General features: G+C 41.6%; 4 protein-coding genes across 4 annotated transcripts; 1 reads left to right on the forward strand and 3 right to left on the reverse strand.

Annotated features, from left to right (window-relative positions):
• Positions 1-18,898: 18,898 nt before the first annotated feature.
• LOC127329229 (uncharacterized) lies at positions 18,899-23,579 on the reverse strand. Its single transcript, XM_051355764.1, has 8 exons — positions 23,280-23,579; positions 22,161-22,293; positions 21,905-21,980; positions 20,908-21,034; positions 20,245-20,425; positions 19,614-20,071; positions 19,102-19,254; positions 18,899-19,018 (listed from the first exon to the last, which is right to left on the reverse strand). Exons 1-8 carry the CDS (start codon positions 23,577-23,579, stop codon positions 18,899-18,901), a joined length of 1,548 nt encoding a protein of 515 aa, XP_051211724.1.
• Positions 23,580-38,180: 14,601 nt separating this feature from the next.
• On the forward strand, positions 38,181-42,301 carry LOC127335259 (uncharacterized). The gene is made up of 6 exons (XM_051361875.2): positions 38,181-38,313; positions 38,580-40,135; positions 40,222-40,523; positions 40,641-41,361; positions 41,438-41,524; positions 41,598-42,301. The coding sequence occupies exons 1-6, from the start codon at positions 38,268-38,270 to the stop codon at positions 42,084-42,086; spliced, it is 3,201 nt and encodes a 1,066-aa protein (XP_051217835.1). The 5' UTR covers positions 38,181-38,267; the 3' UTR covers positions 42,087-42,301.
• A 9,011-nt stretch (positions 42,302-51,312) lies between these two features.
• LOC127335260 (uncharacterized) lies at positions 51,313-53,498 on the reverse strand. The gene has a single exon (XM_051361876.1). The coding sequence runs from the start codon at positions 53,446-53,448 to the stop codon at positions 51,871-51,873; it is 1,578 nt and encodes a 525-aa protein (XP_051217836.1). The 5' UTR covers positions 53,449-53,498; the 3' UTR covers positions 51,313-51,870.
• Positions 53,499-54,133: 635 nt separating this feature from the next.
• On the reverse strand, positions 54,134-58,090 carry LOC127335262 (SUPPRESSOR OF GAMMA RESPONSE 1). Its single transcript, XM_051361879.2, has 6 exons — positions 57,980-58,090; positions 56,153-56,279; positions 55,454-55,634; positions 54,800-55,266; positions 54,553-54,705; positions 54,134-54,470 (listed from the first exon to the last, which is right to left on the reverse strand). The coding sequence occupies exons 1-6, from the start codon at positions 57,985-57,987 to the stop codon at positions 54,459-54,461; spliced, it is 948 nt and encodes a 315-aa protein (XP_051217839.1). The 5' UTR covers positions 57,988-58,090; the 3' UTR covers positions 54,134-54,458.
• Between the last annotated feature and the right edge of the window lie 13,999 nt (positions 58,091-72,089).

Raw genomic sequence — 72,089 nt, forward strand, 5'->3', positions numbered from 1 at the left:
CCATTCCTGTTTCTTAGCTCTCATCACTTGTGCTTGTGTTCTCTGCAGATTTTTGAGCATAAAAACTTCGTTCTTCAAGTTCTCCCACTCCTCTTGCGTCTAAACAAACTAGCGCGATTCAGTTTAATCTTTCGCACAATAATCACAACATGCTAAACCCCAACACAAAAAACCTTCCCCTCTCTGCATGCACAATAAAATCTGACAGTTTCACCAATCGACAGTCCGATCTAAGATGGATCTACCACGATTGGAGATTAGAGTAACAGATCTAAGCAAATCGAGACCGTGAACACCAAGAACTGGACAAGAACAACAAACAATGGCGAGGAACACCTTGCAAACATCAATCCGAACCCTATCCTAATGGAAACCCTAGCAGATCTAATGTGCATGTCGTCGCAAATGCCCGAGCATGGCCTGTTCTGGCACAACGAGTAAGAGGGTGAGAAGCAGAGGTCGTTACCGCCATTGTTCCGGCCGAGGAGGAGGTCGAGTTTGCGGCCAAACTCGAGATGCCGATGAAGACCGCCGAGCAGGTTGAGGACAATGTCGCGGTCCTGCACGCCGACGTCTCCTCCACCGGTACCGGTGCTCCTCCTTGCGGCGGTGCGGCGGATTGGTCAGCGAGAGGGGAACCACCTGGTGATGTGACAGTTTGGGGGTGGTGAGAGTGAAGTCGCGAGTGAGAGGAAGGAATGAGGAGCGGTGATGCTAATTATGGCACGTGTTCCTGAAGGGACACGGCGTTTCCATCTCCCTTCCCCACGCGTGCAGCCTTCTGGCCGCAACAAGCCTGGCTCCAGAGAAACTGTCATTCCGGGCGTTCCTCCAGGACCTGTCCTAGGGATGCTTTGAGACCCGGTTCATGCAACAACGCGGCGGCCTGTAGGCAACCAAATGGACCAAAAATTATTGGGCCGATGCGAGCCAAGATCCATCCAGGCTACCAAACACGCCCTAAGTACAGAGTAGAACCTAAAACCTGGCACTCCTGCGTGAGCAACAACTATCTCGGCATCATTAAGAAGACGGTAAAACCCAGGGAATCCTCTGAGAATGACGAATTACTGCACTAGCATTGTCTTGATAAACAAGTTAACATGCCATTCCCAGGCTTCCAGTTTACATACTAATTAGCAGCCTTCTTACTCGACTAATAGTCTTTGCTCCATGGGATCGATCACTGACACACAGCTAAGTAGCTGACGGCACAATACAGGGGCCACTAACAGAGCCCCGTCATATACAAAATTTGTAGTGCGCCGCTACTCCAAAAAATCCTAACAACTCTTCTCTATGCTGAAACTAATTATATACTCCGTCCCACCAGGCGCCGCCATCGAGGATGTCATTTCTTTCAGAAAGGGGGCATAGGCCCCTGTTCTGTGTATCGAGTGGTCCATGTTGCCACATATCAAAGTTGTCATGAGCGTCCTACAACAACAAAAAATATAGGAAAAACACACGGGCATGCTAATGCATGAGATTTTGACATAACAAATGCATCAGGAGCGAAGAAGATGGACGCTTCATATGATACACTTACGGCCTTATCTTCTGTCATTCCCACCTCCGGGTCTTCAGCTTCAGGCATTAGCTGAACAAGAGATAAGCCGGGATGTTCTTCCTCCTGTAGAAATTTAAGATAGTGAGACTAATGAGTTACCTATGATTGTTTTCAACTCCTTCACATGAGCCCATATCCATGAGGTGGTATGTAGATAACCATATTGTTCTGATCAGGATTGGCTATATATTTCCGAGAAACACAAGATCATGTATGACATTTGTCTTAGCAAATGCAATCGGAAGGAACAAGATAAACGCTGTGTCATAATACTTACAGCTCTGTCCTCGACCGCTTGCGACGTCCCCATGGTGGGGTCTTCAAACTTCAACCCTCATCTGAAGAGCACATAAGCCGGGTGTTCAACATCATTGTCATAATTGTATTACGGAGGTTATTTCAGGTATATAGTTGTTTGTTTTATAGATATATAGGTTAACAGAAAGCTTCACACAGACAGAGATGATGATAGGATGATAATTAATAAGCCACTGATGATTTACCTGATTTGGCTTGGTTTCTACATCATCAACAACACCTTCCTGGGTCTTCCTAGTTTTCTTTGGATGAGACTGTAAAAACACTTCGGAAACAACTATGTCTACATCCTCTGCGTCTTCCTTTGCATCGAGGCTATACTGGTGCTGCGTCCATTTCCCTTTCTTCGTCGTACCACCTCCTTTCTTACGAGCTTCAAGAATAAAGATTCCCTTCCAGCCTTTCGTCGTGGCTCCATCACTGTCTAAGATGCATTTATCATTTCCAGTCTTGCGCCATGTAAACTCATCAGAAACAGTGCCATCACTCTTGCTGATTTTGCGGTGCTTGCGCCGGCCAGCACCACGTGCATTTGATAAACTATGGAAGAAAAAACTGTTCCTCCCATTCGACTTGATACCTACATGGGTGCATGAGATAATTAACCAAGACTTGCGTACTACGCAAAATATGAGCTCGCTAGATAATTTACTGTCGATTAAGTTAACATGTCCAAAATACTACCAGGGAGATTCCTTGGATGGGTCTATGAGATTCCTTCCGCTCCTCTATGGTTGGAATAAATTCATCTATATGTGACGCTGAATTTCCATGGACAATCTTTTCCTCTAAATATCCAAGTAGTTCCAGATCAGTTAGAGCAAACCTAACAGCATCAGGGAATTCAAGCCATTGTGATGAAACCTGCAACAAAAGGCATGAAGTATATCGCCAAAATGTAAATTGTGGAGAAGGTGATGTAAAGTTATCTCGAATCGTGCAATGATGTATATTGAGTATCAAAATTTGGAAGTTAAGATGACATGCATATATTCAGAAAAAAAATGAGTACATGGCTATCCAGATTTACTCGAAAGAAACATGTTGGCATCAAAAAGGTGTCTACACATGTTTGCTAATCAACACGAAGCTACGAAAAAACTAAGCATCTTTGTGTTTTAGAAGACAACAACCAACAAACTAGCATACGAAGTATGCAATGAAATTATTACGTACTGCATGTCATCATCCCAGACTGCATAACTAACCTTTGAGAGGCAACAGTGCTGTTTTATCTTCACAATCCATTGATCAAGTATGGAAAGTTATAAACTATGTGCTTTGGAAAGAATCGTCTTTATGGATTCAGTTAGCCTTTCCAATTCACTGAATAACTATTGTAAACATAAACTGGGGCAAATATTCTCTCCATAGGTTTTTCTTCACTTTCCTTTGTACATTATTTCCAGCAAAGATAGTTAAATCGTATTTATATATGTACACCTAAAATCAAGAACAAATATAGTTTTTCTAATGCAGAAAGGATATGCGAGAAACACAAATTCATAGGTGGACATGCAAAATGCTAACGAAACAAACAATTGCCATGTGGAACAAAAATAAAATTAAATCAAATCATATCTAATATTATTCTTGTCCCTATTATATATAGATAATTCATAGTGGATTTAGTAATATTGTTCTTGTTCCCTGAGGTACACACTGATTCATAAAGCTGACACCCAGTTCACAATATACATTTTTGGAATATTAGAAGCCGCAACTATTATTGGCATGACCGTAGGAGCGTAGGGTGTGTATGTACAGGTGTGGAAACAATATTATTTGTGACACTATAGTTTTCTATTTTACTGTGAAGTGTTATTTAATTCCACATGTAGATGGATAGAAAGTCCATATTATCCATATACAATCATTGGATCATCATACAAAATTAACAGCTGATCACAAATGTACGTAATTAGGGACGTCAACTCAGTCTCCAAGCTGAAACTTCAATCATCAACTTCTATGAGAATATTTTACATTACAAAACTATATTTCATAATGGATCTAGTAATAAATCAATATTGTTAAAATTTCCTATAGTATAAGTTTTCAAGTGTCTTAAAATTTAGACTGGGCCTGACAAGTACTAATCAATCAAAGAACAAATCCTGAATAAATGTATTACTTTTTGCGGCACATGCTTTAATTAGTATGCATTAGTGATGACTCGGTGTTGAATTCTATGCAAGATATTATAGTGGGTGCAAAAACTACCACAGGAAACCGAGAATAATGTACATTGTATATGTTCTAAAAAAATAATGAATGTACATTGTGATTATAAATAGTTAACCAGACTTACATCGCTACTACCAATCCTTAGGAACTCCCTCCTTATTTCTGAAGTCGACATAGTTTCATTTCTTGTTAGCTTGCCAACCATCTTGTAAAGGCCCATTGGGATAATATTACGCCTGCAGCAGAATGATTGAGATTAATCTATCTTGACGATGGCATGCTTCATAGTTCAAAACAAATAGATAGAAAATCCAGTAATGTACGTAACAAAGATGTTATTATCATAATTTTGAGGTTAATCAATAGGGCTTTATTTTATCGACCCGGTGTATTAACTATGCTAAGCTGGAAATACAAGTTTTTAAACCAACTCAGCTCTCTGCCTAAATTTCAAGGTCCAATCCATTTGTAAGAATTAACTTTTATAAAATAAACACATGTAAAAGCAGACACTGATATTATGCGTGCTCCTAAGTATTGGCTTTATGTTACAATTAGAGTTCAGCAAAGAGATGACATATAGGTCTTTTTTGCATCGTTCTTGGATGAAAGGCAATGAAAGCACTCCTCAATTTCAGAGCACGGCATACAGAACAAAACCATATAAAAAACATAAACAAAACCATATATGGCATGTTGCAGATAGAACACATATACATGACTATTAATTCTTTTACAGCTGCAAACATAGATAACAGTAGAGATAGAAGTAAACCCACCCTAGGGTTTTGCTAAGCAGAGTACGTAAGCCTGGGAAGATTTCCGCACGAAACAAACACATACAAATCATTAGATAATAAATGTAAAGAAATGGCCATAGCAGACTTCAGCACAAAGTTTGTTAAACAAAATTCATGTTTTTAAAAACCTGAAACATCACTTCCTCGAGAAAACGAAAATCCCAAAATTGGTTCTCCAAAGGAAAGCAGCCTTCACGAGAAAGTAGCAAGCAAAACAATTGGCATTATTGGTGGATGAAGGTAGCAAATCTTAAGACAAAATAATAAAGACCATACAGTCGCTTCGAGGTTGTTAATCTTAGACTAAAAGAGAGCTCGAGAAAGATAGTGCCAGCCTACTGGCTACCCATGGTCGCCAGACTGTCAGACCCAGTCATCTCAATTTCTACATGAACGACTGAACCTACTGTCAAGACTAACCCTAGATACCAAATTCATCTATACTGTTATTTACTCTGTACTTAAGATCGACCCCCCTGTCTTGGGTCTGAGAAAGAACTCACATTCTGTTGGATCTAGACCTAGATACATTCCCCGGCCGGCTTCGTCGACAACAGAACCTACACGGCTACACCTTAAGCAGAAGTACAGAACTCTGAATAATGATTCCACTAGCAGTTAGGCACGGCACATATATTGAACGCCGCGGCTCCTGCACCATCGCATACTAGTGGCAATCGACGAACCAAAGCGGAAATCTGAAATACCAAGCTCGATTCTTTCCAGAGGAAGATTACTACTCTTCCACCCTAGCAGATCCGAGAACCCTAACCACCAGTCGGCTGCGCTGCGGCGTTACACCCGTCGTCAGACATTCCCACCGTCCAACGTCTTCTCCGCAAGCAATGCTGCCATGATTGAAGCGGTGGGGAGCGATTATAGAGCGAGCATCGGAAGGGGGAAATAATTCTTACTCTGCCATGGCACCGCGCGGACCGGAGCGGTGGGAAGGGAACAACGGGAAGCCGAGTAGGCGAGAGGGAAGAGAGCGAGGGGGAGGAGGTCTGTTACTCTGCCATGGTGGCGCCCTGCGATGGGAAGGATGGTAGGAAGCGAGGAGAGGAGCATACAACGCGGGTGGGGTGGGGGTGGGGGAGAAGAACTACTCTGCCATGGGAGGAAGCGAGTGGCTAATGTCTTCGAGCAGCTTGTAGTAAAATAGGCAGTCGCTCTTTCATCGATCGATTGCAACAGAGCGGAAGCTGTAGTAAAACGCGGCAATGCAAACGTCCTCGTTTAAATAGGCCCCCCTTTGTCTCTATGATTTTGTCCTAGTGGATGTTTTGCCTCTTTACTCTACCAAATTTGCAGCGAGGTTACTTGACCCGTTTTTTTTCCTTCAAAATTTCAGTCAAGTTTGTCAACTGGACGTTGTCTTTGAGGAAAGTTGTACCTAGGTTTCATGGATTAAATGGAACTAGGGGTTGTCACCCCCGATAACTAAAACGTCTCGAGGTCATTGGTAGCAGGAGGAAGGATGTGTTCAAGTATTGGAGTTCATTATGCAATAACCCCTCTCCGCCATTTTTCTCCGATGATATTATTCCATCCCTCTATACCCTTTTAGCCATGGTCTCACGAACCTTTCAAAATTCTTAGTCAGAACAAGGGTTTAGCCTTTGAATTGGAACTACAAGAAAATTTATGCATGGTACACAATGTGTTCCATGTTCAACAACTCTGGAAGTGTTTGAAGACACCAGATGAACCCATCTCACATGAAGAATTGGATCGACAATCTGATTTGACCTATGTCGAGAAACCGTCCAAAAGGCAGAAAATTGGGAAAAACTCCAGAATAGAGCAATTAAGTATTGCAAAGTCCAACAGAAAGACCATCCCGAGAGAGAAGCTTTCTTGGGAAAAGGAAGAGAAACTGAGGAAAGCATATCCAGAGTTGTTCACATACACCACACCACAGCTTCGGGACGAAGTTTTCTTCAAGGAGGGAAGGTTGTAACATCCCACATTTTAGGTCGAACGAGGGGTAGAATTAGAAGGGTTGTGACTCTACATATCAAAACGGGGAAATTTTTCGCACTTGGAAACTAAAACTAAAGGGATCGATGTCTATCTCTCTTTGTGAATTAGGGTTGACATTGCGAGAGTGCGACAGATTTCGACATGAACTCTTTGAAATTAGGGTTTTGAGGGGGAAGAGTTTGAACTGAACTCAAATACAAATAATTAAAATTTGAATTTCAAATAAGAGAATCTTTGAATTTAAAGAAATAATTTGGAAAAAGAATTAAAACAATAATGGAATAAATTACAATATTTCAAAATTAGATAAATTGCATCTTACTAATAAATACACAGAATACATTATATTTAGAATATTCAATTATATTACAACTTTATTATGCATTTTGTTTTAGTCGTGTTGTGGTTGTCGCTCATGTATGTTGGTTTGTGGTGAGATTTCGTCGGCATGGCGGTATGCTTTGGATATGTGGTGGGCATGGTTGTGGCTGTCACCTGGAGCTTACTTTGTGAGTGATCTATGCTACTGTTGTGGAATCAGCGATTTGGGGGTGTTTGGGCTTTTTTTTATTGATTTGTTTGACCTCTAGCTCGTTGTGTGATTTTGGAATGGAAGTGGGGACTTGTTGTTGGTGCTCTGTTGGCTACGCTTCCTTGCGTGTGGGCAGCCGTGTTTCGGTTCCACTGTATCAATTTTAGTTTGTCTATGCTAGCTTCGTTGTGGATCATTTTTGTCCACAGTCTGTTGTAGTTTCGTGTCCTCGTCGTGGAGTTAGTCAATGGTTCATGGCGATTTAGATGCATGATAAGTTTCAATTGCATGTCCTTGCCCACTGTAGAATCAGAACACGAGCATACAGAAGAAAAACAAGATGAAGAGGTTCACACCGACAGTTCTGCAGACGGTGGTTCAGATCTAGATTCTACCTCGCCCCAGCCTAAAAGTAAACCTTTTCCTATCACCAACACCCATTAAACAATTGATTTAGCTCTTGCCCAACTTGTGATTCGTTCCATGTAATACAATTTTGTAGATAATACAGGCTTGGCGCTACCTCCTCTTCGTGACAGACACCACCAAGCGTCACATGAAATGTGCAGCTGTCCGGCAGCTGAGACAGAGGAAGCGACCGGCTTCAACGATGCGCCGTAGTAAGGAGCTTTGAGTCGACCGCCTCATCCATGGGATACCCGCTGAAGAAAAGCTACCTAGCATCGCTGCTATGAACGCCTAGATATTGATGCTGCAAGTCCAGTTTGTAGTAACCTTTTGTACCTGGTGTCTGTATTTTTCTACTATAATTAGAAAATCAAAACCCTCCACCCATGTTTAAGCAACTAATAGCCCTCTAATATATGCATGTATAATGAAATTAATCTCCTAGATGTTTATGCGTTGCTTATTCAAGCTCCCATAGAATAAATTTCATAGTGGGATGCCCTTAAAGAAAAATTTCAATAAGATAACAATGAATATGTCTACGCCCTAAAAAAGAAACGCCCACGCAGCATGCTAATATCGGAGACTGGCGCAGCAGAGCGCGTTGCCCTTAAAGATAAATCTCAATGAGATAACAACAAACATGTCTCCCTGGATTTGATAACACAAACATGTGATTGGAAACGGGGAGCGCGCCCGCTTCTGGAAGGATCGGTGGCTAGGCGCCTAGGCGGGTGATGACCCACAAGTATAGGGGATCGCAACAGTCTTCGAGGGAAGTAAAACCCAATTTATTGATTCGACACAAGGGGAGACAAAGAACACTTGGAAGCCTTAACAACGGAGTTGTCAATTCAGTTGCACCTGGAAACAGACTTGCTCGCAAGAGTTTATCAGTAGTAACAGTTTTATAGCAGTAGCAGTAGTGAAATAACAGCAGCAGAGTAACAAAGACAGCAGTAGTGATTTTAGTAAACAGCAGGATTAAAATACTGTAGGCACGGGGACGGATGACGGGCGTTGCATGGATGAGAGAAACTCATGTAACAATCATAGCAGGGCATTTGCAGATAATAATAAAACGGTGTCCAAGTACAAAGCAATCAATAGGCATGTGTTCCATATATAGTCGTGCGTGCTCGCAATGAGAAACTTGCACAACATCTTTTGTCCTACCAGCCGGTGGCAGCCGGGCCTCAAGGGAAACTACTGGATATTAAGGTACTCCTTTTAATAGAGTACCGGAGCAAAGCATTAACACTCCGTGAACACATGTGATCCTCACATCGCTACCATTCCCTCCGGTTGTCCCGATTTCTGTCACTTCGGGGCCATTGGTTCCGGACAGCGACATGTGTATACAACTTATAGGTAAGACCATAAACAATGATTATCTTGATGAAGCAATAACATGTTCAGATCTGAGATCATGGCACTCGGGCCCTAGTGACAAGCATTAAGCATAACAAGTTGCAACAATATCATCAAAGTACCAATAACGGACACTAGGCACTATGCCCTAACAATCTTATGCTATTACATGACCAATCTCATCCAATCCCTACCATCCCCTTCGGCCTACAGCGGGGGAATTACTCACACATGGATGGGGGAAACATGGCTGGTTGATGTAGAGGCGTTGGCGGTGATGGTGGCGATGATCTCCTCCAATTCCCCGTCCCGGCGGAGTGCCAGAACGGAGACTTCTGGCTCCCGCGACGGAGTTTCGCGATGTGGCGGCGTTCTGGAGGGTTTCTGGCGACTTCGACTTCTCTCTTGGTGTTTTTAGGTCGAGGCGAATAAGTAGTCCGAAGGAGGGCGTCGGAGGCCGGCCGAGGGGGCCACACCACAGGGCCGCGCGGGCCCCCCCTGGGCCGCGCCGCCCTATGGTGTGGGGCCCTCGGGCCTCCACTGCAATGGCCCTTCGGCTCCGTTAGTTTCCTGGGAAAATAGGGCCTTCGCATAAATTCCGAGGTTTTTCCCGAAAGTGGGATGTCTGCACAAAAACGCGACACCAGAGCAGTTCTCTGAAAACAGTGTTAGTCCGTGTTAGTTGCATCCAAAATACACAAATTAGAGGCAAAACAATAGCAAAAGTGTTCGGGAAAGTAGATACGTTTTGGACGTATCAACTCCCCCCAAGCTTAGCTTATTGCTTGTCCTCAAGCAATTCAGTTAACAACTGAGCGATAAAAGAACTTTCACGAACACATTTGCTCATATGATGTATATATTCTCATGCTATGGCTAATACTTAGGCAGTTCATAATGAGATACATGCAAATAAGATCATCTAACAGCTATGTCAATCATGGAGAGGTACCAACAATTAATAATAAGCATCATGAATCATGTATATAAGCAGGATTGCAATGTTCATAAGAGAGTATGATAAAGTGGTATCTCGCTTGCCTATATTTGATTGGCAAAACATAAATGCCCGGGCACCTCTGGAGTTCATAGAAAGACCAGAAGTAGTGATTGTCAAAAGATAAATGCATCAAAGTTATACCACAATCAATCATATTTTGAGACAAGCATATTGTACTAAGAATGACAGTTGTGCTCTCAAGATAGTGCTCAAAGAAATAATGGAGACACAACATAAAAGTAAAAGATTGACCCTTCGCAGAGGGAAGCAGGGATTAACATGCGCTAGAGCTTTTCATTTTTATAAAGACAGGAGTAAAATTATTTTGAGAGGTGTTTGTTGTTGTCAACGAATGGTAATGGGTACACTAACTACCTTGCCAACCGGACTTTCAAGAGCGGCTCCCATGAATTATTGCATATTTATTTGGCACTCCTTCCAACCTTTCTTTCACAAACCATGGCTAACCGAATCCTCGGGTGCCTGCCAACAATCTCATACCATGAAGGAGTGCCTTTTTATTTTGGTTTTATTAAGACGATGACACTCCCCCCAACCTTTGCTTACACAAGCCATGGCTAACCGAATCCTTCGGGTGCCGTCCAACAATCACAAACCATGGAGGAGTGTCTATTTAAGTTAATTAATTTGGGACTGGGAATCCCATTGCCAGCTCTTTTTGCAAAATTATTGGATAAGCGGATGTGCCACTAGTCCATATGAGAGTCCGTCAAAAGTAAATGACAAGGTTGAAAGCTAAACACCACATACTTCCTCATGAGCTATGAAACATAAACACAAATTGAGAAGCATTTTGAAGGTTTTAAAGGTAGCGCATGAGAATTTACTTGGAATGGTTTGAAATGCCATGCATAGGTATTTATGGTGGACATTCTGGAATAACTTGGTTTTCATGTGTTTGGAAGCACGAGCAGCGTTCCCGCTCAGTACAAGTGAAGGCTAGCAAAAGACTAGGGAGCGACAAATCAAGAGAGCAAGAATCGTCATAATCATGCTTGCGGCAAAATAAATTAACGGAGGCATAAAAGTGATACAAGAACTCTGAAGCAATATAAATCATCGAGGCTTAATTGACTTTTTGTTCAGTCATATGCATGCGTGAGCATGTGCCAAGTCGATATAAATGAATTATTCAGAGGAGGATACCACAATGCCATACTTACTTATGAATAAAACAATGCAAACAAACATACATGACATGCTACTCATATTAATAAATTGGAGCTAAACATGAGAGATCATGAACTACTAGACTTTCTCAAATAACATATACCTCACATGAACCAACTAAGCATGCTCACATGGATGAGTATATGTACAAAAATGAAAACAAATAGAGTTCATACCAGCCTCTCACCACAATCAGATTGTCGTAGATCATCATTATTGCCTTTTCACTTGTGTAGCTTGGATAATATGAAATGAAAACCACGCTCCAGCCACCGAAGACCATTGAACTCATAAAGAACTTTACAAAACAGAGAAGAACAGCAAATATTTTTGGTGTTTTCGAATTTAGAAACAAGAACAAAAAGAAACAAACAAACAAAGCAAAATCTTTTTGGGTTTTCTTATAGCAAACTAGCAATAGCAAATAAAGTGAAACAAATGCAAGAAACCAAAGCAAACAAATGGTGAAGAGAAACAACAGAAATATTTTTGGTCTTTTTGTGTTTTGGGAAGGAAACAAAGCAAAACAAGAAATAACAAACTGAAAGAAACACATAAAAGCGAGATAGCAGAAATCTGCCAAAACCTGACAGCAGTACAGAAATCGATTTTTACAAAAATCTTACGTTGCTCAGATAGAAAAGTGTTCAACTAATGAAAGTTAGATAACAACCTGGGGAACCTGCACAAAAATTTGCAGCTCAAAATGACGCTCTGGCTATTTTTGACGATTTTTACAGTAACGTTCCAGAATCTGTTTTCAGGCAGCATTTCCCCAAATATCATCCTCCTCTCATTAGAAAACCACTCAAACGAACAAAACAAGTATGTACAAGTATCCAGCAACCATAATATGCAAAGAATGAGTGATGCTGGTATACCTCCCCCCAAGCTTAGGCTTTTGGCCTAAGTGGAGTTTAACCCCAACGAGGGTCGTTGTTCCTCGCCGGTGGGTAGTCCATGGAGTAGTCATAGTAAAGCTCCTGCGCAGAAGAAAAGCGTGGAGGCTCCGCATATCCACCGTGTTGATGCGAGGAACTTGCTGCATCAGATGATGAGTCGAGGTGCTCCTCGACCTCCGTGTCGTCTCTTGCATGTTGACCTCCTCTCTCTATGTGTGCATCTAGTGCACCCTCTGTGACCGACCAATCTCCCCTGGAATCAAGGTTAGACAAAACAGGCGCAGGCAATCTTACTAGTTTCTCAGTTTTCTTAGTTATTCTCCAAACTTTCTTATAAAATATCATCTTATAATACAGGTTACCCAAGTTGGAGGAATCTGAAACAAATTCATGTTTAATCATAGAGGCTATGTCAAGTTTTTCTATGGGGAACGGAATATCAAAATGATGAGGTTCTACATTATGAAAAGCTAGTAAACGAGAGGCGATGAGACCTCCACAAATTCCACCTTTCTCGCGGTTAGTAGCAAGTCTATAAGCTATTAATGCCCCCAAATTATAAGACCTACTATTTTGCAGTGCTGCAGCTAGAAAAGCCAAATCCGGGATAGAAAGTTTACCACCAATCCTTTTAGCGAGAACGCACTTGGTAATAAAATAGGCAAAGTAGCGGATAGCCGGGAGCTGAATACTAGTGATTTTACCACTTTCACCTGAGAAACTCCTTCCATCGCAAATCATCTTGTAGAGATCCGAGAGTTCTTGCGGCGATCCCTTTATCTTCTCACATGATCCCCATTGCGGTACTCTAATTGCTGCACAAAAAGCACTAAATGGCAAGTTGACAGCTTTATTGTAAATTTTATACTGGACCGTGGGGTTTCGCGACCAATTGAACTTGAAGTCCTGCACAAAAGACATAGTTAATTTCACATATTGTCTTGGCTCTCCTTCAACAAAGTCACTCAGCCCTGCACGAGAAATTAGAGTTTGAACATCTTCAAATATCCCCGCGCTTCTCATGAAATCCGCGCACGGGTAGTAAGAGGGGTATACTCCGTCTTCACGATTGACCATCATAACTTGTTGGACTTCCAATTCTTGCTGGTTCAAGTGATATCTATTCCACTCCATTTTCTGAAATTTCAACAACCAATATAGAAATTTGATTTGGTGACAAATAATTGAGGGAAACTACCATAGGAACTTGTTAGAGTACTAATCATGCATCAAAACTAGTTTCTACCACTTAGAACAAGCATGCAAGCTCACTAAACATGTTACCTACAGCAGCAAAATATTCAAGATATACTCAACCAAACGAAATTCTACTTGGATGGGTGGAGGAGTCACATACCGAAGAGCAAATGTGCCAAATTTCAGATGTAATCTGGGCTGAGCAAAGAGATCGAAAAATCTGGAGCTCTGGAGCAAAAATGCGAGTGAGAGGAACTTGGTGTTGATTTTTTCGGGAGAGAGAAGAGTCTGGGAGGAAGAGATGGCAAAGTGGGGCAGAGGGGGACCCACACCACATGGTGGCGCGGCCACCTCCTTGGCCGCGCCGGCCTGTGGTCCGCGCCCTACGGTGCCCCACAGGTCATCCTCTGGTGCTCCCAGGTGCCTCGTGGAAAAATAGGACCAACGGTATAATTTTTGTGAATTTTTGAAAACTTTGAAAAACGCACATTTCTGGGTATTTAGTTTATTATTACTGGCCAGGAAAATTTTTGAAATCTTCGAATAACTCAAGAACTTTGCAAATTAAAAATGCTACAGCAACTAGAGCAAGTGGAGGAAGAAAGATATGTTGTTTACCTCTCTATGCATATAAAAAGTATCCGTTAACAAGGTTGATCAAGTCTTGTCACCAAATAAATTTTACATAGCATAAGAAGAAATAAACCTCAAATCAATCATGTTACCTTGAATTGTATTGATATGGATCCAATCACGAGAGTTTGATATTCTTCCTTAGGCTCATATATAGGACAATCAATAGTTCCCACTTTGATAGTTCTCACATTAGAAATAGTATTAACTCCACACGCTTTCTCGATCCTCTTGGGAAAATAAACGGTATGCTCCCTATCATCAACATTGAAAGTAACCTTTCCTTTATTGCAATCAATAACAGCCCCTGCGGTGTTAAAAAAAGGTCTCCCAAGAATAATAGACATATTATCATCTTCAGGCATTTCCAACACAACAAAATTAGTTAATATCAAGCAGTTAGTAGTAACTTGAACAGGAACATTCTCACATATACCAACAGGAATAGCAGTAGATTTATCAGCCATTTGCAAAGATATATCAGTAGGTATCAACTTATCTAAGTAAAGTCTCTTATAAAGAGAAAAAAGGCATAACACTAACACCGGCTCCCAAGTCACATAGAGCAGTTTTAACATAATTATTCTTGATAGAACAAGGAATAGTAGGTATACCTGGGTCGCCCAACTTCTTTGGAATTTTGCCATTGAAAGAGTAATTAGCAAGCATAGTGGAAATTTCCTCATTGGGGATTTTCCTTTTGTTAGTAACAATATCTTTCATATACTTTGAATAAGGAGGCAATTTAATCGCATCGATCAAAGGGATTTGCAAGAATAAAGGTTTCATCCAATCGCAAAATTTATTATAGTGTTCTTCTTCCTTTGATTTTAGTTTCTTAGCAGGAAAAGGCATTTGCTTTTGCACCCAAGGTTCTCTTTCATTACCATGTTTCTCAGCAATAAAGTCTTCTTTAGTGTACTTTTTATTTTTAGCATGCTTTTCGTGTTCTTCTTCAACCTCTTCTTTATCAGAGTATCATTCTTAACATTATCATTATCATTATCATGTTCATTACCACTTTCAGTTTCAGCATCAGAAATAGAAATACTATTAGGATCATTAACAGGTTCAGAGGATTCTACAACATTTTTATGTTTCTTCTTCTTTTTCTTCCTAGAATGAGCACTAGGTTCAATGCGTTGAGAATCTTGTTCAATTCTTTTGGGATGCCCTTCAGGATATAGAGGATCCTGGTAGAAACACCACCTCTAGTTGTTACTTCATAAGCATGTTTCTCTTTAGAATTATTCCCTAACAAGTCATTTTGCACTTTAGTGAGTTGATCAATTTGAGTTTGAATCATTTGAAAATGTTTAACAAGCATCTTAACATCATTGGAGGTTCTCTCCACAATATCATGCAATTCACTAATAGCTTGAGAATTTTCCATTAAATGATTCTCTACTCTCATATTAAAATTTTCTTGCTTAACAATATAATTATCAAACTCATCTAAGCATTGTGCAGGAGGCTTTGAATACGGAATATCCTCCCTAGTAAAGCGTTGAAGGGAATTTACCTCAATCATGGATGAAGGGGGAATTATCTCACATATATCTTCAATAGGAGGTAGATTCTTCACATCTTCAGATTTAATACCTTTCTCCTTGAGAGACTTCTTGGCTTCCCTCATATCTTCATCATTCAATTCAATTAAACCCCTCTTCTTCAATATTGGAGTTGGAGTTGGTTCAGGCGTAGTCCATTCATCATGATTCCGGCTTATTTTAGCCAATAATTCTTCAGCGTCATCCGGAGTTCTTTTCCTGAAAACACAACCAGCACAACTATCCAGGTATGCCCTAGACTCAATGGTTAGTCCACTATAAAATATATCAAGTAAATCATGCTTTTCCAGATCATGCTCAGGCCGAGCTCTAATAAGAGAGCAGAATCTCGACCAAGCCTCAGGCAATTTCTCTTCATCTTCCTGATTAAAATTATAAATTCTCTGCAAAGCAATATGTTGAGCACTAGCAGGAAAGTATTTGCGGAAGAAAACATCAAGCAATTCTTTCGGACTTTTAATAGAATTTGGTGGCAAATTATTATACCAAGTTTTAGCGTCATCCTTTAATGAGAATGGAAATATTTTAGCAACAAAGTAAGTACGCATCTTAACATCATCAGAAAACAAGCTACTAAGAGTAGATAACTCAGTCATGTGTTCAACAGCACTTTCTTTTTCAGTACCACAAAAGGGTGTTTTCTCAACAATAGCTATATGAGATAGATCAAGAGAAAAATCATAATCTTTATCCCTAATGTTTATAGGAGATGTGGCAAACTTAGGATCAGGAGACAGCTTTATATCTAACGGCATGTTCTCGCAAGCAACTTTTTAATTTTTCTTGCATCAGTAGTAGCATTGCATTTTTCAATAAAATCATCATTAAGCTCCACATAATCTTCCTCAGGATCATCACTAAAATAACCAAGTTCAGGTGAACTAACAGGTGTAGTAGCATTAGGAGTTTCAGTATTTTCAATTTGTCTAGACCTAGCAATTGTAGCATCTAGAAAAGATCCCAATGAACCACTATCATCAAGCACAGCAGAAACATTATCAATATTATGAGAGTGTTCAGATTCAGCAGAAGTACCCGCATGCGAAGCATGTGGCGGTGAAACAAGTTTATCAATCACAGATGGTGAATCAAGAGCAGCAGAAGTATTCAGAATTGTACCTTTTCTTGTAGTGGATGGTAATATGGCGATCTTAGTATCGCGAGGTTTACCCATGATGGAGAATTTGCAGCGAACAATATTAATCCAAGTGAACTTCCAAATAAAGCTATGCTCCCCGGCAACGGCGCCAGAAAATAGTCTTGATGACCCACAAGTATAGGGGATCGCAACAGTCTTCGAGGGAAGTAAAACCCAATTTATTGATTCGACACAAGGGGAGACAAAGAACACTTGGAAGCCTTAACAACGGAGTTGTCAATTCAGTTGCACCTGGAAACAGACTTGCTCGCAAGAGTTTATCAAGAGTAACAGTTTTATAGCAGTAGCAGTAGTGAAATAACAGCGAGAGTCACAACGACAGCAGTAGTGATTTTAGTAAACAGCAGGATTAAAATACTGTAGGCACGGGGACGGATGACGGGCGTTGCATGGATGAGAGAAACTCATGTAACAATCATAGCAGGGCATTTGCGGATAATAATAAAATGGTGTCGAAGTACAAAGCAATCAATAGGCATGTGTTCCATATATAGTCGTGCGTGCTCGCAATGAGAAACTTGCACAACATCTTTTGTCCTACCAGCTGGTGGCAGCCGGGCCTCAAGGGAAACTACTGGATATTAAGGTACTCCTTTTACTAGAGTACCGGAGCAAAGCATTAACACTCCGTGAACACATGTGATCCTCACATCGCTACCATTCCCTCCGGTTGTCCCGATTTCTGTCACTTCGGGGCCATTGGTTCCGGACAGCGACATGTGTATACAACTTATAGGTAAGACCATAAACAATGATTATCTTGATGAAGCAATAACATGTTCAGATCTGAGATCATGGCACTCGGGCCCTAGTGACAAGCATTAAGCATAACAAGTTGCAACAATATCATCAAAGTACCAATAACGGACACTAGGCACTATGCCCTAACAATCTTATGCTATTACATGACCAATCTCATCCAATCCCTACCATCCCCTTCGGCCTACAGCGGGGGAATTACTCACACATGGATGGGGGAAACATGGCTGGTTGATGTAGAGGCGTTGGCGGTGATGGTGGCGATGATCTCCTCCAATTCCCCGTCCCGGCGGAGTGCCAGAACGGAGACTTCTGGCTCCCGCGACGGAGTTTCGCGATGTGGCGGCGTTCTGGAGGGTTTCTGGCGACTTCGACTTCTCTCTTGGTGTTTTTAGGTCGAGGCGAATAAGTAGTCCGAAGGAGGGCGTCGGAGGCCGGCCGAGGGGGCCACACCACAGGGCCGCGCGGGCCCCCCCTGGGCCGCGCCGCCCTATGGTGTGGGGCCCTCGGGCCTCCACTTCAATTGCCCTTCTGGCTCCGTTAGTTTCCTGGGAAAATAGGGCCTTCTGCATAAATTCCGAGGTTTTTCCCGAAAGTTGGATTTCTGCACAAAAAACGAGACACCAGAGCAGTTCTGCTGAAAACAGTGTTAGTCCGTGTTAGTTGCATCCAAAATACACAAATTAGAGGCAAAACAATAGCAAAAGTGTTCGGGAAAGTAGATACGTTTTGGACGTATCAGCGGGGAGAGAGTAGCCGACCCCTCTTGTGGTTAGGCGCATCGCCAAGAGGCGGTTGTCCGCCTGATCGGTCAAGGAGGGTCTCTCCGGGCAGTGGCTCCAAGATTATGGACCGGATATGGCTGAGGATGCGCTCGTCGAGTTCTTCTTGCTCTGGCATAGACTTGCCAACATTGCTCTTGTTCCGAATAGAGAGGATGTGCTGGTGTGGCGATGGTCGGGCGCCGGCTCGGTGAGGGCTGCGGTCTCTGAGGAGATCTGACGCTCCAGAGTGCCTTACAGCTGCAAGTTATTCTCGTTGCTCGCTTTGAAGAACCGTTGTTGGACTGCGGACAGGCTACAAACTAGAATACATCTCAATGGGGGAAAATCAACTCAAAGTACCCGATGATCCATTACATGTCTTAGACATTACAAGTACAACACATCAACAACTTAACAACACAGACTTCCGACTCGAGATGTTGCTCAAGAATGTCAGGCTTATCTACTAAACTATACTCGAAACATGTGCGAAGCACGCCAATTTGAAGACCGAAACATCATATAATTTTTTTCCTCGGGAGATGTGGATCACTCATACATCACAAGGAAATGCAGTTTCTCTGCGTTGAGCGGTTACTTCAGAACCCTCTTCCGACCGGTGCTCCTCCTCTTTGCGCCATGCCTCATTTTCGTACAGCCAGTCGAGGCTATCCTGCGAACCATCACAAGAAATAAACGCACGATGAGGAGATTTGCCGTGACAAACACTCACAAGCAGCAACACGGCACACTTACATCCAATAATGTAGAATCCAAGTCGGGTAATTCGTCGAGCATTTCTATGTCGGTGAAGTTGAGAGGGGTCGGATTCTCATGGATGTCGGTGTTCAACAGTGGAGGCGGTGCCGCATAGCCCTGAAATGCAGATGAGCCAGGCTCTTCCTCATCCTGTCACAATTTCAAAAATTGCAGTAAGTAAAATGAACTTGCGGTTGATGGCAGCACAATAACATTTTTTTTTTCGATAAAGGATGCCTTTATTACTTTTTGAAAGCAATTACATCCAGCCTCTGCATAACCAGGATGCACACAGCCGTTTTGTTGTCTCAAGTTCAAAAAGATAAAAAATAAAACTAGGCGAGATACATATCGGAACGATGAATCATATAACGCCTAAGGAGTAGGTGGGGCATCTATCCGTAGACTATGCTGCCACCCATGTTGGGAAAAAGTATCCCTCGCCGAAGCCTATGCAGCACACACACACACACACACATGAAAGGCAAAGATGATGAATTGATGATTACCTGATTCTGCTCCGTTTCCAATGGGCTACCGCTTAGACGACGAGGCTGTGGAGGGTACATATTTGGGGTTGTAGGATTGATTTCCGAACCGGATTCGACATCAGCAACATGCATCTGCGACTTCCTAGTGTTGTTTTTAACCTGCCAAAAGACTTTCGACACAACAAGCTCCCCGTGCTTTTCACCTACCTCAGCCCCAAGGTGACACTGATGCATCGTCCAGTTAGTTTTAACTTTTTTTTTATTGTAGCACTTGTGAAGAACCAGTATTTTCTTCCAGCCTTTTATGACGCCATTATCCAAGATGCGTGAAGATTTTCCAGTCTTGTGCCATCTCATCTTCTCATCACAATCAGTGGCATTACTATTGCTGATCTTGCGACGCTTGCGCTTGCCAACTTCATAAGCATTTGATATTTTGTGGAAGAAATAGCTGCTGCTCCCATCCATCTTGATACCTACAGGGGCATAGGAAATAAACTAACTAAGACTTTACTCAGAAAAATAATACTCCGTTCCATCCCACAATATAAGACGTTTTGGTAAGATGTATAATATATTGTGCAAGGAAGGGAGTATTAGCTAACTAGGTAATTCAGAAGGTCCTGATAACAAGTGCAAAATAAGATACCAGGGAGATTTTTGGGATGTGTATAGCAGATTCCTTCCTCTTCCTTTATCATTGGAATAAAGTTATCTATTAGTACATGGGATGCTGCCCTCCCAACCTTTCCTTCCAAGTGTCCAATAAGTTCCTGATCAGTTGGATCAAACTTAACACCAACAGGGAGTCCTGGCCACTGTGATGAAACCTGTAATGCAAGGCATGAAATGCAACTAGAAATCATGAAACTGTACACCCTCCATATATGAATTCACGACATTCCGCATTGCATGTAAACTACAGAAATGTGGTTCTGCAATGAGGCATATCTGCATAGTCTTAGAAATGGTTTCTCCACTTGTCTGCTCATCAAGATAAAGGTACAAATTTAGCATCTATGTGTTTCAGAATATAATGATTCAATAATCATATCAAGCGCGAAAAAATGAATATAGTGAAATTGGTGCTTCCTTCCTACATGTCATTACCATGCATATGGAATCTAACAACAACCCCGTAGATTAATTCATGGAGCACTAGCGTTGCATCTAAAACTTTGTTTGGAGCTAGTGCATTTTTTTTATCGGTGTTGGACCTTATGCACCAGATTGTAATGGGGAAAGTTACTACAAAAGTAAGCATGAGTATTTAAATCTAGCTATCATATTATATATCTCTAACAACACTTACATCGTCATTATGCATGTGATATTCGCAATTTGGGCACTCCTTCCATGCTGCTGCGATCAATTCCTTGATTTCTGTACTTGAGTTTCTAATCATGGCAGCAATTATCTTGCCATTAATAACCAATGACCTGCAGGAGAATCTGTGAGATCAGTCTATCTTAGGAACCATATGTTGAGACAAACATATAATAAATTCAACTAATGATTCATAACACAGATGCCACATAACCCAACAAAATGTTCTCTCAGTTTAATCAAGAGATCATATTTAGATGCAAAATGGAGCACCTAAGCTAGATCCACATATATCTAACTGAATTATTGGTACAGTGATAGATTATCAAGAATAATCAATGTTACTGAGAACATATGCTAACTTTTTCGGAAAGAACATATGCTAGCTACCATGTACATTAACTCAAAGAAGAAGAGTAGTAGTAATGAAGATAATTAATTACGACCATGTACTAACTCTGATAGACACTAGTGTACATTGTTTTGATAGATCAACATTGATCGGTAGCCAAAACTATAGTAGTGCCATCAATTTCGGTTTGCAATTCTTTAGCCTTCATTGCTATTTTTGGAAGTGCAAATAAAACATAGACATAGTATTGACGAGGAGCTCTGTTTCGTCCCCTGTTTTAGAAAGAAGGAGACCAATCTAGAGTTATAGATCATGCCCATTGATCTAAGCAGCCAATGATCTGAACATTTCCAATTGTGTGGCCAGGTACCGCTCCTCTTAAACCAGCAGCTGCCATTTGTGTGCCACTACAAGCAAACAAAAACTTGGAGGGTACTAATCACTAAGTAGAAGAACTTCTGAATAGGCGTTCAACGGGAGCATGTTCAAGATTGAAAAACGTTTTCCTGTGATCCATCAGTACTGAATGAGGGATCTGCGGCATCTCGTAGTAGCAGCAATCGACGATCCAATCAAGCTGCACAGATCCTTCTTTGCCTCGTGAGTCGTGAGCACCTCAAAATGAACTTACAGGGATGGACAAGCCGCAATCAGCGCACCACGATACGGGATGGGATCAATCCAACAATACTGAACAAACGCCGAACCTGCACCATCACATAGTAGCAGAATAGAAGGCACCAAATCGATGATCCAACAACAAAAATCGGCGATCTCCACGCTTTCTTAGTCTGACCATTGCGATATTCGAGAGAAACAAGCAAGGGTCGGACAATTGCGAGCGACCAATCAGAAGTTCAGAACGGAACTGCAACGAGGAACAATACCCTTCTCTTCCTTCGAGAGGAAGGTTCCTCCGCCACCACCTCGGCAGACCGCGATGCACTGCCGCTGCAACGAGGAATAGAACGGGGCCGGATACACGACGGCCACGCCGAGGCAAACCTTCTCTGCTTTCGTCTAAATTTTTTTAGAACTTCTATGGGAAGGTAGCCCCAAGAAGATTACCAAGAAAGCGGCCAAGAAGCCGCCGGGCAATGCGACGAAAGAAGCCCCCAAGAAGATTGCCAAGAAAGCGGACGTCTCCTCGACCTTTCTCTCCCGCGCCAAAAAGAACGACGAAAGGTGGGCGGAGCTACTCAAGAGGCAAGAGGAGAAGTTGGAGCTCAAGAAACGCAGGGACGACATGTCCCTGCTGAGAGCGTCGACAGAGGGAATGTCTCGCCGGACGCAGGCGGCGCACAACTTCTTCAAAGGCCAGATCCTCGACTACATCGAAGCCAAAATGGCGGCGGCCGACGCGGAGGCCCAGGAAGCGGCAGCGGTAGCGGCAGCAACCGCGGCGCAAGAGCCGGCTGACGCGTCTTCGACTGCTACACCATCGTCGGCCTACGCGACGGCGGCGGAGCAGACGGAGCATGCACATCACCAGGCAGATCGCGACGAGGTCATCGTGATCGACGGGCCTGCGTCAACTCAGGATACGTCGCCGTCGACCAACCCCTTCTTCTAGTTTAGAATGCACTATGGTCTGTAATATGATCGCGCGTCTAGTACTTTGATCGCCGCTACTCTGATCGCGACGATTCGGCGGGAACGATCCCTTTTGAATGCAACAATTTGAATTCCTGATTGGGGGCGGCGTTTGAGGGACGCGGCTGGGGAGCGACGTCCCCCAAAGGCGGCACGAACAAAACACGTCCCCCAAACGCTCAATCCGGCGCGGTTTGGGGACGATTTGGGGGACGCGGCTGGAGATGCTCTAAATCCACCACACGATGATCGATGGCGACGCTATCAATCCTAAACCCTCCCCAGAATCCCCAATCCCCTCTCGATTTCGGAGCAGATAATGAACCCAGGAAGAGCACACACAAATAAAATAAGAGAAACACTAAGCAGAAAGAAAAGTCAGACCCAAGAGGCGGAACCAGAACGCGGCTTACCCTGCCATGGACGCCCGGCTGCGCTGCAACGGGAGGCTGCTCGGGGACGGTCGGGGACTGGGCTAGCGAGCCTGAGAGCGGATCGGGGAGAGAGGGAGCGGAGAGCATCCGGTGGGAAGGGAACTTTTGGCAAGTGATGAGGTGGGAGTGCGGGTGGCCGAAGCGTGCCCTTAAATAGGCGCGGGCCGAGAGGACCGCAACGTGACCACCGTGCATCTCTCCAAAATGTTTTGCCCATGGTAACAAGCAACCCTCCCCTCTCCAGCTGGGCTCAGTGAACAGTGAACTCCGCTTTGCCATTACTGCCAACTTGCTGATGACGGGAAAATGGCGGCGACAAAGGTAACTAATGTACGCGTCCACGTCATAGAGACAGATAGTAATTTTAGATGCGCAGTGCATAAGATAAATAAAAGGGATCAAACATTGCAGGTACTTTATTTCCAGAACTTTCACATTTACATAAAAGAACTGTTAATTACATCTCCGGAGAGAAAACCCCTGATTAAGAATTCCAACATATCCATTACAAAGGATTATATCCTATGACTATTACAAAATATACTAAAGACTAAGTCCTCCTCGTTGTCATCGTCGGCGGCGTGCTCGGGGGAGCCTTCTAAGTCTTCTTTGAATTATCATAGATTTCATATCATATGTATCAGATTTAGAATTGTACTAGTATGATAAGTACAAGCCAAAGTGCACATGTGGGATGCATCATATATTCGATCAGCTGAGTAATCATGTTCTTTAATTATTTGTAGGGTTGTTTTGTTGTAGTCAGCTAACTAGAAAAGCATCTCAAATAGTGCATAGAGCATGGAGCAAAGGCCACGCATAAGGGTTTTCTATATGCATGCATTGCTAAGTACATATGGTCAGCCTTTTATATTTCTTTCAGTACCAAAATTGGTAGTACTGATTGCTCTTAGGAGCAGATTCATTTTGAGTTATTTGCATACCACTGGGGTATAGGAGTAAAGCAACGCATGTGTATGCTTACTAGTGACATATACACCTGCATTAAACTATGATTAATGCAGGTAATTTAAAGATTGTTCATATGGTAGAGAGGTTCAGAATTTAGGAACCCCTGGATGCTATATGGAGCAAGATGTTTTTCATAGAATTTATTTGACTTTTATTACTTAGCTAAATCATCAATTTAACTAGCTAAGTGAAATTAAGGGAAGCTATTTTTACTGTACGTAGCTTCGCCTGAAGTTGCTGGTGTGATTTATGACACTTATATATGCAACCTATGCATGGAGTTTGATTATATTTCAATATCTGCTAGTTTTCTATAGTCATTATCATATCATTTGTGAACACTATATGAGGCTAGTAATATGAATATATTTATGAAGTTTCACGTACTTGTATTAATACTAGTGTCATGTGGCAGTATGCCCATGTGTAGCATAACCAAGTACAGTATATGGTTGTACATATATATTTTCTCTCATTTGTATTAACACTAGTATGACATATAATATATGTCCACCGTGCAACCAAATAAGAATCATTTAAGATTTGGTGATGAATACATGCATATGCACATATATTACATGCCTAGTGCAAACAACATAAGTTGTGATCACCATATAATTTACAGGACATATACATCCTAGAGTATGCGGTTTATTTTGGTGGATTAAATATGGATGGGCTAAATGCAACATGGATTAGCATCAGCCAAATCAATTTCACTATATGCACTCTACTTCGTCATATGCACGTAGTGTGGACTAGTATCTATCTCCTGTTTGCATGTATGTTGCCAGGCAGGGGTGATGATTATTTCCAGCTGCCTAGCTTGCTTAGTTTTCTAGATATTTATTTTATCTAGGATTAAGACTGTATAACAGTCATGCTTTTTGGCATGAGGCTGCAAGCATTGAACCAGCCTGCATATAGATTAGTGCAGTATAATTTCCTTAACTACACAGCAGGCACCACGTAATAGGCTTGGATGATTTAAGTTCAGAGTCCTAAAGTATATTTTACAGCTTTAGGACTCAAACACCATAACATAATTTTAAATCAGTACTTCTATTGTATTATGACTGCCATCAAGTAGCAATTTAATGCCCATGCGAGTAATTTGATTTCAGTATATGCATGGAGGTTGATGATACCTATACATGCAACGTGAGTCACTTCTTTATGGATCTGACTACACATATATATTTTTTTAACACTAGTTTCTATGGTCCTGATTATGTTCTACATAAACAAGTGACTAAATGGGACTAGTGATTTTAGGTTTCGGATGCATAACCCACTATACATGATGCTAGTATGTGTATTAAAAATATCTGACCATGCACATGAAGTTTGGTTCTCAGATTTAATACTACACAACTTGCTTAGACTATATGTTGACGTTTAGCTAGACAGATGGCATGCGACAATATTTTATTTGATCTCATTTCTATGTCTATAGCTACACGGCTAATACATAATGCTACAATAATTTATCCATTTAGGGGACTAGCAAATATGTCTTAATTTCTACCAGCATATGGAACTTTATGAGACCAAAACAATATGAGTTTTACTTCTATTTCTATAACAATCATGGGCTCAAAATCACCATGTGACCGGAGCAAGCATAATTTTATCATGTGCACCTAATTTGTATCATCATAGGACCAATGATCACTATGAGACCAAAGTAGGCTTTGGTTGATTATCCCGATTTGTATCTTCATGGGATTTTACCATGAGACCAAAACAAGGGATATATTAATTTGAGCAAGTTAGAGCAATATGTGCAATCCAATCAATATCTATTTTAGTTCTATTCTTGAATTGTATCACATGAGACCAAAGATCATCATGGGACCAAACAAGATGTGAACTTGGTTCTATTCTTGAAGTGGATCCCATGAGATCAAAGATCATCATGAGACCAAACAAGATATGAACTTTGGTTCTATTCTTGAAGTGGATCCCATGAGATCAAAGATCATCATGAGACCAAACAAGATATGAACTTTGGTTCTATTCTTGAAGTGTATCACATGAGATCAAAGATCATCATGCGACCAAACAAGATATGAACTTTGGATTATGTAGGGATTTGAACCTAGAAAATATATGTGTTGTATGGAGCAACAATCACCATGGGAGCACCGTGGGAGCAGAGGAGAGTATGAACCTTCCTTTTTTATTACCTTTGCGTGGAGATGTTGGAGCGCCGGCGTGTTCCTTTGGCAGCGTCGGCGACGATCGCCGGCAACGCGTACAGCGAGCGGCCAGCAGCGCGTATGTGCGAGTATAGCACAGCAGGGCGAGCCTGGTTGGTTTCTTGGGCAGCAGCGATGGACTGATGCGGTGGGATCTCGCGATGTGTATGGCGAAAAGATGATTAGCGAATGGTGATTAGCAGCGGTGGTTGGAGCTAGAGCGGCAGTCTCTCCGTCGGTGCGATTAGTAAATGGTGATTCGCAATGTGTAGATGGACTGCGATGGAGCGCGCTGTGGGCTCTAGCGATGGACGGGAGAGGGGCGTGCGCCGCCCGGGAACGTTATTTGCTGGTCCTTTTATAGGCAGCTGACGAGGGAAGTTTTCAGAGACGTGCATATCGCGCACGTTCTGCATATCGTGGGAGTAATCGGCTGATGCGTGGGCGTCGTGCCATCGTGGGTATGCTGAAGATATCTGACCGGGCAAGTTTTCCGTGTGGCCAACTCCAACCATTTTAATCACCGAGTATGGCTGATTATTCAAGGTTAGCTAATGCATGCAGGCCGGTCATGCATGTCTCGTTTTAGGCTTGGGCTAATTAGCTCTGGTGTGAATTAAACGATTGTACGGATTTGGTCACTGATCCACTTGTATGCTAATTAAGATGTGGGCTCCAATCTAGTGTGCAAGCCTTCAGCCTATAGCCATATGCACGCACGTAGCCATTTTGCTAATTGACTTGGCTTGATAGCAATTTGATCACCTCAATATAAGACATTATTGATTTCTATTTTTCTTATGGTATATTCGTACATATTTTGCTGCTTATTTTAATACAAGATGACTGTATTTTATAGGGTTGTCGGGACGAAGCCAACATTTATCTGGCGGTCAAATACTTTGGAAATTTAGTATTACCGGTGACGGTGATGATTTTGGTCAATATTAGAGCGCCATTGCCAGCGACAATGCATGCACACGAAATGCCATGTAGACTATAATTGCTTTTAGATTATTAGAACTCGGATTTTATAAGGACACATTTATCTATTTTATCATACTTACAATTATTGGATTATTCTATAATTGTAAGCCAAAATCAGTGTCAACAGATGCCCCTCGAGGTCTGGATGCGAATTATATTTTCATTTCGGATCCGGAGCTCGAAAATATATCAGTGCATTTTTTATATTTATTTGGATGATTTTTGTAGATGTCTAGAATGTTTTGATACGGACTAGGTATCTTTTTATGTACGACTAGAGAATTTCCCTGCTATCATCGAGCTAATATTACCTTTGGGAGCTTTGGCCCAACAAACACATCTTACATTCGTGTTTCCCGCTTTACGCATCACATTTGTACTTATGATGCTTAATATGATCTTTCATCTCATTTTGAGGCAGGAAGTGAAAAAGATTTTGGCCTATATCTTGGGCTGCCTTAGTGAACTTTAATTTTTTGTAAGATGCTTATAATTTAGGCTCGTATAGCATTAGGACCACTTAATTTTTCATATGATAGCTTATAGTTTAGCTTTTTAGAGTCATATGAGAAATTTAAATTTATGTGAAACTTATAGTTTAGGCTCGTATATAGCATTGGAGCAATTTAAATTTGCATATGATGCTTATAGTTTAGGCTCGTATAGCATTGGAGCAATTTTAATTTGTATGACGCTTATAGTTTAGGCTCATATAGCATTGGAGCAATTTAAATTTGCATATGATGCTTATAGTTTAGGCTCGTATAGCATTGGAGCAATTTTAATTTGTATGACGCTTATAGTTTAGGCTCATATAGCATTGGAGCAATTTAAATTTGCATATGATGCTTATAGTTTAGGCTCGTATAGCATTGGAGCAATTTTAATTTGTATGACGCTTATAGTTTAGGCTCATATAGCATTGGAGCAATTTAAATTTGCATATGATGCTTATAGTTTAGGCTCGTATAGCATTGGAGCAATTTTAATTTGTATGACGCTTATAGTTTAGGCTCATATAGCATTGGAGCAATTTAAATTTGCATATGATGCTTATAGTTTAGGCTCGTATAGCATTTGAGCAATTTTAATTTGTATGACGCTTATAGTTTAGGCTCATATAGCATTGGAGCATATTTTAACTTTTCATCAAACATATATTTTACTTTTGAGTAATTTTGGTTCACAATTTTTTTGAGAACCCGCAGGGGATCTGGGCGAGAAGAATTATCGGCCATCTTGTTCACATATTTACTTGGTATGGTGCTGATAATTTATACTCCAACAGCTCTAGAATTCATTTTAAACATGATTTACGTGGTGTCAACATTTACACATGGGGGACTAGAGGCATATGGAGGCATCGTACCTTCGCATAAGCCAGAGTTTGGAGTATTTTAGAAGAATTTTCTTTTACATGGTGTAAACATTGATTTTTTCCTTACAATGCCAACTGTGTATAAGCTATACTTGTGTGACACAGGACTAGTTTAGTTTACTTCCCGTATTTTCCTTCATTGCAGGCTTGCAGCTTATATATACTCTAGAGATTTTGGAACAATGCATGTTTTCTTGCATGAGGAAAAAAACTTATATATTTGTACAACATTTGGTACATAACGTGTGTTTCTTCACATAAGACTAATAGTTTATGCTCCTATATCCTTGGAATATGTATTGTACTGCATTTATCATTATTTTCTGTTCATAAGGTGTATGTTGGAGTCTCACTTTTCATTACACGAGGCTAATTATTTTACACATACTGACTTGGATTTGGTACCTAGTTTATACGCTAATGATTCTGGACCAATTTATTTCATATGCAAATTTCACCATGGACCTAGCAGCTTATACTTCATATACCAATGGAGTCATTTAATTTGGATATTATTTTCACATTGCTCATGTGAACACTTCGACTACTTGCAGCTAGCCACGGAAACTTCAGTTTTTTTTTTGTTAGTTATGCAGCAGAAAAGATATCTCAGATCCATTCCTACAATTTCAACTCATGTGGAAAGGTGCGGGTAACGGAAGGCTTCTAATTTTTGTCAAGTGAAAACGGGAGGCTTATCCACCTTGTTGATATAAATTTTGCAACCATTTCCTTTGTTTATTTTGTTCTATTTGAGCTGACTGGATGATACGTATAATCCTCTGAGTGCCGATCGAACAGAGTGGATATTTGCCATGCCATGCGAGTGCATGATCTGGTAGAGTCTAAATCAATTGGCGTAATTGTAAGGCTCCTTTTGTGTGTAGTATCTTGATATGTTGTACTAGAGTACATGCTCTTGACGACCAGAACAATTGAGCCTTCCGAACAGAATTCTTGCATGTTTATGCCATGGCGAGAGACATGAATAAAGTCATTGGCTACCTTTCCTTTTAGAAATGGTGGCACACGCATGTTCGCATTCATATTTTATGTTGATCATTTTGACAAGTTTTATCCATTCTTTTATTACTCAGTTCATACTCGTGATGGTGTGGGGTAATTTTATATATGCCCCAGTTTATACTCATGATGGCGTGAAGTATTTTTTCATATTTGCCCCAGTTTATACTCATGATGGTGTGGAGTATTTTTTTCCTTTATATTTGCCTCAGTTTATACTCGTGATGGTACGGAGTATTTTTTTTCTTTATATTTTCCCCAGTTTATACTCGTGATGGCGTGGAGTATTTTTTCCTTTATATTTGCCCCAATTTATACTCGTGATGGTGTGGAGTATTTTTTTCCTTTATATTTGCCCCAGTTTATACTCGTGATGGTACGGAGTATTTTTTTTATATTTTCCCCAGTTTATACTCGTGATGGCGTGGAGTAATTTTTCCTTTATATTTTTCTTTTTTAGACTTTGCAATCAGTTTAGACTCGTGAATGCTAGGAGTGAATTTTCCTCTTTTTTTTTTTTGATTTTGCAATCAGTTTAAACTCGTGAATGCTAGGAGTGAATTTTCCTTTTTTTTTGATTTTGCAATCAGTTTAAACTCGTGAATGCTAAGAGTAAATTTTCTTTTTCTTTAATTTTTGGATTTTGACTTATATTTTTTTTGGATTTTGCAATCAGTTTAGACTCGTGAATGCTAGGAGTATTTTCCTTTATATTTTTCCTTTTGGATTTTGCGATCAGTTTAGACTCGTGAATGCTAGGAGTGAATTTTGTGACCCGAGTACTATCCTCTCACAGTTTATACCTATAAGATTTTGTAGTTGTTCAAATATGATCACAATTTATACTCATAGGATTGTTGAGTAATTTTCATATCATCGCAATTTATACTGATAATATTTTGGAGTAATTTCATATCATATCAATATATACTCGTAAGATTTGAACTATTTTTTAATATCATCACAGTTTATACTCCTAAGATGTTGGGGTAATCTTTAATATCATCACAGTTTATACTCATAAGGGTTGGAGTACTTCATATCACCACATTTTATATAAGTTGTTGGAGTACTTTCAGTATCATCACAGTTTATACTCATGAGATGTTGGAGTGTTTTTAGTAGCATCACAGTTTGTACTCATAAGTATTTGGAATACTTTTAATATCATCACAGTTTATGCTCATTAGATGTTAGACTATTTGATATCATCTTATACTCGTAAGATTTTGGAGTAATTTTTATTATCATCACACTTTATGCTCGTATGATTTTAGAGTACTTTTAATATCATCACAGTTTATACTCATGAGATCTTGGAGTGTTTTTAATAACACCACAGTTTATACTCATAAGTTGTTGGAGTACTTTTAATATCATCACAGTTTATACTCATGAGATGTTGGAGTAATTTTAATATCATCACAGTTTATACTCATACGATGTTGGAGTATTTTTTTTTAGTATCACACAGTTTATACTCATAAGATTTTGGAGTATTTTGTAATATGGCATAGTTTATACTCATAAGGATTTGGAGTTTTTTTTAAATACTGCACAGTTTATACTTATAAGGATTTGGAGTATTTTTTAATTTGGCATAGTTTATACTCATAAGAATTTGGAGTATTTTTTATAAATTTGGCATAGTTTATACTCATAAGTATTTGGAGTATTTTTTATAAATTTGGCATAGTTTATACTCATAAGGTTTTGGAGTATTTTTTTTATTTGGCATAGTTTATACTCATAAGAATTTAGAGTATTTTTTAAAAATTTGTCATAGTTTATACTCATAAGTATTTGGAGTATTTTTTATAAATTTGGCATAGTTTATACTCATAAGGTTTTGGAGTATTTTTTTTATTTGGCATAGTTTATACTCATAAGAATTTGGAGTATTTTTTAAATTTGGCATAGTTTATACTCATAAGGATTTGGAGTATATTTCTTTCATAGATTTTTTTTTTACATGAGGTGGTTGAAGTTTTATACTCGCTCAACGCTGGAGTGTTTATTTCATACAATATAGTATGCATGATGTCATCACTCCTAAGACATTGGAGTTATTTCATTTCATAGATTTTTCTTTACATGATGTGGTTGAAGTTTTATACTCGCTCAACGCTGGAGTGTTTATTTCATACAATATAGTATGCATGATGTCATCACTCCTAAGACATTGGAGTTATTTCATTTCATAGATTTTTCTTTACAGGATGTGGTTGAAGGTTTATACTCGCCCAACCTTGAAGTATTGATTTCATACAAAATATAGGATGCATGATGTCAGCAGTTTATAGTCATGTGACATTGGACTATATTTCATCAATTCAAGGTGCCTTTTTATAAGATATGAGAAAGTTACATATCTTAGATTTTTTTAATGAACCTTCTCATATGTGCCAAGTGACATTGAAACCTCTTTTTATATTCAAAGTTTCACATATCACCACTTTAGCAATTGCCGCTACTTTTTTTATCCATATGGATGCCATGTCTTGTGATTATGACACTAAATTCTTTTGTTGTCATAAGAAACCCAAAATGCACATTTTATCGGGATCAATTTTTGAAAATCATTTTGCATGTGGCACTTAGATACCACAATAAGCTAATTTTCTCGATCTCGATCATTCTTTGAGTTGAGGACAATATCATCGAAAAAATCAACATATTTTTTCAGATGCAAGCTAGTCCACTTCCATCTCATGGTGATGGCCTAGTGGAGATAGAAAAATACATTTATTTCTTTTAACTACCATAATAAGATTTTGCTGCTATTTTATGTATGTCGATATATCTAGTATACTCATTGTTGAGAACCACGACATGATCCTTGGAGTGGTTTAGAATTTTTTTTCAAGTGAACCTAATCAAGGCAACAACCTTTGAAGGGTCTCTAACGTTGTCCGGATCGTTAAGCCACCCTTGCTGATATTGAGATGACAATCCAAGAGGTCATTTTCCATATTCTTAGAGTAGCGGAAACATAAGTTCGTCGACTATAACATGGCGATAGTTGATATTTCGCGATTTGCTTTGGTGATGTTGATGATGGTTTACTATTGTTGTCCGCTGCCTCTATGACACCATCAGCAGTGAATTAAATATTTCAAAAGAGTTTTTTTGAAACTCTCTTGTGTGGTGGCGAAAGAGTGAGCGTTGTGGGTTTTTTTTTCCCTTTGGTGCATGTTCAGATTTCTTGCTCACGTGCACTCCACTAACTTGACTTGCTAATGAATCATTCTCTCCTTCTATCCTGCTATATCAACAGTCAGCTCATACTGCCATCTTGTTTCTTTCAAGGGTTGCACGCCTTGCATTTGCACAACCAGCCTAAATGACATACTCTCTTATATTGGGTTCTTCCTTCATACTCCGGTCATTTTCATCTACTGACATGGACTGGCCTGGCAATATATATTTCATTGTTTGACATATACTTTGTGGTATGTATGAAAATCAGTGTGACGCCTTCCACGGACTCTTGGGTTGGCATTCTCATCTCTTTTTTATATTGAATATGCAACTTGTTTTTCTGACGTCTTGCTAAGTCGGAGTCAGCTGCATTTGGAAGGTTGATCCATGCCTAATAAGCCCTCTGTCGCTGGCGGTGGTGATGAGCCGGGTCAAAGGAAGCTTCAAATGATGGACATGACATTGTCACCAACGATCACAAAGGATCTGAAATTGTGGCGGTTGGATCAACATGACATGTCATAATATCTTCCCGAGTGAGGTAAATAGCGCGCCACATGAGCGAACGTTTGTGTTCGACCCAGTGTACGGGAGGATGAACTCGAGCGCATCAACCCGAAGTTGACCATGTGGTCAAGGAGGTTTATTTTCCTTCACTGTCACAGCCTTTGCTTTGTCCACTACAGAAGCCTTTTGAAGTGCCCCTGCGTGTTTGGCACAGGCTTGTATGAGCCTGTTCCATATGCTTCATGAAAAACCTTGCTCGACCATGCGCCCACCTTCATTTTGGAAGGACTGAGCGGTAACGTGACCTTGATCGATGTAGTAGACAAAGAAACTAGTTCGTGTCTTGTTTGAGTAAGCAGAGCTAAAACAGAGTGCATCGACGAAGCGATCTTTAGTGGGGCTGCTCTCTTTTGCAAGAACCAGCCACTCTTCAAATAACGTGCTATGGAACCTCAATGCAACCTGCTGGTTAGTAGGATTGACACATGATGCCTTTGCAAAGCCAGGAGGAACCGAATCGGCTTAAGCAGCCTTATGTACACTCACAAGCTGATCATTTGAAACAGCTCTTAATGCTCTTGCCGTAACTCGCATTGTTCTCTTGGATGACTTTGGAAGAACACGAGTCAACCCCTCTATTATGTGGAGGTTTTTTCTTAGCCCTGTTTTGTTGTTGATGGCCTCCTAAGCAGACTTTGGCTTAGTAAAGTCATGAGAGGACAAATTGGCACATCAAACTAAATAGATCCACAGCAGATAGTCACAACTTGTTGCTCTTGTCTCTCCATGTCAAGACAAATGGAGGACCCATATAATAGTCCTCTCAAATATGATATATTTTGAAGATGTATTATGACGATACATATGGTGTTTGATATGTTGGAATTTCAAAGATGAGGGGAGAAATATGTCCCACCGGGCGTGCCAGAATCTGATGACGGGAAAATGGCGGCGACAAAGGTAACTAATGTACGCGTCCACGTCATAGAGACAGATAGTAATTTTAGATGCGCAGTGCATAAGATAAATAAAAGGGATCAAACATTGCAGGTACTTTATTTCCAGAACTTTCACATTTACATAAAAGAACTGTTAATTACATCTCCGGAGAGAAAACCCCTGATTAAGAATTCCAACATATCCATTACAAAGGATTATATCCTATGACTATTACAAAATATACTAAAGACTAAGTCCTCCTCGTTGTCATCGTCGGCGGCGTGCTCGGGGGAGCCTTCTAAGTCTTCTTTGAATTATCATAGATTTCATATCATATGTATCAGATTTAGAATTGTACTAGTATGATAAGTACAAGCCAAAGTGCACATGTGGGATGCATCATATATTCGATCAGCTGAGTAATCATGTTCTTTAATTATTTGTAGGGTTGTTTTGTTGTAGTCAGCTAACTAGAAAAGCATCTCAAATAGTGCATAGAGCATGGAGCAAAGGCCACGCATAAGGGTTTTCTATATGCATGCATTGCTAAGTACATATGGTCAGCCTTTTATATTTCTTTCAGTACCAAAATTGGTAGTACTGATTGCTCTTAGGAGCAGATTCATTTTGAGTTATTTGCATACCACTGGGGTATAGGAGTAAAGCAACGCATGTGTATGCTTACTAGTGACATATACACCTGCATTAAACTATGATTAATGCAGGTAATTTAAAGATTGTTCATATGGTAGAGAGGTTCAGAATTTAGGAACCCCTGGATGCTATATGGAGCAAGATGTTTTTCATAGAATTTATTTGACTTTTATTACTTAGCTAAATCATCAATTTAACTAGCTAAGTGAAATTAAGGGAAGCTATTTTTACTGTACGTAGCTTCGCCTGAAGTTGCTGGTGTGATTTATGACACTTATATATGCAACCTATGCATGGAGTTTGATTATATTTCAATATCTGCTAGTTTTCTATAGTCATTATCATATCATTTGTGAACACTATATGAGGCTAGTAATATGAATATATTTATGAAGTTTCACGTACTTGTATTAATACTAGTGTCATGTGGCAGTATGCCCATGTGTAGCATAACCAAGTACAGTATATGGTTGTACATATATATTTTCTCTCATTTGTATTAACACTAGTATGACATATAATATATGTCCACCGTGCAACCAAATAAGAATCATTTAAGATTTGGTGATGAATACATGCATATGCACATATATTACATGCCTAGTGCAAACAACATAAGTTGTGATCACCATATAATTTACAGGACATATACATCCTAGAGTATGCGGTTTATTTTGGTGGATTAAATATGGATGGGCTAAATGCAACATGGATTAGCATCAGCCAAATCAATTTCACTATATGCACTCTACTTCGTCATATGCACGTAGTGTGGACTAGTATCTATCTCCTGTTTGCATGTATGTTGCCAGGCAGGGGTGATGATTATTTCCAGCTGCCTAGCTTGCTTAGTTTTCTAGATATTTATTTTATCTAGGATTAAGACTGTATAACAGTCATGCTTTTTGGCATGAGGCTGCAAGCATTGAACCAGCCTGCATATAGATTAGTGCAGTATAATTTCCTTAACTACACAGCAGGCACCACGTAATAGGCTTGGATGATTTAAGTTCAGAGTCCTAAAGTATATTTTACAGCTTTAGGACTCAAACACCATAACATAATTTTAAATCAGTACTTCTATTGTATTATGACTGCCATCAAGTAGCAATTTAATGCCCATGCGAGTAATTTGATTTCAGTATATGCATGGAGGTTGATGATACCTATACATGCAACGTGAGTCACTTCTTTATGGATCTGACTACACATATATATTTTTTTAACACTAGTTTCTATGGTCCTGATTATGTTCTACATAAACAAGTGACTAAATGGGACTAGTGATTTTAGGTTTCGGATGCATAACCCACTATACATGATGCTAGTATGTGTATTAAAAATATCTGACCATGCACATGAAGTTTGGTTCTCAGATTTAATACTACACAACTTGCTTAGACTATATGTTGACGTTTAGCTAGACAGATGGCATGCGACAATATTTTATTTGATCTCATTTCTATGTCTACACGGCTAATACATAATGCTACAATAATTTATCCATTTAGGGGACTAGCAAATATGTCTTAATTTCTACCAGCATATGGAACTTTATGAGACCAAAACAATATGAGTTTTACTTCTATTTCTATAACAATCATGGGCTCAAAATCACCATGTGACCGGAGCAAGCATAATTTTATCATGTGCACCTAATTTGTATCATCATAGGACCAATGATCACTATGAGACCAAAGTAGGCTTTGGTTGATTATCCCGATTTGTATCTTCATGGGATTTTACCATGAGACCAAAACAAGGGATATATTAATTTGAGCAAGTTAGAGCAATATGTGCAATCCAATCAATATCTATTTTAGTTCTATTCTTGAATTGTATCACATGAGACCAAAGATCATCATGGGACCAAACAAGATGTGAACTTGGTTCTATTCTTGAAGTGGATCCCATGAGATCAAAGATCATCATGAGACCAAACAAGATATGAACTTTGGTTCTATTCTTGAAGTGGATCCCATGAGATCAAAGATCATCATGAGACCAAACAAGATATGAACTTTGGTTCTATTCTTGAAGTGTATCACATGAGATCAAAGATCATCATGCGACCAAACAAGATATGAACTTTGGATTATGTAGGGATTTGAACCTAGAAAATATATGTGTTGTATGGAGCAACAATCACCATGGGAGCACCGTGGGAGCAGAGGAGAGTATGAACCTTCCTTTTTTATTACCTTTGCGTGGAGATGTTGGAGCGCCGGCGTGTTCCTTTGGCAGCGTCGGCGACGATCGCCGGCAACGCGTACAGCGAGCGGCCAGCAGCGCGTATGTGCGAGTATAGCACAGCAGGGCGAGCCTGGTTGGTTTCTTGGGCAGCAGCGATGGACTGATGCGGTGGGATCTCGCGATGTGTATGGCGAAAAGATGATTAGCGAATGGTGATTAGCAGCGGTGGTTGGAGCTAGAGCGGCAGTCTCTCCGTCGGTGCGATTAGTAAATGGTGATTCGCAATGTGTAGATGGACTGCGATGGAGCGCGCTGTGGGCTCTAGCGATGGACGGGAGAGGGGCGTGCGCCGCCCGGGAACGTTATTTGCTGGTCCTTTTATAGGCAGCTGACGAGGGAAGTTTTCAGAGACGTGCATATCGCGCACGTTCTGCATATCGTGGGAGTAATCGGCTGATGCGTGGGCGTCGTGCCATCGTGGGTATGCTGAAGATATCTGACCGGGCAAGTTTTCCGTGGAGTAAAATACATCTACAGTCATTGAACTTGTCTCAGATTCTCAGAACGGTCACTGTAGTTAGAAAAGTGAAAAATACGGTCACTCAATACTCTTCCCTGGGTCAGTACGGTCACCGCGCGCATTAGTCTACGTTTGACGCTGATGTGGTATACATTTGCCTGGCTTGACTAGACTTTCGTGAGACACAGCACCAACTCGTGGGTTTCTCTGCAAAAGGACCAGAACGTGACGGTATTAACGCAGTTACCAGTTACGTCCCACCCTCTCCTCACGAATCGGATCGTTCAAGAGGAAATCAAGGCGGAGTCACCGGTGTGCCTGCTGCAGCCGTGATCATCGACAGGCGATCTTGTTTCCGGAAAAAGCCTGCACATCTCTCTCGACGACGAGCGATGTGGCCTGTTCGTCGGCCGGACGGTGACCCTCCGCCTACATACGGTTAGAACTCCAACCTTTACCTCTGTTTTCATCTGCGAATTGCGGACCGATTTAGTTCGTTTGTTGAATCTTTGGGGATATTGTATGACAATGATGAAGTGAATGTGTTGCATCTCTGTTTGAATTTCGATTTGGGAGTCTGAAAGTTCGGACTTTTTGGTAGGGTTTCTCTTGGGTTTTTGTTTCAAGATTTTGAACTGAATGCACAACGTGATGTGTCTATTTAGGATTATAGTACTGATTTGTATCATACTTTTTTCTTGTAGGTTTAGATAGCGAAATCTTCAGTGTTCAGTTGAACCATGGCGGTTACTTCCTTGGTAATGGAGATAAAAGAGCATATGTTGGTGGGAGCTCTGTTTGGTATGATTATTGTGAGAAGGCTAGTTGGTCAGCAGATTCAGTGCACAATCTGGTTGAAAATCTAGGATATGAATCTGAAGGGAGGATCAAGATTTATTTCTGTTTGCCAGGATGGTCTGTCAACACGAAGGGCTTACTTGAGATTAGAGGTGATTTTCAGAGTGACAAGATGATAGCAGCAGTCAACTCTGGCCATCAGTTTCTAGGAATTTATCTTGACCATGATGACAGCATTACAGGAGACATTTGGGATGATATAGCTGAGTTCCCTGTAGCAGATGTGCCGCCAGTTATTAGTCCGGCGAAACAAAAAAGACATGTGAATGTTGATTTCAAGCCAATTCATATGGTTTCGCCCGACACACAACCTGAAGCGAAGAAGACAAAAAGAGAGTTAGCGATAGAGGAAGCCAATGAGAAAGACGACGACACTTCAGTTAACTCCGAAGATTCAGATTATGAACCTGAGATCATAGATAGTGACAATGATGTTAGTGATGAAGATTTTGATCGGAAAGAAGATATCATTGATGAGGAAGAGGATTACAAAGGCAAAAATGTACATATTGGTAACAATTCTGATGACGATCTTGATCTACCAGATTCGGATGAAGAGTCCATAAGGTATAATTTCAAGACATTCAGAGCTGAAGACATGCATAAGCCAACTTTCCAGTCAGGGCAGGTGTTTGGGAGCGTTGAGTTGCTCAGAAAAGCTATTAGAGAGTACAGCTGTCAAAACAGGGTGGACATCAAATTACCAATCAATGACAGGCAGAGGCTTTGTGCTAAGTGTGAGTCTGGTTGTCCTTGGTATTTGTGGGCATCAACAGACACCAGAACCAAGTGTTTTCAGATCAAGAGGTTTCATGGCGAGCATACCTGTAGCAAGAAGTGGAAAGTCAGAGCATTTACCTCTGTTTTCTTAGCAGAAAAGTATGTGGAAGCATTTAGAGCTGATGAAGATATGAACATGAAAAACTTCTCCAGGATTGTTCAGAAGGATTGGAATATGGGACCTAGCAGGTCCAAATTACAGAGAGCAAGGAGGTTAGCATTAAAAGTTGTGTACGGGGATGAGATTGCACAATACAAGTTGCTTTGGGACTTTGGACACGAGCTAAGAAGGAACAATCCTGGAAGTACATTCTTGCTTTCAGTAGATGAGATGTCAAGGTTCAAAAAATGCTATATGTGTGTCGATGCTTGCAAAAGAGGTTTCTTGAAGGGATGTAGGCCAGTAATATGTCTAGATGGCACCCATATCAAGACCAAGTATGGAGGGCAGTTGTTGACAGCAGTTGGAATGGACCCGAATGATTGCATATACCCTATTGCAGTAGCTATTGTTGAGGTTGAAAATACTGAAACATGGACTTGGTTTCTTAATACTCTTAAGCAAGATCTTGGAATTGGGAGCAACACTTATCCATGGACCATAATGTCTGATAAACAAAAGGTACTTGCATGTCATTATCTCATCCATAATTGTTACGTAGTTAGTAACCATAATGAAACTGTGTGATAACAATGTGCTAACTGCAGGGCCTAATAAAAGCGGTTCGAGAACTTTTTCCTAACTCGGAACATAGGTTCTGTGTTAGGCATATGTGGCAAAACTTTCAGCAGCAATTTAGAGGAGATGTATTGAAGAATCAGCTCTGGAAGTGTGCTAGAAGCAACACAGTTGTGGACTGGGAATTAAACATGGAGGAGATGAAAACAATCAATGAACAAGCACATGCTTGGTTGGAGGAGCTGCCACCAAATACATGGGTGAGGGCATTTCAAAGTGACTTCCCCAAATGTGACATATTGCTCAACAATATTAGTGAAGTGTTCAACAAGTAAGTACTTCACTTAGTTTTGTTGTATTTACTGTCATGCAAATGCATATCCATGTTTATAAATTACCTTTTCTCTTATTTATGTCATATGAATGTGTATCTGTGTTGATTAACTAGGTACATTCTAGAAGCAAGAGAATTACCTGTGATATCAATGTTAGATAGGATTTTGTCACAACTTCAAACTAGAGTGTACAACAAGAATAAGGAATCAGTGAAATGGCCTGGGCCAATATGTCCAAAAATAAAGAAGAAAGTTGAGAAGTTTGCTGAATTGGCAAGCATCTGCTATGTCACACCAGCTGGGGAAGGGATTTTCAAAGTGGACAGCCAAGGTAGAGCATACATTGTGGATCTGATGACACAAACGTGTACCTGCAGAAGGTGGGATATTAGTGGCATCCCATGTCACCATTCAATAGCTTGCTTTAGGCATGAAAAAATCACACCTGAGGATATGGTCAGCCCTTGGTATTCTATTGATTCTTTCAAAAGGGCATACTCTAATATAATTAGGCCATGCAGAGATAGGAGGGAGTGGCAGAAAACTTATGGAATTAATGTAGATCCACCAGCATATGACAAGAAGGTTGGAAGGCCATCAAAGAATAGGAGGAAGGCACCTCATGAACTGGAACATCACATGGGAGGAAAAAAGATGTCACGCCATGGTGTTATCATGCACTGCAGCTATTGTGGTGGGCCTGGACACAACATAGGTGGTTGCAATGATAAAAAGAATGGCATGCCACCAAAGCAATATGTCAGCAAGAAGAAAAAAGAAGTTGTTAGGCTCCTTCCTGATTCATCTGATGAAGATGAGCCTGTGATCACTCAGGTAATTGTTATGTCCTCGTGTCATAAATTCTTGCATTTAAGCTCACCTACTAACATGTATGCACTGTATATTAAAGGATCACAACATGGAATGTCAATTTGGGTTGAACAATGAAGATCATGTTAGCATTGGGACAACAATGCTTGATGAGATGCTCCTGCAGGTAGTTAAACTTACATATGGTACTCAAACATGAACTTAGTAAATCATTTTACTGAATCCTTTTATTTCTGCAGAGACCTATTCGTGCGGAGCCACAACTTGAGCCACTGCCTGAATCATCTTTTATTGCAGCTGCTCGGGAAAAAGCTAGTCAGGTCGGTTGCACTTCAAAACAACCAAGGCAGGGAGATTTGGCAAGAGAGGTAGAAGCTATGAAGCAAGCTAAGAACAATGCAGCTGCTGAGAAGAAGGAAGCTGCAATGCAAGCGAGGATTAGGAAAGAAGAAGATGCGTTAGCACTAAAAGCCCAAATCGCAAAGTTAAAAGCAGAGGAGTCACACCAGAAGAAGATGTTGGCTGCAGAGAAGAAAAAGGAAGAACAAGCTGCAAAGAGAGAAGAGGCTGCAAGGCAGAAGGAAGCAAAGAGAGTTGCAGCTATTGAGAAGAAAGGTAAGCAAGCAGAAGCAAAGAAGAGAGCAGCTGAAGAGAAAAGGGCTATGAAGGAAGCAATGATGGCATCAAAAAAATCAAACAAAGTTTCAATGTTCGATGAGTTCAGGTGATTGGTTCATCTAGTTTGTGTTTCATGTCACTTCAACTAGGTTGGAACTATGTTGGTTCGTGAAGTGTCAGTTGAACTATCTCAGTTTGTTTTTGTGTCAGTTCAACTATATCAGTGTGTTTCCTATTTCGACTTATGTTTAAGCTCTGAACATGTCATTTTTGCTTTTGCTAAACATTAAGTGGTTAACGTCTCAGTTAAACTATGAAGATTTAATTCTATGTCTCTGTCTATGTATTGGCTACAGGCCACCAACACTTGAGCATCTTTACTCACACCATAACACTCGGCATTACCACAAAGACATGCTATGAAACCCTGCTCATTTGATTATACCAAGAAAGAAATAGTGAAATACTATGCTCTTACACGTTCCATATAAAAGACCACAACGTCACACACCAGTCTTGCAGGATACTACAATCAATTCTAGTGAACAAGCCAATAAACATTGTCTATTTGATCATCTGTACTAGTTATATTAATCCTTGACACTACAGTGCATATTTTCCCCTTAATTTGTTACTGCAAGTACCATCGGCATAGTAGCAGTACAGGAATCATAAATGGACTGGCATGCATTTTTTCTTACCATTTCTTGTTGGAGTGGCCGCTGCATCCGCTCTGTGTGTACCTTCTCTTTCTCCCATGAAGCTCTGAGTTCCTGAAGCCTATTTACTGTTGGCGGGAACTCATGGAGCGGACTTGCTAGAGGCCGCAAAATCACGATTGGGGGTGCGCTCCTCGTGCGGTGGAGACTCCATGTAGGCTGCAAGCTCGCGATTTGGGGCGAGCCGCAGCGGCGACTCCGTTGAGACTGCAAGGTCGCGATTTGGGTCGAGCTGCATCAGGGACTCAGCGGAGGCTGCAAATCCGCGATTTGAGGCCAGTTCCTGGTGCGGCCTCGACTCCGTGGAGGCTGCAAGCTCGTGGTGTGGGCTCAGCTCCCAGCGCGGTGGCGGATCCTCGTGCCGCGGCGACTCGGTCATGCCGATGCGACAACTCGATGGAGGAGGTCCTCGCGACTTGGAAGAGGGCTTTCTAGGGCGGCGACCGTAATGGAGGAGGCCTGGTTTGGGCCATCAACTCACTGCCGGAGCTGGCGAGGAGTGTATGCGAGCAGCACGAGCTGGTGGAGGAGAGACAGAGGGGAATCGTGTAGCTGTGCTGGAATCCAAAGCCGAGCCACCACATTTTGGTCTTTGTGCAGAAAAACCCTCGTGTTGGTCCTTGGTCTCAAGAAGGTCTAGTAAAACCAGTCAAACGTATGCCACATCAGCGCCAAAGGTACGCGAATGCAAGCGGTGACCGTAGTGAGCCAGGAAAGAGTATTGAGTGACCGTAAATTTCACTTTTCTGACTACAGTGATCGTTATGAGAATGCGAGACAAGTTTAGTGACTGCAGGTGTATTTTACTCTTTTCCGTGTGGCCAACTCCAACCATTTTAATCACCGAGTATGGCTGATTATTCAAGGTTAGCTAATGCATGCAGGCCGGTCATGCATGTCTCGTTTTAGGCTTGGGCTAATTAGCTCTGGTGTGAATTAAACGATTGTACGGATTTGGTCACTGATCCACTTGTATGCTAATTAAGATGTGGGCTCCAATCTAGTGTGCAAGCCTTCAGCCTATAGCCATATGCACGCACGTAGCCATTTTGCTAATTGACTTGGCTTGATAGCAATTTGATCACCTCAATATAAGACATTATTGATTTCTATTTTTCTTATGGTATATTCGTACATATTTTGCTGCTTATTTTAATACAAGATGACTGTATTTTATAGGGTTGTCGGGACGAAGCCAACATTTATCTGGCGGTCAAATACTTTGGAAATTTAGTATTACCGGTGACGGTGATGATTTTGGTCAATATTAGAGCGCCATTGCCAGCGACAATGCATGCACACGAAATGCCATGTAGACTATAATTGCTTTTAGATTATTAGAACTCGGATTTTATAAGGACACATTTATCTATTTTATCATACTTACAATTATTGGATTATTCTATAATTGTAAGCCAAAATCAGTGTCAACACTTGCTGCTAGATTTTTTTCCTATCAGAGAAAATGTTTCGAAGATTTCATTTGATCTTGTGATTACTGTCATTCTACTTTAAGGCTAAAATGGGATCTATTCATTACAAGTGAGAAGATCAATTCATATCTTTCTCCCGCTAAACACTGAGTATAAGTTAGAGCATTCATTCGCCTGACCCATTTCACACGCCAAATATGTCCGTTTGCGAACCGCTTGACCAATCAGTTTTCCTGGTGCGGGAGCGGGTCATTACTTTTCTCTATCGTTCTCCACTAATTTCGAGATTTTTATTTTTGTCGGTTCCCCCCTAATGTTGCGCATTTAGTTCCGCTCTCCTCTATCTTGCGCATTTAATTCTTTGGTGCATCATAGATCCCGCATCCTTACCAAAAATGAACCATTACTTTCAACTCAAATAAACTATTATTTTCTATAAAAATTTGTGTAGTTCTTTGCTTTTTCACGTAGTTTATATTTTCTGTATCTTTAGAACTAATTTTGAAATCGATGCACGTGCTATACCGCAAGTAAGTAGTTATTTTTTGTTTTTCTAGTAACCATGGCGATCAAGATGTGATTATCAAGATGTTAATAATGATATGACCAAGGGGTTGCTTGTAATTATCAGGTGTGTTTAGTGAATTTTATCAATATGGCTACGATTCATTTACCATGGCAATGATATAGTACTTAAACTTGGCTACCCAAATCAATACAGTCACTCACCTTTGGAATACGCGACGTACATTCACTGAACAAGGCCCACGTCCCATCCGAGTCACTGTGCGGCGTACATCGATTGGTTCAGCATACGGCGCCGACCTGGATTGTTCTGGAGCCCACATGTTTGAGAATTGAAGCATTGCGGTCGTCGTTTATTTGCAAAGAGCCCCCTCGAACACACCTCAAACCTGTCGGAGCCCCTCCGCTGATCGTCAAGCCAGAAAAGGCAAGCAGTATCTTTCGCTCTTCTCACGTGATCATTCCGAGGTGGAGCTCTCCGTGTATCCATTGCCGAGGTGGGAGTTGGCGGCGGCGACGGGGGTCGTTGGCGGCATCGCGGAGGGGCGGTTCGAGAAGCCGATGATGGCTCTGCAGCGGCGAACGGATGGCGCGCGTCCGCCTGAATACTGTAAGTACCCCAACATTGGCTCAAGAAGTTGTCAAATTTCTTGGATTTTTCGTTATTGCTTGGGTTTGGCCGTTATCATGTACCAATTGGAGATGAATTTCTGGCGTAGTTTCGTTTTGATTAGGGTTCGCCGGGCGTTTGAAAGGGGTTTACTGTAGCTGGTAGTTCAGATAAAACAGTTGATTTTGATGTTTGGTTTGCCCGTGTTGTTTTGGCAAGTCGTGGTAACCCATATTTCTCTCTCGAAGTGAATCACGGAGGTTACTTTCTTGGGCATGCAAACAACATGAGCTACGTCGATGGTGCTTCTGTGTGGTTTGATCATGTGGACAGTGTGACATGGTCACTGGAGCGCTAGAAGCTTTGATTGAGGACCTGGGTTACGAAATGCAGGGATGGATGTTAGTGTTCTATTTGATCCCACTTCTGACGATTGCAAGGAATTGTCTAAGACAGTTGACTGGCGAAATGGACACTACTGCAATGGCAAATTTTGTTGGTTGTGGTCAACACTATATAAGTATTTTCCTTGACCATGATGAATCAATCGGGGCAGTTGACTGGGACGATATCGTAGAGTTCCCTGTTGCTAAACTTGCCCCAGTTACCAGTCTTGTGAAGCATTTCGTTATTGATGATGCACCTAGGGAAGTGGAAGGTGCCCCTGTTCCACTTTAGGTTGTGCCTGATGAGGATGGTGTGAGGACTAGAAGCAGGAGCAACCTATCTGCTAATAGTGAGCAAGAACAAGATGATGCAGAGTGTACTGAAGAAGGAGATGATGATTCAGAGTTTGGCATAGATGATTTAAATTATGCTATATATTGAAGAAGATGATGATGACGATTTGTATGCTGAATTGTTGTTGATGATGATGAGGATAAGGTTAAGAGGATGAAGGGAAAAGCTCCAAAGATCGAATGTGATGGTGATTCAGAAGATGATGATCTATGGGCTCCTGAGTCAGATGAGTATTGTCATGAGTTGAGGTTCAAGACATTTAGACCTCAAGATCTTACTGCTCATGTATTTAGAGTTTGGCTTAAGTTTGAAGATGTTGCCTTGCTTAGAAGAGCAATCAAGGAATATGCTTATCAGAATAGGAGAGATATAAAGCTTCCAATAAATGACCTCAAGAGACTCAAAGTTGTTTGCAAAGGCAACAAGTCTTGTCCCTGGTACATGTGGGCTAGCTATGACAGCAGGGTTAAGCAGTGGATGATGAAAAGATACACATATAAACATACCTTTTCCAAGAAATGGAACATCAGAGAATTTACTGCTAATTTTCTAGCAGATAAATTATTGCCAAGTTTCAAGGCTAACCAAGAAATGAGTTTGAATTTTTTTTGGCAGGGTGGTACAGAAGGAATGGAACATGACGCCTGGTACTAACAAGTTACAAAGAGCAAGGAGGATTGCCATGAGAAAATATATGGAGATGAAGAAGAACAATACAAAATGCTTTGGGATTTTGCAAATGAGATTAGAAGAAACAACCCTGGAAGCTCTTTCTTTCTTGCTCTTGATGAATGCTCCAGATTTAGAAGGTGTTACATGAGTTTAGAATCTTGCAAAAGAGGCTTTCTGGAATGCAAACCAATAATATTTATCAATGTTGAGGAAATCGCTTATCGGGGTTAACTCGGTCGGCTGACGATTAGCGATTAATAGGCAAATCGGCCGATTAATCGGACGATAAATGGGTTAATCGGGTGATAAATGAGTTTATTGGCTAATCGGTGACCACTGAATAGGGATTAATCGGGCGTTTAATCGTTGAATCGAACGATTTTTTGAACAGTGATATTTATTGATGGCTGTCATGTGAAGACAAGATATAGAGGGCAGTTGTTGTGTGCAGTTGGCATAGATCCTAACGACTTCATCTTTCCCATAGCTATTGTTGTTGTGGAGGTTGAAGACACTGATAACTGGACTTAGTTCTTGCAGACCTTGAAGGTAGATCTTGGCATTGACAACACCCATCCCTGGAAAATCATGTCTGATAAACAAAAGGTATCATCTCTGAACAATAATTTTACTCATGTCCTGACTAATGCTTCCATTCCTGTTGTAGGGTCTTCTAAATGCAGTTAGGCAAGAATTTCCAGAATCTGAACATATATTTTGTGTTAGGCACTTATGGCAGAATTTCAACCAGTTGTTCAGAAGTGATGCACTGAAGAACCAGCTATGGAACATTTCAAGGTGGACCCGGGGCGGTGACTGATGATCATGAAGGTGTAATCCTAATTCTTTTGTTAGTGAGGATTAAATATTAATCCATGTTAAGGCTTCCCTATATTTAACTCATAACATGGTAAAAACAATATAGGGCAGGATAGGGTCGACCCATTCAGGGAGCTCCCTCCTTGAGAAAATGGAACATATAGTTTGAACTTAGTGAGTAACAAAAAAAAAATCCTTTTTTGGTCCAAAAAACAAAAGAAGAACCTAGCTACTGCCAAGATGCAGATAATGTAACTGCTGCATGGAAGAACTAGAACGGTTAAACCCTGGGTTGTATATTTAATCATGTTTACCTTCCATTTGTTGAAACTGTACTATTTTGCTTTGACACCTGTTGGTTGTTACTGACGAACAATGTTTACTTTATCCTATGGTGATAAAACCATTTCTTTTTGTGATAACATTGTTCCAAGTTTCGCATCCCATAGGACCATACACAAATTGGAATGTGCATTGGATATTCACTTTCTGTGCATATTGTCTATCCCTTCAGTCAGTTTTTGCATGGATGTACATAATTTATTACACGATGTTGATGAAATGCTATGCCTTAGTTCATGATTTATCTTATTTTTTGATTACTCATTATGTATCCCTCTTTATTAGTTTTTCCATTGATGAAGATAAATTTATTACACGATGTCGATGAAATGTTATGCCTTAGTGATCTGTTTATCCTATTTTTTGATTTACTTCTGCATACTCACGAGCTACCCGGATACTTAGGCAGGCTACATGTGACACGGATTCGGTGGACATGGGTGTAGACGCACCTGTTTATCAAAAAAAAAATGTTATTTCAACGTACAGAAAAATTGAAATAATGCACACATGTATATATTGAGTTGATTCTTATTTGTGCAATTTTTCAAGGAAAAATACGGCCATATGTGGCCTACACAAAAAGAATGAAAATTTGTATTTCTTTGAATAGTACAAATCCAATCATTATAGTGTCATTTTGATATTTTGTCATTTTCGTGCAGGCCACATACAATCATATATTTTCATGAAAACTTACAAGAGTGAGTATCGATCAATACATATATGCAAAAAAAATATTTCAAATCTTTTAACCAGCATTTTTTCAATTTTTAAATAAACGGGTGCACGTGCACCCATGTTCCATTGTTATAGTACAACAACATATATTGTTCAGCATTTCAGTCTCCTGGTATACGTGGACTGAATTTACTTTACAGTTGTTTCCTTTCCTAATTGTTTTCCGTTACATATTGTATTTCCTATTACTGGCATTTTTACTTACCTTGATGTCTTTCCCAAAAGTAATCAAAATCTGCGGTCGGTCATCTTCTGAGCTTGGAATATTCTTTATTCTAGACTTCAAGTTGTTTTATCTTAAGGTCTTTCTAGAGGAGTTTTTTTTTTTTTTGAAACGGAGAAATCCCAGCCTCTTTATCAATCGATACATACGGGCTCTCAAGAGAGCTTTAAAGGTGTTTTATCTTAACACGCATCGGTACCACATTGAATATTTCAGGTTGAGGATGCAAAAGATCAGTTGTGTGCTAACCCATCATATGGATCAAATTAGCAAGAACGAGTATTGAGCCTGACAGCCACCATTTCCTACGTGCTGCCACTTAAATATGCTGTTCTTCTTTGTTTTGTACTTTGTGTCTAGGATAGACTGATGTAACTGAATTCTAGTTCCAATGCTACTTAGTTAGGTGATACAGGTCATGGAAGCGAAACTTATTGGCACACTTGAATTTGTACATATCTCAAACTTCAGCTTTCATGTTATTCGGTTATAAGCCGTGCTAATTATTTGCGCTTTTTTGATGTATCTGAATATATGTCCAATGCTAACTAGGCGTGCACTTGCGTTTATGTACTTCAGCAGAACACGACATTGCAACACACTTGCATATACATGGTTCCTGCTTAATGTACATCTTGATTAATCCATGTTGTGCTAGTTTTTTTGTTTTTGTTTTTGGACGATCCATGTTGTGCTAGTTGATCCAACTTTTTTTTGCCTTTTGTCTCTCTTGGGTGGCATTTCAAACTTTTTCCTGTGTTGCATTTCATTTAGCCTAGCTGGAGATGCAGGGCAAGCTGTGCTTTTGTTGGTTGTAAGGATTTATTTTTTTGTAACATGCCACATTTTGTGATTTAAATCTCGAGCTTGTGCATGGATTCAATCGACCAAGAAACTTGCGTGGCTCGCTTCTCGAAGGAAATGAGGCGGGGCAGAGAGGGCGAGTCTGGTGAACTAGAGAGATCCAATGGCTATCTGGTCATGATCAAACATTTGTCAGTCCAAACTGTGGCATCAATCGGGCAGTCCCTTTATTTTCCGTCTGTTAAAGAAACGTGGCGAGGGTCCTCATTCGACATCAATAACATCAGTTAGCTTGAGTAAGTTTCTGCGGCTCTGAGCTTCCTTGCCCACTTCTCTTTTCCCGAACACGGCACCCCCAGGCTATCTGCACCGTGACGCGCCCGAAAAACGGCGCAATCTCCTCGACGCACAGCCAGCAGACCACGACCCCCAGCGCGGACAGGGCAGACCCGGCGGCTCTAGGCACCCCGGGCCTGTCGGCAGCCCAGCACGTCATGCTAACGACGAGGGACATGGCGAACGACCAGAACATCACCCGCGCAGCCGCCGTCGCAGGCCACGCGCGCCGCGGCGGCGCCGGCGGCTCTTGCTTCCCTCGGCCCTGGCGCCACGCGAAGAGCGACAAGAACGCGCAGAATAATATAAACAACGCCGCGAAGGCCGCGAGGGTGGGGCGCTCCCCTTGCGCGGCCATGTCGACGGCAAAGGCCAGCCCCACCGTCGCCGTGACCAGCGCCAGGGTCCGGACCGTGGCGGGGGACGTGCCGGGAGAAGCAACAGCGGGGCGTGCCAGCTCGCGCTCAGGTGAGCGGACGGTTAGCTTGGGGTCTGCCGGTGGTGGCGTTGGCGGCGGCAGCAGCGGTTGCTGCTCCAAGTCTGGAACCGCTTCATCTGGCTTCGTCTTGGTGTCCATTGGAACGTCTGCCATCTGAGATGTACTGATATGTTTCGCAACAAATTGAAGGCAATATGTAGCCGAGCGCCGGAGTGCAATGTCTCTGTCGCAACAACGCCAACGATTGTACCAATGACATGTTGTATCTGCAGGATCGATGAAACCATGCCACACCAGAGCAATGGCATGCATCCATACGTAAAAGACAAGGTAAATTGATAATCACGAGAAAAGACAAGGTAAAATGATAATTACAAGAAAAGAAATACTCCTAGTACATATTATACGTACTTTTGATGGAGACAAGTAAATAATGACAAGAAATGAAATGAATTACAAACTATATATACAGTTAGCCCACAAATTCAGTTTGGTCTAAGGGCGCGCACAGCATGAGGCGAGTCTAAACAAAAGTAGGGCCTCGGTATTGGTGTTACTTCTCTTCTCATTATTGATTGGATTTGAGTTATACAACTGGTACTTGTGAAGAAAAAAATGATAGACACCTTTTTGTTTCGGAAAAATGTCCACTGCATTTCATTTTAAAACAACGTAGGGCGAAGAAATCATAGAGGCAGCACGACAAATGTATATCTAGTGCAGATGATGTTTATAGAGAAGATAGGATGCATCACATGAAGTGCAGACATTGTTGTGATTCTGCTGTCACTTGGTCAGACCTTCACCGTTAGTGACAATTGAAAGGCCAAACAAAAGAAGACTAGCTGCATCAGAGCATAATGATCTCAGTTTGGACCACTTACACATGAAAAGAGTGATCCAGATGGAGTTGTTGACATACAATACTCATGTATGAATAATAACCTGGGCATCATTTCAATAGCAATAAGTTCTGAAACTCATTTATGTGTAGACCTTGACTAGCATTTCGGTACCATGTCATAGTACTATATTACAGAATTCACTTATCCTTGCAGGTAACATCCCTATTTCTATCAAGCACAAGAGTAGCATAACCTCCAAATAAAAAGAAACTTGAGTCCCCATCTAACCAGGCTACAAGATCCAATCTCCCTTCATCATAACTATTTCGTATAATCTTTAAACAAAACCTCAACCACGCTACTTCTCATCTTTGTAAAATACCATGTCACCATCAACTGTGTGTTTATAGTTGAGAAAACATTCAACAGTTAGCAAAGCTATAACTTGACAAAGGAGTTAGCTGATCCACATTGCCAACAGCCCACGCCAGTCATCTTCAAAATGATCATTTCGAACCTGCAAGTATTGCACGCCGGTGCCAGCTGAAAAAGCAACAGGTATGCACATTTCAGGATTGGTCTTGTCTGCACAAAACATGCATCTCTGCTTCCTAAAAAGACTCATGCTTCTGCTTCCTAAAATGCTCATGCTTTTACAGCCTCTCCTGCAGCCAGCCTCTCGTCCTCAGTGGTAAGTCCCTCAATCAGTGAAATATATGTGCTGTCATCAGGGGTGATGCCATTGCCCACCATTTCTTTCACCAGCTCCTCAGCATCGTCTCCCTGGCCATTCTTGCAGAGCCCTCGTATCATTGCATTATATGTCAAAAGCGTTGGGTTGAACCCCTTATTTATCATCTCATCCCGAACCTTCACAGCATCCTTGATGTCACCCTTCATGCTGTAGCCGCTGATCAGCGTGTTGTAACTGACAAGGTCAGGCTTGATACCCCGCTTTGTCATCTTCTCAATGAGCTCCCGTGCTTCATCAAGACGCCCCAGCAGGCACAACCCCCTCATAAGAGTATTGTATGTCACATCATCCGGTGCGATCCTCTTCTTCTCCATTTGCCCCATGATCTCAAATGCCCGAACCATATCTCCACCAGTGCAGTGGCTATTGATCAGGGCATTGTACATGACAAGGTCAGGCCTGATGCCTCTTCTCACAGCCTCATCAAATAGCATATCTGTCTCCTTAACCATCCCCTTCTTGGACAAGGCATATATCAATGAAGTGTAGGTCACCACTGTTGCATGGATCCCTTTCTGGGCCATATCTTCAAACATCTTCAGTGCTTTCTTCTCCTTGCCCTCTTTGCAGTACCCGTTGATCAATATGTTGTACGTGAACACATCGGGTGAAAGCCCCTTTCCACGCATCTCCTCAACCAATTCATATGCCTCTGCAGCACGCCCTTCCATGAACAACGCATGCACAAACTGATTGTATGTCGAGACTGTCATGGAAACTCCCCTAGCTACCATATCTTCCCGGTACTGCAGCGCGACCTCCAGATTCCCTTTGTCACAGTACGCGCCTATCAATGTGTTGTACATGACGGCAGTTGGCTTGACTTCTTCCCCGGTCAGCATTTCGTCGAACACCTTGGCTGCCTCCTCGACCTTGCCGACCTTGCACCAGCCGGAGATCACCGTGGCGTACGTGTACTTGTCAGGGGCGAGACCACCGCGCTCCCGCATCTCCCGCATGACCTCCAGCCCCGCCTGGACGCGGCCGCGGGCGCAGAACCCGGCGATGACGGTGTTGTAGGTGACGGCGTTGGCGTGGGGCATCTGCCGGAGGAGCTGGAGCGCGCGGACGGGCTTGGCATCGGAGCAGAGGTGGCGCAGCATGATGTTGAAGGTGGTGGTGGAGAGCGGGAGGCGGAGGCGGAAGATGTCGGCGAAGAGCGCGAAGGCGGATTTGGGGGGCAGGGAGGAGAGGAGAGGGTGGAGAGTGGCGGTGGGGATGGGGAAGGAGAGGGACTTGAGCCGCGAGTAGAGGCTGAGCGAGGTGGTGTATGGGCGCCCGGTGATGGAGGCCGAGAGGAGCAGGTGGGGCAGCGAGGGGGTGGCGGCGGTCAGGTGCGGGAGCACGGCGAGCGGGGAGAGCGTCAGGTCGGCGGACAGCGCCGATCTGAAGAGCGCGAGAGCCGCGGCGGGCGTGGGAGCCGCGCGGGCGGCCGCGGCGACGGCGGCGGGGGAGGTGGGCGGCGCCATGGAGACCGAGGTCGCTGCTTAGTCACGAGGGGTTTCGCGAGGTTTTTTGTGTGGAGTATGGAGGTTCAGAATGCATTGGACATTCAGAAGAAGACCTGAAGACCAGACCAAACTGGTATGAAATTCGGACCGTGCGAAGTCTCTGCACTGCATCCAAAGTTCCAAACAAAGTAATCTGCCAAACTACTGGCAAAAACAGGAGAAAAACTCAACATAGCTTTGACAACACAGTACTCAAACGGCAAATGGTTTGTGATTATCTTTCTGGGCAAAATATATAGTGTGCATCACCGCCAAATTCTTTTTGTAGGCAACTGTATCTAGTTGAAATTACCTGCTCCATGCTACTTGATCTGTAGGCTTTCTAGGAGGGTTTAAGTTAACTATGTTCTGAATTTATGGTTACGCAACAACATCTTATCCACGATTTCACAGTGAAGTTGTCTTTGGGAACTGTCGTCGCACTTACTTCAGACTGTCAAATGTTGTGGCGAATTCAAAGTTCTTTGAAATAAGAAACTATAACCTATCACTTACCCTGGCGTCCGTCACTAACCAGAGAACATAAAGCAGGGAACACGTCGGCGAAGATCCCATATCCTATATTTATGATGGACCAACAAGGAGTGCAGCTGAATTTGCACTTAAACAAACTAGAATACAATCTCAAAGGGGCCGGGGGAAATCATTTCAAAGCACCCGGTGATCCATTACATGGCTTAGACATTACTAGTACAACACATCAACAACTTAACAACAGAGACTTCCGAGTCTGAGATGTTGCTCGAGAATGTCTGACTCATCTACTAAACTAGTATACTGGAAACATAGGCGAAGCAAGCTGATTTGCAGACCGAAACATCATATACAAAATTTTCCTCGGGAGATGGATCACTCATACATCAGGAGTAAATGCAGTTTCTCTGCGTTGAGCAGCTACTTCAGAACCCTCTTCCGACCGGTTCTCCTTCTCTCTGCGCTATGCTTCATTTATGTACGGCAAGTTGAGACTATCCTGCGAACTATCACAAGAAATAAAAGCACGATGAGAAGATTTGTCGTGACAAACACTCACAAGCAGCAACGCGGCACACGGTAACTCACGGTGAGATCGAAAACCTCATGAAGCGTTGCCAAGAAAGTAGGATCCAAGTCGGGGAAGTCGAGAGGCGTCGGATTCTCATGGATGTCGGTGTTGCGCAGCGGAGGCAGTGCCGCATAGCCCTGAACAGCGGATGAGTCGGGCTCTTCCTCATCCTACACAGTTACAGCAAATGCAGTAAGTAAAATGATCTTGCGGTTGATGGCAGCGCAGTAACACAAAAGGCAAAGATGATGAATTGATGATTACCTGATTCTGTTCCGTTTCCAATGGACTACCGCTTAGGCCGCGAGGCTGTGGAGGGTACATATTTGGGGTTGTAGGATTGATTTCCACGGCAGATGAACCGGATTCGGCATCAGCAGCATGCATCTTCGACTTCCTAGTGTTGTTTTTAACCTGCCAAAAGACTCTCGACACAACAAGCTCCCCGTGCTTTTCACCTACCTCTGCCCCAAGGTGACACTGATGCATCGTCCAGTTAGTTTTAACTTTCTTTTCGTTGTAGCATTTGTGAAGAACCAGTATTTTCTTCCAGCCTTTTATGACGCCATTATCCAAGATGCGTGAAGATTTTCCAGTCTGGTGCCATGTGATATTCTCATCACAATCAGTGTCATTAGTATTGCTGATCTTGCGACGCTTGCGCTTGCCAACTTCATAAGCATTTGATATTTTGTGGAAGAAATGGCTGCTGCTCCCATCCATCTTGATACCTACAGGGGCATAGGAAATAAACTAACTAAGACTTTACTCAGCAAAGTAAAAACCCCTTCCATCCCACAACACAAGACGTTTTGGCAAGCTGTCTTATATTGTGCGACGGAGTGCGACGGAGGGAGTATTAGCTAACTAGGTAATTCAGAATGTCCTGATAACAAGTGCAAAATAAGAATTCTGTACCAGGGAGATTTTTGGGATGTGTATAGCAGATTCCTTCCTCCTCCTTTATTGTTGGAATAAAGTTATCTATTAGTACATGGGATGCTACCCTCCCAACCTTTCCTTCCAAGTGTCCAATCAGTTCCAGATCAGTTGGATCAAACTTAACACCAACAGGGAGTCCTGGCCACTGAGATGAAACCTGAAATGCAAGGTATGAAATGTAAGTAGAAATCATGATGTTGTACACCCTATGTATATGAATGCACGACATTTCGCATTCAATGTAAACAACAGAAATGTGGTTCTGCAATGATGTGTATCTGCGTAGTCTTAGAAATGGTTTCTCCACTTGTCTGCTCATCAAGATTAAGGTACAAATTTAGCATCTATGTGTTTCGGAACATAATGGTTCAACAAGCATATCAAGTGCGAAAAAATAAATACAATGAAATTGTTGCTTCCTTCCTACATGGCATTACCATGCATATGGAATATAACAACAAATTGTCTATTAAAAACAATTTGTGCACAAACAAAGTATTCACACAACTAATGCATGGAGCACTAGTGTTGCATCTGAAACTTTGTTTGGAGCTAGTGCATTTTTTTATCGCTGTTGGACCTTGTGCACGAGATTGTAATGGGGAAAGTTACTACACAAGTGAGCATGAGTATTTAAATCTAGCTATCATATTATATATCTTTAACAACACTTACATCGTCATTATGCATGTGATATTCGCAATTTGGGCACTCCTTCCATGCTGCTGTGATCAATTCCTTGATTTCTGTACTTGAGTTTCTAATCATCGCAGCAATTATCTTGCCATTAATAATCAATGACCTGCAGGAGAATCTGTGAGATCAGTCTATCTTAGGAAGCATATGTTGAGACAAACAGACAAACAGATAATAAATGCAACTAATGATTCATAACACAGATGCCACATAATCCAACAAAATGCTCTCTCAGTGTAAACAGGGGATCATATTTAGACGCAAAATGGAGCAACTAAGCTAGATTCACATATATCTAACTGAATTATTGGTATGGTGATAGATTATCAAGAATAATCAATGTTACTGAGAACATATGCTAGTAACTTTTTTCGGAAAGAACATATGCTAACTGCCATGTACATTAACTCAAAGAAGAAGAGTAGTAGTAATGAAGATAATTAATTACGACTCTGATAGACACAAGTGTACATTGTTTTGATAGATCAACATTGATCAGCAGCCAAAACTACAGTAGTGCCATCAATTTCGGTTTGCAGTTCTTTAGCCTTGCATTGCTATTTTTGGAAGCGCAAATCAAACATAGACATAGTATTGACGAGGAGGTCTGTTCATCCCCTGTTTCAGAAAAAAAAGGAGACCAATCTAGAGTTCTAGACCATGCCCATTGATCTACGCAGCCAATGATCTGAAAATTTCCAATTGTGTGGCCAGGTATCGCTCCTCTTAAACCAGCAGTTGCCATTTGTGTGCCACTACAAGCAAACCGAAACTTGGAGGGTACTAATCACTAAGCAGAAGAACTTCTGAATAAGCGTTCGACAGGAGCATGTTCAAGATTGGAAAACGTTTTTTTGTGATCCATCAGTAGTGAATGAGGGATCTGCGCCATCTCGTAGTAGCAGCAATCGACGATCCAATCAAGCTGCACAGATCCTTCTCTGCCTCGTGAGTCATGAGCACCTCAAAACGAACTTACAAGGATGGACAAGCCGCAATCAAAGCGCACCACGAGATGGGATGGGATCGATCCAACAATACTGAACGAACGCCGAACCTGCACCATCACATAGTAGCAGAATAGAAGGCATCAAATCGATGGTCCAACAGCAAAAATTGGTGATTTCTACTCCGCTTTCTCAGTCTGACCACTGCGATAGTCGAGAGAAACAAGCAGGGTCGGACAGCTGCGAGCGACCAATCAGAAGTTCAGAACGGAACTGCAACGAGGAACAGTACCCTTCTCTTCCTTCGAGAGGAAGGTTCTTCCACCACCACCTCCGTAGACCGCGAAACCGGGGGCACGGATGCACTGCCGCTGCAACGAGGGATAGAACGGGGCCGGATACACGGCGGCCGCGCGGAGGCAAACCTTCTCTGCTTTCGTCTAATTTTTTTTTAGAACTTCTCTGGGAAGGTTCCACCAACACAGGAGTCGCAAAGATAAAAACCCGCACAACCGATGTAGCGATGAGAGGACCCCGTTCGGAATCACGTCGCCGGCGTTACGCCGGGCACCTCCCGGACGATCTCGCGCGCATTTGCTCCATCAGACCGACCTCTGCTCTGCCACGCGCTCCGGAGGCATCACCCGTTCCCCACCAAAACCACGCATGTACACACCTGAATCCACCACACGATGATCGATCGCGACGCTATCAATCCTAAACCCTCCCCAAAATCCCCAATCCCCTCTCGATTTCGGAGCAGATAATGAACCGAGAAAGATCGAGCACAAAAAAACAAGAGAAACCTTGAGCGGAAAGAAAAGTCAGACCCAAGAGGCGGAACCAGAACGTGGCTTACCCTGCCATGGATGCCCGACTGCGCTGCGACGGGAGGCTGCTCGGGGGCGGTCGGGAGCTTGAGAGCGGAGCGGGGAGAGAGGAAGTGAGAGAGCATCCAGTGGGAAGGGAACTTCTGCGCAACTGATGAGGTGGGAGTGCGGGTGGCCGGAGCGTGCCCTTAAATAGGCGCGGGTTGCCTCTCTCCAAAATGTTTTCCCCACGGTAACAAGCAACCCTCTCCTCTCTTGTTGGGTTTAGTGAACAATGAACTCCTCTTTGCCATTACTGCTAGATTTTTTTCCTATCAGAGAGAATGTTTCGAAGATTTCATTTGATCTTGTGATTACTGCCATTCCACTTTAAGGCTAAAATGGGATCTATTCATGACAAGTGAGAAGATCAATTCATATCTTTCTCCAGCTAAACAATGGATATAAGTTAGAGCATTCATTCGCTTGACCCATTTCACACGCCAAATGTGTCCGTTTGCGAATTCTCTATCTGGCAATTAACCGCTTGAGCAATCAGTTTTCCTGGCGCCGGAGCGGGTCATTACTTTTCTCTGTCGTTCTCCACTAATTTCAAGATTTTTATTTTTGTCGGTTCCCCACTAATACCGCACATTTAATTCCGCTCTCCCCTATCTTGTGCATTTAATTTGTTGGTGCACCGCATATCCCGCGCCTTTAATTTCTTATTTTTTTATCTCGTGATTTTAGATTATCTTTTTGTAGCATTTTTCTCGGTTTTAGTTTTCCTTTCTTTTGATAACGTGATTTCCGCCAAAAAAATCCATTTTAGCATGATTTTCACCATGCATATCCCTTAATTTCTTACTCCCTCCGTTCCTAGATATAGGGTGTATAGTTTCTGGCACTGAAATTAAGAAACACACATATAGGGCAACTTACACAGCTTTTGGGCAACATTACCCCTGAATTATTGACATGAGAAAATAGAGGAGTTTGCATGAGAAGATAATGAACCCAGAAAGAGCTCACAAAAAACAAGAGAAACCCGAGCAGAAAGAAAAGTCAGACCCAAGAGGCGGAACCAGAACGCGGCTTACCCTGCCATGGATGCCCAGCTGAGCTGCGACGGGAGGTTGCTTGGGTGCGGTCGGGGATAGGGCTGGGGAGCCTGAGAGCGAAGCGGGGAGAGAGAGGAAGCGAGAGAGCATCCGGTGGGAAGGGAACTTCTGGGAAAGTGTGTAGGGATTCGTAGCATAGAAAATAAAAAAAATCCTACCACTAGAACGAATAACAAACCAAGATCTAATCTAGTAGATGATAGCAACGAGATGAGATCATCATACCCTCGAAGATCGCTAAGCGTTAACGAGATAAATCTCGTGGTTGATGTAGTCGATCACTTGCCGCTTGCAAAAGCACGTAGAAGATCTTGACGGTGCCACAATCGAGAAGCACCTCCGCACTCGGTCACACGTACGGTGTCGATGAAGATGTCCTTCTCCCCATTTCAGTGGGCATCGGATGTAGTAGATCCTCCTCGGAATCCTGACAGCACGATGGCGTGGTGGCGGTGGTGGTGGAGAACTCCGGCAAGGCTTCACCGAAAGTCGTGCGGGAGAGAGGTGGAGGAGGAAGTCGCTAGGGTTTAGAGAGAGGGGGCTAGGGCGCCGGCCCTTGGTGCCCTTGGTGGTGCGGCCAAGTGTATCTAGCCCCTCCCCTCCTCTCCCCTTTAAGTAGGTGGAAAACCTAGGGTTCACCCCAAAACCACATTGAAGTCCAACTCCAAAACTTACTGAAATTGGGAAAATTAGGTCAAGGTGGTGGAGTCCACCTTCCCACCTTGTGGGTCATCTAGGGCTAGTGGAGTCCCTGTCATAGTGAATTATTCTGAATGATTCTACAACCTTCCATAAATTCACCGGACCACTCCCAAACTTGGAATGTGACTTCCCATATATGAATCTTATTCTCCGGACCATTCCGGAACTCCTCGTGATGTAATGGATCCCATCCGAGACTCCGAACAATATTCGAACTCCATTTCAAATTTCATATCTACTTAAAACGACATCGAACCTTAAGTGTGTCACCCTACGGTTCGTGAACTATGCAGACATGATCGAGACACTTCTCCGATCAATAACCAATAGCTGGACCTAGAGATCCATAATGGCTCCCACATATTCAATGATGACTTCGTGATTGAAAGAACCATTAACATACGATATCGATTCCCTTTGTGTCGTGATACTTTACTTATCTGAGGTTTGATCCTCGGTATCTCTATACCTAGTTCAACCTCATTACCGATAAGTACTCTTTACTCATACAGTGATATGACATCCCTTGTGAACCAGTCACATGCTTGCAAGCTAATTGGATGACATTCCACCGATAGGGCCCAGAGTATATCTATCCGTCATTTGGATGGACAAATCCACTACTGATCCACGCGCTTCAACCTATACTTTTCGAACACTTAATGTCACCTTTATAACTACCCATTTACGAAGTAGTGTTTGATGTCATCAAAGCATCCATCCGGTGTACGTTATTAACATGATCTCATGGTCTATGGATTAGGTTACTATGTATCTTAAAGGTTGTCGCAAAACGAACTTAATGACTTGATCATATGCTATGCTTACTATGGGTGTATGTCCATCACATCATTTACCTAATGATATGATCTTGTTATTAATAACTGATGTCTACGCCTCCTCCTTTTCCTGTAGACAGTGTTGGGCCTCCAAGAGCAGAGGTTTGTAGAACAGCAGCAAGTTTTCCCTTAAGTGGATCACCCAAGGTTTATCGAACTCAGGGAGGAAGAGGTCAAAGATATCCCTCTCATGCAACCCTGCAACCACAAAGCAAGAAGTCTCTTGTGTCCCCAACACACCTAATAGGTGCACTAGTTCGGCGAAGAGATAGTGAAATACAGGTGGTATGAATAAGTATGAGCAGTAGCAACGGTGCCAGAAAATAGCTTGCTGGCGTGTAGTTGATGGTGGTAGTATTGCAGCAGTAGAAACACAGTGAAACAGTAAACAAGCAGTAGTAACGCAGCAGTATTTAGGAACAAGGCCTAGGGATTAGACTTTCACTAGTGGACACTCTCAACATTGATCACATAACAGAATAGATAAATGCATACTCTACACTCTTGTTGGATGATGAACACATTGCGTAGGATTGCACGAACCCTCAATGCCGGAGTTAACAAGCTCCACAATTCAATGTTCATATTTAAGTAACCTTAGAGTGTAAGATAGATCAATACGACTAAACCAAGTACTAACGTAGCATGCACACTGTCACCTTCATGCTAAGAAAGGAGGAATAGATCACATCAATACTATCATAGCAATAGTTAACTTCGCAATCTACAAGAGATCATGATCATAGCATAAACCAAGTACTAACACGGATGCACACACTGTCACCATTACACCGTGTATGAGGAATAAAACTACTTTAATAACATTGCTAGAGTAGCACATAGATAAATTGTGATACAAATACATTGCAATCATAAAGAGATATAAATAAGCACTTCACTATGCCATTCATAACAGTGAATAAGTATTCTGTGAAATATAGCCTAAGAGACCCACACGGTGCACACACTGTCACCTTTACACACGTGGGACAAGGAGTCTCCGGAGATCACATAAGTAAAATTCACTTGACTAGCATAACGACATCTAGATTACAAGCATCATCATATGAATCTCAATCATGTAAAGCAGCTCATGAGATTATTGTATTGAAGTACATAGGAGAGAGATGAACCACATAGCTACCGGTACAGCCCCGAGCCTCGATGGAGAACTACTCCCTCCTCATGGGAGCAGCAGCGGTGATGAAGATGGCGGTGGAGATGGCAGCGGTGTCGATGGAGACGACTACCTTGGGCACTTCACCGTTCCGGCGGCGTGCCGGAACAGAGACTCCTGTCCCCCAGATCTTGGCTTCGCGATGGCGGCGGCTCTGGAAGGTTTCTGTGGGTTTCGTCAATCGTATCAGGGTTTTCGCGACGGAGGCTTTAAATAGGCGAAGAGGCGGCGCCAGAGGGTCGAAGGGGTGCCCACACCATAGGGTGGCGCGGGCCCCCCCTGGCCGCGCCGGCCTAGGGTTTGGTGGGCCTGTGCCCCCTCCCTGGTGGCTCTCGGGTGTTCTGGATGCTTCCGGGCAAAATAGGAACCTGGGCGTTGATTTCGTCCAATTCCGAGAATATTTCGTTACTAGAATTTCTGAAACCAAAAACAGCAGAAAACAGGAACTGGCACTTCGGCATCTTGTTAATAGGTTAGTTCCAGAAAATGCACGAATATGACATAAAGTGTGCATAAAACATGTAGATAACATCAATAATGTGGCATGGAACATAAGAAATTATCGATACGTCGGAGACGTATCAGCATCCCCAAGCTTAGTTTCTGCTCGTCCCGAGCAGGTAAACGATAACACGATAATTTCCTGGAGTGACATGCCATCATAACCTTGATCATACTATTTGTAAAGCATATGTAGTGAATGCAGCGATCAAAACAATGTATATGACATGAGTAAACAAGTGAATCATATAGCAAAGACTTTTCATGAATAGCACTTCAAGACAAGCATCAATAAGTCTTGCATAAGAGTTAACTCATAAAGCAATAATTCAAAGTAAAGGTATTGAAGCAACACAAAGGAAGATTAAGTTTCAGCGGTTGCTTTCAACTTGTAACATGTATATCTCATGGATATTGTCAACATAGAGTAATATAATAAGTGCAATAAGCAAATATGTAGGAATCAATGCACAGTTCACACAAGTGTTTGCTTCTTGAGGTGGAGAGAAATAGGTGAACTGACTCAACATTGAAAGTAAAAGAATGGTCCTCCATAGAGGAAAAGCATCGATTGCTATATTTGTGCTAGAGCTTTGATTTTGAAAACATGAAACAATTTTGTCAACGGTAGTAATAAAGCATATGTATCATGTAAATTATATCTTACAAGTTGCAAGCCTCATGCATAGTGTACTAATAGTGCCCGCACCTTGTCCTAATTAGCTTGGACTACCGGATCATCGCAATGCACATGTTTTAACCAAGTGTCACAAAGGGGTACCTCTATACGCTTTGTACAAAGGTCTAAGGAGAAAGCTCGCATTGGATTTCTCGCTATTGATTATTCTCAACTTAGACATCCATACCGGGACAACATAGACAACAGATAATGGACTCCTCTTTTATGCATAAGCATGTGACAACAATTAATAATTTTCTCATATGAGATTGAGGATATATGTCCAAAACTGAAACTTCCACCATGGATCATGGCTTTAGTTAGCGGCCCAATGTTCTTCTCTAACAATATGCATGCTTAACCATAAGGTGGTAGATCGCTCTTACTTCAGACAAGACGAACATGCATAGCAACTCACATGAAATTCAACAAAGAGTAGTTGATGGCGTCCCCAGTGAACATGGTTATCGCACAACAAGCAACTTAATAAGAGATAAAGTGCATAATTACATATTCAATACCACAATAGTTTTTAAGCTATTTGTCCCATGAGCTATATATTGCAAAGGTGAATGATGGAATTTTAAAGGTAGCACTCAAGCAATTTACTTTGGAAAGGCGGGAAATACCATGTAGTAGGTAGGTATGGTGGACACAAATGGCATAGTAGTTGGCTCAAGTATTTGGATGCATGAGAAGTATTCCCTCTCGATACAAGGTTTAGGCTAGCAAGGCTTATTTGAAACAAACACAAGGATGAACCGGTGTAGCAAAACTCACATAAAAGACATATTGTAAACATTATAAGACTCTACACCGTCTTCCTTGTTGTTCAAACTCAATACTAGAAATTATCTAGACCTTAGAGAAACCAAATATGCAAACCAAATTTTAGCATGCTCTATGTATTTCTTCATTAATGGGTGCAAAGTATATGATGCAAGAGCTTAAACATGAGCACAACAATTGCCAAGTATCACATTACCCAAGACATTATAGCAAATTACTACATGTATCATTTTCCAATTCCAACCATATAATAATTTAACGAAGAAGAAACTTCGCCATGAATACTATGAGTAGAAACTAAGGACATACTTGTCCATATGCTACAGCGGAGCGTGTCTCTCTCCCATAAAGTGAATGCTAGGATCCATTTTATTCAAACAAAACAAAAACAAAAACAAACCGACGCTCCAAGCAAAGCACATAAGATGTGATGGAATAAAAATATAGTTTCAGGGGAGGAACCTGATAATGTTGTCGATGAAGAAGGGGATGCCTTGGGCATCCCCAAGCTTAGACGCTTGAGTCTTCTTAGAATATGCAGGGGTGAACCACCGGGGCATCCCCAAGCTTAGAGCTTTCACTCTCCTTGATCATGTTGCATCATACTCCTCTCTTGATCCTTGAAAACTTCCTCCACACCAAACTTAGAACAACTCATTAGAGGGTTAGCGACAATAAAAATTAACATGTTCAGAGGTGACACAATCATTCTTAACACTTCTGGACATTGCATAAAGCTACTGGACATTAATGGATCAAAGAAATTCATCCAACATAGCAAAAGAGGCAATGCGAAATAAAAGGCAGAATCTGTCAAAAACAGAACAGTTCGTATTGACGAATTTTATCGAGGCACCAGACTTGCTCAAATGAAAATGCTCAAATTGAATGAAAGTTGCGTACATATCTGAGGATCACTCACGTAAATTGGCATAATTTTCTGAGTTACCTACAGGGAAAACAGCCCAGATTCGTGACAGCAAAGAAATCTGTTTCTGCGCAGTAATCCAAATCTAGTATGAACTTTTCTATCAACGACTTTACTTGGCACAACAAAACACTAAACTAAGATAAGGAGAGGTTGCTACAGTAGTAAACAACTTCCAAGACACAAAATAAAAACAAAGTACTGTAGTAGAATAAACACATGGGTTATCTCCCAAGAAGTTCTTTCTTTATAGCCATTAAGATGGGCTCAGCAGTTTTAATGATGCACTCGCAAGAAATAGTATTTGAAGCAAAAGAGAGCATCAAGAGGCAAATACAAAACACATTTAAGTCTAACATGCTTCCTATGCATAGGAATCTTGTAAATAAACAAGTTCATGAAGAGCAAAGTAACAAGCATAGGAAGATAAAACAAGTGTAGCTTCAAAAATTTCAGCACATAGAGAGGTATTTTAGTAACATGAAAATTTCTACAACCATATTTTCCTCTCTCATAATAACTTTCAGTAGCAACGTGAGCAAACTCAACAATATAACTATCACATAAAGCATTCTTATCATGAGTCTCATGCATAAAATTATTACTCTCCACATAAGCATAATCAATTTTATTAGTAATAGTGGGAGCAAATTCAACAAAGTAGCTATCATTATTATTTTCATCAAGTGTTGGAGGCATAGTATAATCACAACAAAATTTACTCTCCATAGTAGGTGGCACCAAAAGACCACTATCATTATAATCATCATAAATAGGAGGCAAAGTATCATCAAAGAAAATTTTCTCCACAATGCTTGGGGGACTAAAAATATCATGCTCATCAAAACCAGCTTCCCCAAGCTTGGAATTTTCCATATCATTAGCAACAATGGTATTCAAAGTGTTCATACTAATATGTTCCATGGGTTTTTTAATTTTCGGATCAAACCATCCATGTCTTAAATCAGGAAATAGAGTAAAAAGCTCATTGTTGTCCATTATGCCTTACTAGTGTAAACAAGAAACAAAAAGATGCAATTGCAGGATCTAAAGGAAATAGCTTTGAGTACTTACGATGCGCCGGAAAATAGCTTAGTAGCCGAGATCCGGAGTGTGAGTACCTTTTACCTTTCCTCCCCGGCAACGGCGCCAGAAAATAGCTTGATGTCTACGCCTCCTCCTTTTCCTGTAGACAGTGTTGGGCCTCCAAGAGCAGAGGTTTGTAGAACAGCAGCAAGTTTTCCCTTAAGTGGATCACCCAAGGTTTATCGAACTCAGGGAGGAAGAGGTCAAAGATATCCCTCTCATGCAACCCTGCAACCACAAAGCAAGAAGTCTCTTGTGTCCCCAACACACCTAATAGGTGCACTAGTTCGGCGAAGAGATAGTGAAATACAGGTGGTATGAATAAGTATGAGCAGTAGCAACGGTGCCAGAAAATAGCTTGCTAGCGTGTAGTTGATGGTGGTAGTATTGCAGCAGTAGTAACACAGTGAAACAGTAAACAAGCAGTAGTAACGCAACAGTATTTAGGAACAAGGCCTAGGGATTAGACTTTCACTAGTGGACACTCTCAACATTGATCACATAACAGAATTAGATAAATGCATACTCTACACTCTTGTTGGATGATGAACACATTGCGTAGGATTACACGAACCCTCAATGCCAGAGTTAACAAGCTCCACAATTCAATGTTCATATTTAAGTAACCTTAGAGTGTAAGATAGATCAATACGACTAAACCAAGTACTAACGTAGCATGCACACTGTCACCTTCATGCTAAGAAAGGAGGAATAGATCACATCAATACTATCATAGCAATAGTTAACTTCGCAATCTACAAGAGATCATGATCATAGCATAAACCAAGTACTAACACGGATGCACACACTGTCACCATTACACCGTGTATGAGGAATAAAACTACTTTAATAACATTGCTAGAGTAGCACATAGATAAATTGTGATACAAATACATTGCAATCATAAAGAGATATAAATAAGCACTTCACTATGCCATTCATAACAGTGAATAAGTATTCTGTGAAATATAGCCTAAGAGACCCACACGGTGCACACACTGTCACCTTTACACACGTGGGACAAGGAGTCTCCGGAGATCACATAAGTAAAATTCACTTGACTAGCATAACGACATCTAGATTACAAGCATCATCATATGAATCTCAATCATGTAAAGCAGCTCATGAGATTATTGTATTGAAGTACATAGGAGAGAGATGAACCACATAGCTACCGGTACAACCCCGAGCCTCGATGGAGAACTACTCCCTCCTCATGGGAGCAGCAGCGGTGATGAAGATGGCGGTGGAGATGGCAGCGGTGTCGATGGAGAAGCCTTCCGGGGGCACTTCCCCGTTCCGGCGGCGTGCCGGAACAGAGACTCCTGTCCCCCAGATCTTGGCTTCGCGATGGCGGCGGCTCTGGAAGGTTTCTGTGGGTTTCATCAATCGTATCAGGGTTTTCGCGACGGAGGCTTTAAATAGGCGAAGAGGCGGCGCTAGAGGGTCGAAGGGGTGCCCACACCATAGGGTGGCGCGGGCCCCCCTGGCCACGTGGGCCCCCCCTGGCCGCGCCGGCCTAGGGTTTGGTGGGCCTGTGCCCCCTCCCTGGTGGCTCTCGGGTGTTCTGGATGCTTCCGGGCAAAATAGGAACCTGGGCGTTGTTTTCGTCCAATTCCGAGAATATTTCGTTACTAGAATTTCTGAAACCAAAAACAGCAGAAAACAGGAACTGGCACTTCGGCATCTTGTTAATAGGTTAGTTCCAGAAAATGCACGAATATGACATAAAGTGTGCATAAAACATGTAGATAACATCAATAATGTGGCATGGAACTTAAGAAATTATCGATACGTCGGAGACGTATCAATAACGTCCAATATTCATGATCAGGAAACCATGATCATCTATTTGTCAACAAGCTAGTTTAACAAGAGGCTTACTAGGGACTATTTTATGTTTACAAAACACACAAGTATTAATGTTTCCGGTTAATACAATTATAGCATGGGATGTAAACATTTATCATGAACACTAAGATATAACAATAAACACTTTTATTATTGCCTCTTGGGTATATCTCCAACAGTCTCCCACCTGCACTAGAGTCAATAATCTAGTTTACATTTGTAAAGATCTAACATTGTGGCCTCCTGGTGCTTATCATGTTTGCTTATGGGAGAGGTTTCAGTCAACGAATCTGACATGCTCAGAAACGTATGTATTTTGCAATTCATTTGCGTCTCCATGAATCACTCAGTTTTCTAATGAGTTTGCATTAATCATATATGTTTGGTCTTCTGGTGGAACCTTAATTATGCGGTCTAAAATATGTTACCAATATTGTCACACACGATATAGCTTCATAGTTTTGACACCGCCAGAACTACACCAAGTTCTCAAAGAACTCCTTGACTCAAAACACCCTCGGTCATTGTCAAAACAATGATATACTCTGTTTTCGTTTGTAAAATCCATCACAATATTTAGAACTCATCTAACTCTAGCATAGACTTCTTCTAGCGCATTGTGCTACCTTTTAATGAACACATTAGCCTAATTGAGGTTGAATTTCATTTTATATATGACCAAACTAATATCGGTGCAACACTTTACATTGATTTGTTTGTCATTATCCCATATAAAACTATATATTTATATCCTCGGCTCTCACAAAGCACTCAGGGATATTCTTACCGTTGTCCAATGATCATCCTATCAATCATTTTGATATATGCTCGTAACATCATAGAGCACAGTACATCTGATTGTGTAAATATTATTTGTGATCTAAAATCACTCATGTGTTTTTACTCATTGAATGTCAAATACACTCAAGTCTTGTTAAACCTCCACATGGAAAAGAACAACTTCTTAACGTTTTCATATTGAACTACTTCAATATTCATTCTTTGTACTTTGGCTTAAACTTATTGTGCGTTTCAATCTATCTTCATAGATCTTGACGCTAAATATGTTTTTAGTCCATATCCATTCAATGAAATTAATTTTCAATGAAACCTTTTAATCAAGTAAAAAATTACATCATTTCTAATCAATGATATGTCATCCATATAAAGTATTATAAATGTGTCTTAGCGCTCCCACTTAATTTCTCGCAAATGCAAGCATATTCACCGTTTCCGATGAAATCAAAACTCTTTGATTATTTCATCCCGTGAAGATTCCAACCCGTGATACTCACTTCATCCAGTGAAGCATGTATACCTATCTAGTATTCTACGGACTAGCAAAACTCTCGGTTGTATCTTGTATAAACCTTTAACACGCACTTATGTTAAGGAATGTATTTCAGCCATCCTACTAACATATCTCATAAAAGAGATATGTAGCGATTACTAGAACAATCAGCATAGACTATAAGCATCATTGTTGAAGATGTAATCTTATTGCAGTCAACTATTTAAACTTTGTCATAACAACCTTTCGATAAGTCGAGGTTATTCTAGGATATTACATCCATGTCCATTATTTTATAGTTATATTTACTTTTAAAAATTATTTATTCTTTCAAAAGATTATTTTATAGTGGATTATTTCGATGATTCTACAACCTTCCATAAATTCACCAGACCACTCCCAAACATGGAATGTGACTTCCCATAAATGAATCTTATTCTCCGGACCATTCCGAAACTTCTCTTGATGTCCTGGATCCCATCCGAGACTCCGAACAATATTCGAACTCCATTCCATATTCCATATCTACTTAAAACATCATTGAACCTTAAATGTGTCACCCTACGGTTCGTGTACTATGCAGACATAATCAAGACACTTCTTCGACCAATAACCAATAGCGGGACATGTAGATCCATAATGGATCCCACATATTCAACGATGACTTCGTGATCGAAAGAACCATTTAACATATGATACTGATTCCCGTTGTGTCGCGATACTTTACTTATCCGAGGTTTGATCGTCGGTATCTCTATACTTAGTTCAACCTCGTTACCGATAAGTACTCTTTACTCGTACCGTGGTATGACATCTCTTGTGAACCAGTCACATGTTTGCAAGCTAATTCGATGACATTCCACCGAGAGGGCCCAAAGTATATCTATCTGTCATTTGGATGAACAAATCTTACTATTGATCCACGCGCTTCAACCTATACTTTCCGAACACTTAGTGCCACCTTTATAACTACCCATTTACGAAGTAGTGTTTGATGTCATCAAAGCGTCCATCCAGTGTAGGTGATTAACATGATCTCATGGTCTAAAGATTAGGTTACTATGTATCTTAAAGCTTGTAGCAAAAGGAACTTAATGACTTGATCATATGCTACGCTTACTATGGGTGTATGTCCATCACATCATTCACCTAATGATATGATGTTGTTATTAATAACATCCAATTTTCATGATCAGGAAACCATGATCATCTATTAATCAACAAGCTAGTTTAACAAGAGGCTTACTAGGTGACAAGGGATTAACTTGTCAATGCCTACGGGTTGTAGACTAGGGTTTAGTTGGAAGTAGAGGGCAAGTAGATCTCGAAGGTTTCAGCCGAAAAGTACTCCACGATTATGAAAACTAGGGTTTGAGAGACAATGATTCGATGATTTCTTTGTCCCTCGACTCCCCCTTATATAGGAGGTGGAGTCGAGGGATTCGTATTGTACAAGTTACAGAGTCCTGGAAGGTTTACAACTCATCCCACAAGATTACAAACATCATCTCTATTACAATTCTAACTTTCCTTAATATCAACTTGGGCTTCCGAATCTTCATATTCTTCGGGTCGTGGGCCTTCAGTAAACCCATGGTACTATCTTCGGCAGGCCAATTAGGGGATGCCTATGTCAGTAGCCCCCGAGATTTTGCTTGAATCGTAGAGTCAGGGAAAATCTCCACTGTTTATTTTTACTCGACAACTTAAAACTTCTCTATATTTCTTCTTATGAATTTCTATATTGTACAGGGATAATGGTAATTGGGGCTAGTTCATCTGACGGATCAGGTACTAGTTAACTGCTCTAGTGGCAATCCGCAAAAACCTACTTCAAGATCACGTCCCTGGACATGATCTCGGGATACTGGTGTAAACTTCGACAGGTGCCGCTTACGGTCTTACCATTCTGTCGAGTCCCAGTCATATTTATCGGGTACCTAACGCGTCCGTTCGGATTTTTCTTCGTATCTGTTGATACGGATAAAAGTAGCAAACCGACGTCAGAGACGGCGCCACGCCACACAGAACGGATCTGGGGTCTTACCTTCGCAAATTTGCGGCATTCAGAAATTGATCGCAACTTTGGCGTTCTGAGAATATATTGTCGAGTGCTTATTCGGCTGTTGGAATGGCACATTTTATTGAGTCAACGGATGACTTATATTGCTTTCCCGATGGTAGTATATGTAGAGTTATGCATATAACTCGAAATATGCTCACTTTTTCTTCTTCTTTTTCTCCATCTCTCTTTCTTTTCTTCTCTCTTTTTTTTATAATTTCATCGGGCACGCGAACAGCGTTCCCGATGGGAGTAGCCCCCGAGGCTACAACCAAGGACTTGTGCTTGGGTGTAGGCTCCACGCCTTATGCTGCTATATTTCTTTTCTTTCCCAAAGTTTTCAAATCTCTCGGGTGCGCGAACAGCGCTCCCGATGGGAGTAGCCCCCGAGGCTATGAGCAAATATTTGTATTTGATCATAGGCTCACGCCATTTCTATTTTGTCTTTCTTGATCTTTTCATTTTTCCGAAGTAGCCCCCGAGCATTTGATCAAAGGCTCTCCAATATTTTTCCCTGTCGCCTTTTTTATGAAGCTATTGAGTCGAATTTTTCTCCTGCTAAGTGATGTTACTGCTGACGATAGCCACGATTATAAGTCCTGAAATTGCGAGAAGTCCTCTCTCTCTGCCTTGTGGGCCCAAATTACCCATTATCTTGACACGTCGTGCAAGTGGGGGATACACGACCTCCGCTTTTCCTGGCGCACGCACTGTAACTTCTCCAGGATTAAATTACTTTTTTACCCCCGTTCCACGTGGTCATCATCTGCCGCACACTTTTTTCATCCAACGGTACGCCGCTTGGCCGCACCTCTATATAAGATCTTCTTCTTCTTCCTCGAGCACCTCCGCTCGCGCCGTTCTCCTGCTCTCCTCTGCAAAAACTCCTCTTGCGCCCCACAATTCCCTGAGCTCATCTTCTCCCAAGCTGCATTCCTGCGCCAGTGTTGATGCCACCGCGTAGATTGACCAGACACAGCACACCAGAATCGACGATGGCTTCCGTGGATATGGGAAGCGCCGAGTGGGAGAGATCCAAAATCTCCACCCAAGACGTCAACCTCCTGAAGCAACTGGGGATCAGCAAGAAGCCCAAAGCGCTGTGCTTCCCCAGCGAAGAAAGCTACCCAACGC

Source organism: Lolium perenne, chromosome 2 (assembly GCF_019359855.2).
Source record: "Lolium perenne isolate Kyuss_39 chromosome 2, Kyuss_2.0, whole genome shotgun sequence".
In the NCBI taxonomy this organism is placed as follows: Eukaryota; Viridiplantae; Streptophyta; class Magnoliopsida; order Poales; family Poaceae; genus Lolium; species Lolium perenne.

Coding starts and splice junctions, on each gene's coding strand:
- LOC127329229 (XM_051355764.1), bottom strand. CDS start 23,579: ATGGCAAAGCGGAGTTCACTGTTCACTGAGCCCAGCTGGAGAGGGGAG. Junction 20,426..20,907: donor ATCACATGCATAATGACGAT/GTAAGTGTTGTT, acceptor CTTGCATTACAG/GTTTCATCACAGTGGCCAGG. Junction 19,255..19,613: donor TGGAAACGGAGCAGAATCAG/GTAATCATCAAT, acceptor AAATTGTGACAG/GATGAGGAAGAGCCTGGCTC.
- LOC127335259 (XM_051361875.2), top strand. CDS start 38,268: ATGTGGCCTGTTCGTCGGCCGGACGGTGACCCTCCGCCTACATACG. Junction 41,362..41,437: donor ATGAGCCTGTGATCACTCAG/GTAATTGTTATG, acceptor TGTATATTAAAG/GATCACAACATGGAATGTCA. Junction 41,525..41,597: donor TTGATGAGATGCTCCTGCAG/GTAGTTAAACTT, acceptor TTATTTCTGCAG/AGACCTATTCGTGCGGAGCC.
- LOC127335260 (XM_051361876.1), bottom strand. CDS start 53,448: ATGGCGCCGCCCACCTCCCCCGCCGCCGTCGCCGCGGCCGCCCGCGCG.
- LOC127335262 (XM_051361879.2), bottom strand. Junction 55,635..56,152: donor ATCACATGCATAATGACGAT/GTAAGTGTTGTT, acceptor CTTGCATTTCAG/GTTTCATCTCAGTGGCCAGG. Junction 54,706..54,799: donor TGGAAACGGAACAGAATCAG/GTAATCATCAAT, acceptor GTAACTGTGTAG/GATGAGGAAGAGCCCGACTC.